The 56036-nt window shown below is 33.4% G+C and overlaps 2 protein-coding genes across 5 annotated transcripts; both read right to left on the bottom strand.

Moving 5' to 3' along the window:
- Nucleotides 1-11935: 11935 nt before the first annotated feature.
- On the bottom strand, nucleotides 11936-13357 carry LOC147393003 (B-box zinc finger protein 32-like). The gene has a single exon (XM_086456835.1). The coding sequence runs from the start codon at nucleotides 12944-12946 to the stop codon at nucleotides 12164-12166; it is 783 nt and encodes a 260-aa protein (XP_086312961.1). The 5' UTR covers nucleotides 12947-13357; the 3' UTR covers nucleotides 11936-12163.
- An 18801-nt stretch (nucleotides 13358-32158) lies between these two features.
- On the bottom strand, nucleotides 32159-55010 carry LOC147393002 (nucleoporin). Of its 4 annotated transcripts, none has more exons than XR_015182034.1 (10): nucleotides 54834-55010; nucleotides 54553-54667; nucleotides 53994-54428; nucleotides 48332-53863; nucleotides 45974-46877; nucleotides 44843-45531; nucleotides 43280-43418; nucleotides 43096-43177; nucleotides 42848-43006; nucleotides 32159-32461 (listed from the first exon to the last, which is right to left on the bottom strand). XR_015182034.1 is itself a non-coding variant. In XM_086455611.1 (10 exons), exons 2-9 carry the CDS (start codon nucleotides 54601-54603, stop codon nucleotides 42904-42906), a joined length of 7935 nt encoding a protein of 2644 aa, XP_086311737.1. In that variant the 5' UTR covers nucleotides 54604-54667; nucleotides 54834-55010; the 3' UTR covers nucleotides 32159-32461; nucleotides 42888-42903. The 4 variants fall into 4 exon arrangements, 3 of the variants coding, with proteins under 3 accessions (XP_086311737.1, XP_086311738.1, XP_086311740.1); XM_086455611.1 differs by having other exon boundaries at nucleotides 42888-43006; XM_086455612.1 differs by lacking the exon at nucleotides 54553-54667 and having other exon boundaries at nucleotides 42888-43006.
- Nucleotides 55011-56036: the final 1026 nt, after the last annotated feature.

Raw genomic sequence — 56036 nt, 5'->3', positions numbered from 1 at the left:
TAATGTATTAATAATATTTTAGGAGTTAAGAAATAAATATATATTAATGTATTAGTAATACTTTATGACAATCATTAAAATAATATAAAAAAGTAATTGCAAAGTCTTTCACTTCAACACGCTCAACAAGATGTTTACTAGGTGATGCGACATGTTATTTGCTTTAAGAATTATATAATTTTCTTAATATACGCATAACTTTTAATTTTAAAAAATTAATAAAATTAACAAAAGAACCCTTAATACGTTACTACAATTTTGGATTTACAATTTCATTAGTTTAACACCATAATACCTTTATACTTTATGATAATCATTAAAATAATATAAAAAAGTAACTGCAAAGTCTTTTACTTCAACACGTTCAACAAGATGTTTACTAGGTGATGTGACATGTTGTTTGCTTTAAGAAGGGAAAATTATCAAAAAAATCCAAAAAAAAAATTTATTTATCAAAACCAATTCAATTTTTAAAAATTTCGAAAAAAGATACAAAACCGGTCTTTGAAAGACCGGTTTTTCTCTCTCTTCAATTTCTCTCACATTTTCTCTCTCCTCTATTATTAAAAAAAAAATGAATTTTTTTAAAAACCGGTTTTTGAAAGACTGGTTTTTCTCTCTCTTCATTCATTTCTCTCACCCCTTTCTCTCTCCTATATTATTTAAAAAAAAAACGATTTTTTTTTTTAATAGGTTTTTTTAAAAATTCGTTTTTTTTTAAATAATATAGGAGAGAGAAAGGGGTGAGAGAAATAACCCCTTTTTTGCCATTGTTATAAATTTATGGTTTTTTTTTGCTAAAATGTCCTTATATATATATATATATATATAATTTTTTATATATTTTAAAATGAAAAATATATGAGGTGGAACATTTTCAACACTATGAGTTGACTCAGTGTTTGTTGAGTTCACCCTCATAACTGGTTTCATAGAGTTTTGGGGTCATTGGCCCCAAATCCAATCAATGTAATCGAGTTTCAAGTCAACTTAACCAATCAATATAATCAAGTTTCAAGTCAACTTAACAATTTTAAAACTATAGTCTCAATTAGGGGGATTATAAATTTGAATCAAATTTCACGACCTCCATCATTAATTATGTAGTCGAGGTATATTCTTCTTGGTTGATGTTGTCTAGAATCTTAGATCGTGTTGTTATACCCACGGAAATATTTTGAGGATAAAAAAAAAGTTCGTTTTTTTTTAATAATTCTAGGAGAGAGAAAGGGGGAGAGAAATGAATGAAAAGAGAGAAAACCTATTTTTTTTTTTAAAATCGTTTTTTTTTTTAAATAATATAGGAGAGAGAAAGGGGTGAGAGAAATGAATGAAGAGAGAAAAAACCTATTTAAAAAAAATTTATTTATTTTTTTTTAAATAATAGAGGAGAGAGAAAGGGGTGAGAGAAATGAATGAAGAGAGAGAAAAAATCGGTCTTTCAAAGATCGGTTTTAAAAAAAAATTCATTTTTTTTAAATAATAGAGGAGAGAGAAAGTGTTGAGAGAAATTGAGAGAAGAGAGAGAAAAACCGGTCTTTCCAAGACCGGTTTTATATTTTTTTTCGAAATTTTTAAAAATTGGATTGGTTTTGGTAAATAATTTTTTTTTTTTTGGATTTTTTGATAATTTTCCCCTTTAAGAATCATTCGATTTTTTTGAGATACATATAAACTTTTAATTAAAAAATTAATGAAATTAAAAAAAGAACCCTTAAGCCTAATAAAAATTTAATAAAATATCATAAAAAATAATTATTTTTACTCATATTTATCAAAAATTAGACAATGATGTGACTTTATAGTTAGATTTGTGAATCATTCAATTTTATTGAAATATATATTATCTTGTTTTGATCCAAAAAGTAATTAAAAAAATTAGTAACAAAATTTGAAACATATTCTAAACAATATTAGTCATAGATATATTTAAAAATAATTTTGATCGAACAACTGAGAATTATGTCAAGATAAAATTAAATATCATTAATCTTATCAACTCCTAAATAATGATTTGTCAACATTATGTGATAATTTTGTCAACACTTAGAGACATGTATGTTAATACAATATATTCGTAGATATTTTATAATCTAATCATTAAAGTAAGGTTTATTAATACTTTATTTTGTTTAAAAAATCATACGATCATGGGATTATCAAAATTCATTGTGTGATTATTTAAGATAACGATATAATAAATTTTTCATCAAAGAGATAATTAAAAAAAAAAAAATGCATAATCAAATTAGAAGTTTTAAAAACTATTGAGTTTGTAAATGAAATTTTAATTGAGGTTTTACAAATTTGTTAACTATTTAGGTTAAATAATTTTTTAATTATTTTGGTTGATTACTCAAAGATTTGTCAACTGTTTATGTCAAGTTTGTCAATACTATATTCACGACATGTCAATATTGTTTATTGACGAATTATCCGCATATGTGTTATAAGTAAAATATGCATTGATAATCGGACAAAGTGATAGTAGTTAATCAGGATGTCGACGGTTACAAAATTTATGATTATAACCAAATTTCTTACAGTTCGAATAAAAATATATCATTAATTAACACCATTAAACGAAGAGTATTATTGTAATTTCTTATAGAAGGCCTAAATGTCTGATAAAATTATTGAAAGCATTTTTCCTCCTAACAATGATAATATTGATTAAGGCATTTGAATCACAAAGTGTTAATAATTGGTAGAATTCATTGTGATTACCCCTAATCTGTTAATTTTAAACAAAGAGTATGTCAACATTTTATAAAGATATTGTCAACATAGTAATAAGTATATATGAACACTACCATTTTATGAACTTTCTGTTGACGATTTGGAAATGTCTATGTAAGATTTGTCAACATTTAAGTGCAAGTTTTTCAACTTTTAAAGAATGATTTATCAACATGGAATGAAAAACGTGTCAATTATTATGGAATGATTTGTCTATTATTAAGGTAATTTTTGTTAATTCTTAAGAAAATGTTTGGTGTCATGTATCTCAATATTCTCTCTTGTGTTTAAAGGAATATGATGAACTTCATTATTGACATATATTATTTCCTCTACTTTCACTTCTAAAATGTCAATATTCATTTTCGTATGCATTTCATCTATTAATTCAAATAATGATATGTGTATTTTATGCGAAATGTATATTTGTGATTGATTTAAGAAGGGAGAAAAGCTAATCGTTGAACTAGGACACACTGTATGTATATTTCTCATCATACATTGTATGTTTACTTATATATTTATCTTGTATAAAAATCTTGCAAAATTGTCAATAATTGACCTAACATATGTCAACAATGCACAACAAAAATATCAACTTGTCATTAAAATTATGTCAGCATATCTTTATTACTGAAATTATGTTTGTCAACATGTAGTTAACGTTTTTCACCACTTGTATATGTTTTTCGACAGTGTTTTCTCCATGAATTTTCAATTAACAAAAAATTTAAGCACATCCAAACAAACTTTAAATTTTCAATGAGACTGACATTGATTATCTTGAATTCAAAATGTGGATAAAAATCATAGATTGTATGAAGGAAAAGAACAATACAAAAATTATATTAACTTCCTTCAATGGTTGAAAAAAAAAAAAAAAAAAGCAAAATCTCTTTACCTAAAACCCTTACGTAGCAGTTTATTAATGAGTTGTTATACAATAATAAAAATAGAATAGAAAATAAGGAAGAATGAAGAAGAAGAATGGAAAAAAGATGCTTTGAATCTCAATCGCACGAACAAAATATAAGAAAATAGAAGAAAAATAATGAAAAAAAGATGATGCAGAAATTCTCACAACCTTAGGCCACATGTCAAAAATAAAGGAAACACAGTGAAGAAGAAGAAGACTGAAAATGGAAGAAGACAGAAAATAGAAGAAGAAGAGATAATGAAACTTGTAAAAGAAGTTTTTGTCTTTTCTATCCTAGATCAAATCAAATTAAAAAAATCTAACATTTACTTTTGAGGGTAATTTGATCTTTTTTATAAAATATATTATTGATTTGATAATACCTATAAATTAGTAATAATTTGATAATAACTAAAAAAAAAGGTAATTATTTGATAAATTTTTCCACTAGATAATATCATGGAAATTGCTTTTTCATGCCACTAGCATTGATCAATAAGAAGATCCACACAATTCTCTAATAATTCAAATTTTCATTTTTTTCATGTATCACTATAACGAGATTTATATTGGAGTGGTTATGGTGAAAATCATCTCAGTATTAATTGATAAAGAAATTTAATTTGTATTATTGCATCAAGATTTGATCATGCATTGCTAGTTGAATGATTATGCATCGTTGCATGATGGTCTTTGGGTGGGTGGACCCAACCAAAATCAAGTTGGACGATGGCCGACATTTATGGATCGATGAATAATGAAAATGGTGGAGGGGGTGTTGTATGCTAGTAGGTATGGCTATTAATGGATTGGGTTCGAACATGAACTTAATCGGATATGCCACTTTCAATTCCAGACCCAATATGATATGATATGCATAGATCCAGATTGGATCTAATCTAGTTCGATTTGAAATCAATAGCTTTGAATGAGTCCTAATCCGTTAATAAAAACATACTTGATATATTATATACATCATGAGAAATGTTCAGCACCAAACATTTTGGCAAACATTTTGACAAAACATATTTCAAAACATGGGTTAGAAGTTTTGGAATGGACTGATTTTTGGTGAGGATGACCTCTACGGTGAGGAGATCATCATTATAAAAAATCAGTCCATTCCAAAACTTCTAACCCTATCAAAAATGATTTACAAAAAATGGACGGTCCACAATTTTTCAACTTGTAAAGATGGGGATAGAAGTTTTGGAATGGGCTGATTTTTGGTTTGGCTGATCTCCTCACCGTAGAGATCATCCTTACCAAAAATCAGTCCATTCCAAAACTTCTAACCCATGTAGGACAAAAATGATTGGCTAAAATGTTGGCCAAAATGTTTGGTGCTGAACGGGACCCATACATCATTTATCTAAATAAAATACAAATACGTCATTTATATATTTCTAACACATAATCAGATCGGTTCCATCCCCATCATATCAAAAGATGGTCGATCCAAAACCGATAAGATATATTATTGAATTGGGTCCTTATGGGATCTAAACAATCAAAATTTAGATCTGATCCGATAAGATATGGGGTCTAGTCCAAATATTGTACGTTTGATTAAAAATAATATCAAATGGCTTTTCTTTTTTTTATTAAAATACATGAATTTAATATTTTATAGAATCTGAACCGGTTTTCAAGTTAGGCTAAACTGGTTTAAGTCATAGTCTGCTTAATTTGGGTCAGGTTAGAGCTCAACCAAGATCGAAACGACCCGACCCTCCCAGCCAATCGACAAACCTAGTGGGCTCCACGTTGGCTTTCGGCGCAAGATAGTAGAATAATGCGGACCAAGACGAGAGCCATTCATTTCTATCTTTCTTTAATAACTTGTGTGGTTTGGTTTTTAACTTGAAGATTTCAAGTCTAATCTGCCATGTTTACAGCAGTATTTGTAGATTTTGAGACACGTGGCAGATTCAGACGAATTTGGCTTATTGGATCGTATCACACTCGACGTGGTTTGATGTTGACCATCTGACCCATTAAACTCGAGTCAAATGAATTTAATTCAAATTTAAACAATGATTGGACGACATAGTGCAGCCAGCCAGCACTACCACGTTGTCCTCACTCGTGATTATATCCAATTCCTCAAAATAATTGCCACGTATCACTTTTTTTTTTTTTTTTTTTCATTATTTATTTATGTGGCTGATTGACCTTCTATAATTTCCAATAGGTTTGTCGATGGATGGGTTAGAGGTTGGGTCGGGTCGGGTCGGGTCCGCCTGATGAAGATTAGATCATACTCTTGTCTGAATGGGATTTTTATTGGATCCCAATATTAAATCCAGACCAGTATGGGTGATATACAAAATTTAAATAAACTTTATATTTTTAAAGAAATTATATAATAGAATTTCTCACGCATTATTGGATCAGGACATAGTTAAAACTGATCAAATATCTTATTAAGTCTTTATTAAAATATAATTAATCCTTAATCCAACTCCCCCAATTATAAGATTGAAATAAATTGAATTTTAGATTTGATATGATCCAATGACAATCCTAAATTCCATCCATTTATAAGTCATACTATAATAGTTATAATTTGCAAAGTCAACTCAGGGGCCTAGGTCTCCAAAGATCTTACTTTTCAAGTCAAATTAATAAATCACCAATTTGATTCATCAATGTAACTGAGTCAATTTGAAATATACCAAATTAGAAAAAATATTGGTAAAGAAATCTTGGATTTGATGAAGTTCTCTCCTTGTCCATTATATAAAAATATTGGATCATGTTTATAACAACAAGATGAGTTTTCACTCTAGCAAAATAATAAAATAAAAAATTAATATAAAAAATGACTCACGATGTCTGCATGTGTCATCAGTGGCGATAGAAGGAAGGAAATTAAATATGGGACAAAAGTCGAATGAAAGGGCATGACAACCGACAAAATGAACAATGCTCCTACTCCTTCAAAGTGGACAAGAATAACAATTTGTACAATCAGTCGACCGATGACAAAGAACATAAAGAAAATGCCACTAAGAGATGCCAAATTATTGGAAGAATACATCCACGATAGACATGAAGATAATACCATTAGGGGAGACTGACACTTGGCAATGTGTTATTGTTCAAGACTTGTAAAGGGTGGAGAAATTGGAGGAAAAAAATCGATTTAAGGAGAATGTAGATCACAAAGAAAGCCCTCATCCATCTTGCCAAACTATATTTAATTTTTTTTTATTTTTAGAACAAAAATAAATATTAATGTATTATTATATGACACGTGGGTGGTTATTCAGAGTCTAATCTTCTTAACCGACAAGTAATATATATAAGGAGTCGTAGATTACATTTCTCCACGTGACACAATGAGCATCAATCACATCTTTCAAGTGATTCGTAGCCATTCAACAATAATTAAATTTGATTCAGAGTGCCACGTGTAAAACATGCAGTGGTTGTAATAAAAGAAGTAATCGAACACAGTACACAAGGTGCCACACGTTAGTGATCTCAAATTAAAAGAGAGAGGATGGTAGATACCAATGATGAACCAATTCTATTGAAAATATCTTTTATAAGGGTTTTGGTCTTGAGCTTACGACCATTAGATTCTTCCAACAACTTTGAAGCATTTCCACACCGACTCTAGTATCCTCCCTTTAATTATATTTCAATAAACCTGCTCCTCTCATTTATTTCTTTTTATATTAATTTTTAGAGTCGTGCACAAAACCACACGTATTACAGACGTGGAGGTGTGTAGATAATCATAGATGTTTTTCCCTCGCATCTTAATGAAAAGCATTGGGAAAAATATTTATGATTCCGTACACACATCCACATCAACAATGCAATAATCAATGTCAATTTTAATGTTCACTTCAACATTTTCCTTTTAATCATCTTCACATATTGTATTATTCAAAGGAAAATCTTAAAGGGGTTTTGTTTTTCTCTGTATTTCACATTGCATTGATGTGGTGGCAATAGATGTATTTCCACGAGATACAAGTGAAAAGCATTTATGGTTACATGCGCACCTCCTCGTTAGTGTAGTGTAAAACACAGTCCCCAACACAACTCTTAATCAAAATCATAAGTTTTATAAAAATTCTGGGAAAAAAAAAAAAGGATCCCATTGACTCATGTTTGGCAAATGTCCCATCATAGATTGTATATTTCAAAACTTTAAGTATTACTACATGTCTGGGGAAAATCAGCATTGATTTATGTTTTTGGCAACCGGAATCCCAAACTCGATTGATCAAGATGTTTGGGTATATTTGAAAATCAAATCTTAATTTTGATATCACTGCTCTATCATAATCCCATAGATAAATCATCATTATTGTCGATGTGGTCTCTTTAAAACCTTAAACTTGGATCAAATCGCTTAAATCAACATTTACGAAAATACCAATTAATGTATAAGTATCAAATATCTTTACTTGTCCATTAAAAGACAAAGTAATTGAGAGTATGTATTTTTCAAAATAAAAGTTGATGCACTTAATTTAGATTTTTAGATCAGAATCGTGACACTTTGAGATGTATGCATAATATACCTAAGAGTTATAAAAGGATTGTGTAAATATGATAATTCGTTAACACTAATCCCAAAGTCAATCATTATGCTAAGGTTTAGTGTCATGATCCTTCGATTTTGGGTCCTCTTGCTTTCAAACCTTGCTCAAACGCTTTGGGTGTAAATCCTTCTCCAAATTTCAAACCCAAATTATTGGATTTTTGCTGCCAAATGTTTGAAATTGTTCACCATAAATAATCCCATTCCAGCTACCTTGCAAGCTATTTTATTTTTTCTTAAAAAGAGATTATTTATTTACTTTTTGTTTTTCTTAGAAGCAATGATTGTTATGAAATATTGGTGATCATCAGAAATAAGTGGCATAACTGTAAAAAAAAAAAAAAAAAATCAAAGTATTGTTAAAACTTGCAAAATTCATCAAATAGCTTTCTAGTATAATAAACATTTAATTCTTGAAGTTATATTAAATATTTATTACTAAAAAGTAAGAATATCGATAAGAACTATTTGATTGTAGCAAGTTGGATGTCATGAAATTGATGGAATAGTAACATTGTGAACCCACCGAGGGTTAGCTGAGATGGTAAGAAGGGATTGGGTATGCTCCCAAAGTCTTGACTTCAAGTCTTTATATGCCCCTTCACAATAATGTGACTATTTAAATAGTGTCACATGATAGGTGTTGAATGTGGTGTGACACTCAGGGATTAATTCTGATGGATAAGATTATCTCATGGGTTGGGTAAAAATCTAATGGATCATGATCATCACGTTAGACTCAGAGATATCCTATTCCAAAAAAAAAAAACGTTGTGATACTGGCCAAACCATAGCAAAAGTGAGGAAAAGGGGGACATAGTGTGAGTGAAAATATAATAAATCTACAACTAAGAGTAGTTCACACATTCCCTCTTTAGATACACAAGTTAATTTAACTCAAGTTTTCTTTGTTTCATTTTTAAGGTATAAAATAAAAGATTTTGTTATTTTTCCACAAGAAAGGGACTCATGACGGAGTACATAATACAAATAGTGATGAAGGTGACATCTAAGAAGGGATTGAAGGTTTTGAAAATTGGATGTATGATATTATGTATTTAAAGGTTGTTTGTGATGTTAGTGTTAACATGATAAAAAAGAAAAAATAATAAAATTGGAAGTATCAAAAAGAGAGAGATGAGGAAAGACAATAAAATTAGAAAGGTGATATTGAAAAAAGGAAGAAGAAGAAACATAATAAAATGAAAGATACATATGAAAGGAGGAAGAGGGGAAAAGGTAAAAATTGTCCTTGAGATACATTGTATATAGGGTATACTTCTTCAAATAAAGAGAGTAGGACTCATCATTGTGTTTTATTGTATGACTAGAGTTCACCGTGCCTATGACATGGATATCTTTTTATCGAGTTAAAGAGGGTAAAAGCAAAAAAAAAAAAAAAACAAAGTTGGATTAAGATTAATTGGGTTTGAGGTATTATTAAAAACTTTTATGATTTAAAGGATAAAAGATGAAAAACAATAAAGTGAGTTAAATGGGTAAAAAAGAAAATATAGTAAAGTAATAGAGGGTGAATGTAGAATAAAGTCAATCCTATAAAAAAATAATTTGATAGGAGGGTTAAGGAGATAAAAGTGAAAAAAAAAATTGGATGAGTATATTATTAAAGAAGTTTGAAGTTAAAGAGATAAAAGATGAAAAAAAATAAAATATATTAAAAATGATAAAAAAGAAAATATGATAAAATTAGAAGAATGAAAATAAAGTTGAGAAGATAAAGGAAAAAAATAATAAAGTGATTAAAATGGATCCGACACAAAGATTTGTATCAAACAACTGCACCTACTCAGGGACGGAACTAGTAAGGAGATAGTGGGGGCAATTGCCCCCACAGAACTTTGAGACACCCCTATATTTTTAACTAATTACGTGCCCCCTTTGTCCCCACTCTCTCACCTCTCTCCCCATTTGCCCCTACACCGTCACCTCCCTCCATTCAAGTTCTTCAACTATACAACTAATCATAGCTTGCCCCCACTAAAAGAAAATCCTGGCTCCACCCCTACCTACTCAATTGTGTTTTATTAAATTATATAGATTAGAAGGTGACATGCATAAATACACATATGTTAACAAAATTTATATGTAATTTAAAACATTTATTAAATAATTTTTGAATGTTACATAATAAAAATGATATTTTTGTAATTTTGAAAACTAACCTAAGATGGTGGATTGCAATTTTCTTAAGTTTTTGACTAAAATGACTTGGATTATATTAAGTATTGGGGGGGCGTTCGACTCACAATTTTATTCTTACAAAAGACTCACATAAGTTTTATCTTATGTGGCTTAAAAGTCTTGGATTGAGCTGATTTTTTGTAAGGATGATTTCTATGGTGAGGAGATCATCCTCACCAAAAATTAGTCGAATCTGAAACTTTCAATTCCATCAAAAGTGATTTAAGAATTATGAACTATCGATTGTTTATCGAAAAATTGCAAATCACTATTATTGGACTTAGAAATGTTATATTCGGCTGATTTTTTTTTTGTGAGGATGATCTTTTCACCATAGAAATCATCTTCACAAAAATCAATTCAATCCGAAACTATTAAGTCACATAGGACTAGACTTTTGTGAGGTTTTCGTTGGAATATGATTCAGAGCCCAACACTATCCATTAAGTATGTATAGAGTTTTTTTTTTTGTTGATGTTTTAGTCTCGTAAGTGTGTTTTTCTTTTATTTTTACTTATACATGCCTCAGGAGGATGAAAATTCCATAACGACATGAAACATACAGAATTTTTAAAGGTAGATTGACTTTCAACCCATGAATATAAAGATTTTTCTCATCTAAGATCCACGTTACCCAATTATGATTTTAACTTCTAAAACTTCGTCGCTTATTCCATCTCAATAACTTCCTATTTACCACACTCATTCTATTTATATGTTATTTCTCAATTATCCATCGATATGCATTGGCCCAATTCCAATTTGAGTGGAAGAAATTACCTTAACTTTAACTTAGAGAACTGTTATTGACACGTCAAATTTTACTTATTACACTCTAATTTCTTAAATTATTTATCACACCCTAACTAAAATTTAAAACACACTATTCAAACCTTAATAAAACACGCTATTCAAACATTATTAAGGTTTGTTTCAAGTTATAATCTCAACATTATAACATGCATTCAAACAATTTCAATACTTGTTTATCATTATTATTAGACTTATATAGAATCCTAAACTCAAAAAATAGACATCTAGCATAAACAAATGAGATCTTTTATTGGCACTCCAACTTTTACTTATTGTCTTTAAGATAATTATAAAAACACCACACAAATTAATAAAGGAAATTCATACTATAATTGAATTATTTTGTCTTATATGAGTTAGAAGTCACATTTGGCCATTCTCACAAAAAATTAGTCTATTTCAAAACTTCTAACCCTATCAAAACTAATTTATAACAAAACTAATTTATAAAAAAAAAAAAAAAAAATGAACGATTTACAATTCTTAAACTTATTTTGATCCCCTTATCATAAAGATCACCCTCACTAAAAATCAACTGATTCCATAACTTTTAACTCCTGTAAGACTATGATGTGGTTAGCCTTATTAATTTGTGACAATGCTTTTATAATTAATTAAGAGTGCTTTTATAATTAATTTCAATAAGTAAAATTTGGGGTGCCAATAGCAGATATGTTAACTTAATTTAAGTTGAGATGATATATCAAATCCCTTTCCACGATCTAAATCTCTTAATACAAAACCATTCAAAGACAAACTACAAATTCACATTAAAGAACCTATGATTAAAGAAAAAAAAAAACTAATATCAAATGTTACTTTAAATTTTGACTTTTAATGTGAACTTTTTCCGTAAAAATTATATTGTTCTTTAACTAACACGTGTGAATTGGCATAGCTTCCACAACACTCCCACGTGCTGATCAATCTTAGCACTCAGCCCAACCTTCCTCTTGATCTTGCTGCGCCGTACGGTTGATGTTCAAAACAGGAGAGATTTTCGACTCAGCCATTAAGATTAGCTTAGCTGGCACGCCAGATATCTCTTCAAGCTTCTTAAGATTTTGCCACGTGTACTCTGATCTTCCCTTGCAGATCTTCAACGAGAACCAGAGAGACGAAGCAAGAGAGATCCGAAAGGGCAAACTCGTCAATTTCTGCGAACATAGGGAGAGAGCTTGAGACGCAAGAGTGGCGGAGCAGATACTATTTAGCCCTAGTTTCCTGCACCAAATTACCAAAATGCCCTCCGCCTTCATATCAACCTTCGATGAATCTCGAGATTCAACCATTATATTTCTCTTCTTCATCTTCGATCTATTCTTACTAGAAACATCTGTAACAGAGCTCGACCTTGCGATCTTTTTCTTCCTTCGAAGATCAAAATCGATTTTCTTCGGTTTCGTTGCAGAAGCACAGAAGGATTCAGCGCTTGAGATACAAGTCGAAGACGAAGAAGAATCGAAACAATGGTGACCGGATTCCGATGAACAAGACCGGCAGATCTGACGACATGGACGGAATCCAAAGCCGGAAAAACGTTTTCCGTCGAATCCTTTACATTTGGAACAAACAGTCCGGCGAACATGACGAGCTACCAAGAAATTCGCTTCGTGAACCCTAGAATCACAGCTCCAACAAAGAAAAGCAGAGTCCGACACACAATACAGCGAAGCATCTCCATTACAAAGCGCACAAACCCTAGATTTCATCTCGAAATCACTAAAAATCTCGCTAAAACCTAATCCCTAAACGGCTTGGAAGCAGTTTTCCGGCGATCTAGAGCAGAGAAAATTCGAATTCAGGCGACAATTTTCGGCCAGAATGCAGCGAATTCCGGTTGGGAGAGTATCGCGGGAAATCTGGAGAGTGAAATTTTAGGGTTTTGAGTTTGAAAGATTGGGAGGAAGGGATTTATTATATGAGAGAGAGAGAGAGAGAGAAGTGGTTTTGAGGAAAACCAGGAGTGGTTTTAGAAAGATGTGGTTTTGGAAGAAAAGCGTATCAAAGAAGATTTTGATTGGGAAAAAAGAAAGCGAGGACTTAGTATGTGTATGAAGGCTCCGCCTCTCCTTCTCGAGCGTCTTCTCTGTCCACAGAACCTCGTCTCCCTCAAATAACTCGAACTCACTCTTATTTAAAACAAAACAATATGTATTGTGATTTAGACATACCCCTCCAAATTTTAGTGAATATTAGAGAGAACCCCAATATTTTAAAACTAATTACATACCCCTTGACCTTGGTCTATTTCTCTGAGATATTTAAATGACTTAAATACCATTGTCTTTGTATAAAGTTCCTTAATTAAACTTGTTTTTAAAACCAATTTTTTTCAATTATAAGATTCTAACTTTTTCAACATTCAAATCTCCAAAACAAGATGGTGTTTTTGGAAAAGAGTTGATGTTAACAAATTCAAGATGTCGGAACTTTTGAGTAAATATGTCTTAAATGGTAAGATTTTATGTTTTTCAATCTTCAAATTTTTAGAATAAGATAGGATTTTAGGAGAAATAGGAACTTGATTTGTCGGTAAAAAAATCAATGATTTTCTACATTATATTGAAGATGAGATAAAATAGGTTAAAAATAAGAGAAGATGCCAACTTAGCTAAGTTGGTAAGGCATGCGGAGTGTTGATCCCACAACTGTGTTCGAAACCATTGAACTCACCTTTAACTACAAACCCTTTATTCACCTAGTCAAAAAAAAAAAACAGACAATAAAATAATTAACCCAAAAAAGTTAAAAACTTGAAGATGACAGAGTTTTGGCGAAAGCAAACAATAAAATAAATGGTTTTAATTAGAGATTGAAGACAAGGGTATTTAAGTCATTTCATGTTGGAATAAAAGTGCCCACGGAAATATAAGAAGTTTACCGGGACATAACCGACAGTTGCATTTTTATTATAAAAAGTCCCTTGAAATTTTGATAATTTAAAAAAAAAAAAAAACTTATTTTATGAAATTTGTTACCCACCAAACCCAAACCTCACTTGGTCAAGTTTGTTACCAAGGAGACCCTAGAGGTTGGAGTGGACAACCCAGACTCCCGCCATAAAATTCAAATTTATGAGCTTAATTTTTACCAATGAATTCTAACCTTATCAATTTGTGGCATAAAAAACATGATAAAAAAGGGTTAATTTTCAAAGTTGAATTTTAATTTTAAATTTAAAAATTTGATAATCATCCATTTTCAACACCTACGATCAAGTTCAAAAAGGAATTTTTGATTTTCAAAATTTTTCTTTTGAATTTAAATTTTTCCATAAAATCTAGAACGCTTTGTTGTTGGATTGTTAATTCGATAATCCATGTGAGTCCAATAACACTTGATAAGATTTGAAATCTTATTAAATTAATCAAGGTAACATGTTGAAATAACAAACTTAATAAAATAAGGGAGTTTTTTGTAATAAAATTGCAACAGAAAGGACTGCCAGGTAAATCTGTCATAAAAGTTCCGTATACTTGATAAAAAGAGGAGTGGCGAAAACACCCACGACTAAGTTTGTATGGTTGTTGCTGAGTTGCCCCCAAAATATCTTCGTCTTTCCACCCAACTAGAGTGGTGTCCACAACAAATTTCTCAATGAGAGTCAAAACGATCTCCCCAAGCTTTACACGTGGCAAATTTGCACTACGTAGCGTCATAGACGCGTCTAAACAATTTCATCTCCACCATGAGTTCTTAAAGCATCCACTTTTGACAAGAATATTAAAGTCACTCCCCGCCAGCTTAGGAATGTGCCAATGAGTGTACACATTTATCCGGATCCGAATCGAAATCAAATTAAAAAATTTCGATTCAGATTCTTTTTTTATTGGATTCGATTAGAACTGGATCTAATATGAAATCGAACCGTAACCATTTGGTTCTATTTAATGGGTACCCACAGATACCTAGAATCAATTTATTTTTTACATTATACATGATTGAAGATTTTTTATGTTTTAAAATTAACATATATCAGGAAAAATTCTTTAGATTTCATATAAACTAATTATTGGAGTTTAAAATGGGTTATTTCTTTTTAAAATTATTATCTGTTAAATAAATGAATTTTAATTTTTGAAAATAAAAGTCATTAAATCATTTATTTATTGGAAAAAATTATTATTAAGTTGATACTTTACAAATACTTTATTAATTTTTAGAAGGAATTTTTTTTATGTAATGATGTTGAAATATTTTTTCCCATTTGATTCTTGAAAATCGGATCCGACAAGTACTTATGATTTTTGACTATTCCAGTTCCACTTATTTTAAAATCGAAACTGGCAAAAATCGAAATTGAAAAAATATAATGGTTATGATTCTAATTTTCATAGGAACCGATCCCTTGGCAATCCTAAGCCAACCACATGAGATGATTTGACTTTGAAGGAACTCCCCTCATTACAAGACATGTGGTGTTTTGAATTTATTTCAAACCCTTACATTTCCACCAAATTTTTGAATACTTCCTTGAAAATGCCACATGTAATTCAATGGAGAGGGTTCCTTTAAAATTTTGAAGTTGCCTCGCTTCGAAGCTTTTTCCACATGAGGTTCTTCTTTGGGGTTGGACGAATCCAATTCTGACAAACATGAGCTAGTGTTCCATCAAGTTAGATATTGTGTCGCCTCGAAATCTAATCAAGTCGAGGTCGAGTTGACTTGGTTGAGTCTCATATCAACTCGATTGACAAGATTTAAAACTATATTTTCAAAAATCCAATAATACAAGACCTAATTGTAAAGACCTCAAATCTTTGGGATATGGTTTATACGGTCTCGGTCTCTTAAGATATTGTTTGTCACTCAATCATAAATAGTGTTTTAATTTTATAATTATCCCAACTAAAATTGAACCTTGTACGATTAGTTTTTTTTATTTATTTATTTATCCGATTAGCTCACTTTTAATGAGTTCAGTAATTCGATGTTGACGAGATTTGAACCCAAGTCTTTGGTATCATCACTTAAGGACTTTACCAACTAAATTAACTGACACCTGCTTATATGATCAATCTTGATCATACAAACCTTGAAGTACTTCTTTATTTCTAATGTATGCCTCTACGATCTTACTTTTGATTTTATTGTCTTTGGCTTAAAAATTGAACGATTCTAACAAATATATCAATTCTTTATGGGCTATATCATCTTACGCTTCTGATTCGATGCAAATCTCCTCTTACCCCAAACGTTGCTATTAAGGAGAAAGCCTCGAAAGCTTATCTTTCTAATATCAAATCGATATTTTTTAAATATTTTTGTCCATTATTTTCTACTATAATTTTAAATATGACTCCTTAATTTTATCAAATAATAATTTTGACAATTTTTAACATAACCCTAATTTTTAAAATTAACCATCATAAATCCAAGATTTAATTAAACCACTTGTTAATTGTTTCCATCCACTTCAAGACTTACATAATTAAGTTTGCCATCTGGGCTTTAAAAAATTTCTAATCTTCATTTTCACTAAAGCCTTATGATGTATTTTATTATTCTATATCATATCATAATGATTTATTCCTTAATTATTGATTTATATTCTTTTTATATATTAATTTTTCTTAAAAAGCATTATTTTTTTACTAATGTCAATGTTTTTTCTTCTTGAGTGCTTCTCTAGTAATTGATTTCAGTTTGGGCACACCAGTAATCAAATCAGGAGTCTGACTTGAAGCCAGTAGGCCCACGTGTCGATGATACCATGATTCGGTTGGGTTGACCAAAGGACACGTGTAATGGTATAATAAGAGTGACTTCAATCTTTCTTTTAATTATGGGAATGGATCGGGTTTGGATTGGATCTAGGGATGATCTGACGGACCGAAACCTCTGTCATAAGCATAGGATTCAATCCACGTCGTTCTTGTTGGATCTCAATATCAGGATCCAACTCCAATCCAATAGAAAATGGATTGAATCTAGACCAAATCAAATCTGATTTGATATGTAAAAAAATTAAATTCATACATTTAAACAAAATATATAATATAATTTACATACTTTCTCACATTTTATTGAACCAATCACCTAAAAAATCAAGGACATGATTGATCTAGAATCGACATGATAGGCATCAATTCCATATCGCAATCCTATCAAAATTCAAACCCTTTTTCCAGATCGAAAGTTATCGGATCAAAACAACTAGGATTCTTATTGGATCTTAATATTAGGATTCAACTCAAATCTAATAACAAATGTTTCAGGTCTAGATCATATCAAATCTGATGTAATATACAAAATTTAAATAAATTTCATATATTAAAAAAAAAAAAGACTTATAATATAATTTACATATTATCTCACATTTTACACTATTAGACTCATACCCTATTGAGACATGGTTCATCCAAAATCAATCTGATAAACATCAAATCCAAACATCATAAAATCAAATCCTTGTTTTAGATCCAAAGTGGTTCGGATTTTGGGTCTGATCCGATTGATCTACAACTCTAATTATAAGGGTATTTTATAATGGGCAATGATATTAAGACAGCACTAATAAATAAACACAAGTGATCTTTTACTATATAATAATGATGTGGTAATAGAGTCGAGTTGGGGTGACTCAAGATTTATTGTGATTCTCACAATTCTGACATGGACATGCGTACATAATCGTAGATGGTTTTTACTCGTATCACGAGAAAACATATCTCAAAGAATTCTACATTTATATATATATAAATGTTATTGGCACTACTATTTTTTTACTAATTACAATCCAATTAAAAATAAAGAAAGAAAGTGAATGATTGAGAAATGAAATAATAATTTGAGCCAAATCTTTGTAATATTCGAAGAGTGTGTTTTAAGAAATTGGGGTGTAATAAGTAAAAGTTGAGTTGGCAATAGCAACTCTTCCTTAAAAAATAAAATAAAAAATTAAAAGAAGGTCAAGAGGTGGCGAGGAGTGGTTGATTGCGTGCATGGTGCATCTCTTCACCTTACAAAGTGTATATGATGACGTGGCAAATTTACAACGACATCTACACGTGTGACTCATCATAACAGATTCAGTTTAATAACCACAAAAAAGAAAAACCAAAAGTCAGAGTAAACACGGACATAACGTCTGACACGTGGGAGAAAAGAATCGGTTATTAATAGGCGGCTTACAGTACGCCACGTATAATTATTCGATTTGATTAAAAGGAAGCTTTTATGGAAAAAAGAACCAACCACGACATTCTCCAAAATTTAAAAAAAAAAAACTATGAATTACCCAAATTACCCCTCACCATGTTCGAAACATTCAATTTTGAATGAAATAAAGAGAATCACGAGGAATAAATGGACATAATAATTCGTGTTGATGATGAGGTGATACTACATGCATTGCATGTGATAATTTGGTAAAGATTCAATGTCACAATTAAACCTTCAAATCTCATCTCATCTCATCTCAGCCTAACTTTTGCACATTCTTCAAAATAATACTTAACTGCCGTTATAACAGTAACGATATGGGGCGACTTGTACTTTTCTAAGATTAGGTTGATTTAGAGATGGACCTAACGTTTTTGTCAAATATTACATCTACTCATGTGTTTTTCAAAGTGGCGACGTGTCTTACTGACCTAAGCTTTTGTAATAGAGATTATTAATATAAAATGACTTAAATGGGTTGAAAACTGAGTCTTCTTGTTTTTATATTTCATGTGTGACGAGATGACTCAGATAAGTCAATTCGATATTGATGGGAGTGAGACAAGAATATGATTTAAAAATCATGGTTGGAAATAACTTCAAACCATTAGTTGGTTTTATTAAACATATTCCTTTATTTGATTTTTCTTTTTAAATTATTTTTTTTAATAATGGATTGGTTGGATTTGATATAATAGAATGAAGGATTAAGAGTAAAGATAATATATAATGTTTGTAAGCTAATGGATAAAGAAGTTTGATTAAGTTTGTTGTGCTTATCTCTTGGATTGGTCTATTTTAAGTTAAAAATAATTTATATTATTTTGACTTTTATAAAGTGTTATGAGAATGTTTATAAATGCTTATAAAACTCTTTTTTCCCCTGATTTTGGATTGATGATTTAGATTTTTTTTTTTTTTGTCTATGAGATTCAATTTTAGATAAGTTAAGGGTTTGTTTCTTACAAAAGTCAATTTCAACTTCAGAAGTTGGTTTTTGAAAGAAGTAGAAATTCAGAGTCTAAAAAGTCACATCCAACAAAATGTTGATCGTTATAGAAATACATAAACCAGAAATTTAAGTTTTTTTAATAGTTTTTTATTGTTGGATTTTAGTAAAATAGTCAGAATACCCTTAATGTTGATAATGCACCCAGAATGCACAAAAAATGAATAAAGTACCTTAATAAATATATATATATGGGTCGGGTTCCTACAACAACCATTGCGACACTGTTTGTCTTATATGGGCAAAAATGTTTGGAATAGGCTGATTTTTTGTGAGGATGATCTCTGTGATGAGGGGATCATCCTGGCAAAAAATCATCCCATTCCAAAACTTGTAACCCCATCAAAATTGATTTACAAAAATTGGACGGTCTATAATTTTTCAACAAAAATTGGACGGTCTAGAAGTTTCATAATGAGCTGATTTTTGGCAAGGATGATCTCCTCACCACAGAGATCATCCTCACAAAAAATCAGCCCATTCCAAACATTTTTGCCCATATAAGACAAAACACGTTGTCTATATGTGTGTTGAAATGATTGTCGTTTGAACCTGACCCATATATATATATATATATATATATATATATATATATATATATATATATATATTATAATTCTATTGAAATTTCGACAACATCTCTTCTTAAAAATGAACATATGATAAAGAAAATACCTACATAATACATAATCCAACATCCACATAATGATGAAGGGTGTTTTGATAATAAAGTAATGATGATGAATTACTTTTGGTCTTAGTAGTAAAGATGAAGGGTATTTTGATTATTTTTATTTTTATTTTTTAAGGTTAAATTTGGTTGAAAATTTGATTAAAGATGAATGATATTTTGAAAGATAAAAATTATTTTGGTAATTCACTTTTATTTTTTAAGGTTAAGTTTGGTTGAAATTTTGATTAAAGATAAAGGGTATTTTGATAATTTCTTTATATTTTTTAAGATTAAGTTTGGTTGAAAATTTGATTAAAAATCATTCCTTTACTAAAAATCATGGTTGGAAATAACTTCAAACCATTAGTTGGTTTTATTAAACATATTCCTTTACTAAAAATCATGGTTGGAAATAACTTCAAACCATTAGTTGGTTTTATTAAACATATTCCTTTATTTGATTTTTCTTTTTAAATTATTTTTTTAATAATGGATTGGTTGGATTTGATATAATAGAATGAAGGATTAAGAGTAAAGATAATATATAATGTTTGTAAGCTAATGGATAAAGAAGTTTGATTAAGTTTGTTGTGCTTATCTCTTGGATGGTCTATTTTAAGTTAAAAATAATTTATATTATTTTGACTTTTATAAAGTGTTATGAGAATATTTATAAATGCTTATAAAACTCTTTTTTCCCCTGATTTTGGATTGATGATTTAGAGTCTTTTTTTTTGTTGTTGTGCCTATGAGATTCAATTTCAGATAAGTTAAGAGTCTGTTTTTTATAAAAGTCAGTTTCAGTTCCAGAAATTAGTTCTGGAAGAAGTAAAAACTCAGAGTCTTAAAAGTCACATCTAGTAGAAGCTTGTTCATTATAGAAATACATAAATCAGAAATTGAAATTCTTTTGACAATTTTTTATTGTTGGATTTTAGTAAAATGGTCAAAATACCTTTAATGTTGATAATGCACTTAGAATACACAAAAAATGAATAGAATAACTTAATAAATATATAATTACATTATATATATATATATTAAAAAATTAAAAATAATTATTTTTAATTTAAATAAATTTATAAATTTTATATTTTTATCGAAATTTCGATAGCATCTCATCTTAAAAATGAACGTATGATAAAGAAAATACCTACATAATACAAAATCCAACATCTACATAATGATGAAGGGTGTTTTGGTAATAAAATAGTGATGATGAATTGCTTTTGGTCTTAGTAGTAAAGATGAATGGTATTTTGATTATTTTTATTTTTATTTTTTAAGGTTAAATTTGGTTGAAAATTTGATTAAAGATGAAGGATATTTTGAAAGATAAAGATTATTTTGGTAATTCACTTTTATTTTTTAAGGTTAAGTTTGGTTGAAATTTTGATTAAAGATAAAGGGTATTTTGGTAATTTCTTTATATTTTTTAAGATTAAGTTTGGTTGAAAATTTGATTAAAGATGAATGTATTTTGATAAAAATGAAAGGTATTTTGGAAGATAAAGGGTATTTTGGTAATTTTATTTTTTAAAGTTAAGTTTGGTTGGAAATTTGATTAAAGATGAAGAATATTTTAGTAATTGATAAAAATAAAGGGTATTTTGGTAAAGATGAAATGTATTTTGATAATTTCCTTTCATTTTTTAAGGTTAAATGGTTGAAATTTTGATTAAAGATAAATAGTATTTTGATTAAGATGACAGGTATTTTGGTAATTAGAAAATATGAAGGATATTTTGGTAAAGATGAGAGATATTTTGATAGTTTCATTTTATTTTTTAAGATTAAGTTTGGTTGAAAATTTGATTAAAGATGAAGGGCATTTTGATAAAAATAAAGGATATTTTAAAAAATGAAGGGTATTTTGGTAAAGATGAAGGGTATTTTAGTAATTTTATTTTTAAAAGTTAAGTTTGATTGAAAATTTGATTAAAGATGAAGGGTATTTTGGTAACTACACTTAAATTATTTTACATTTTTAACTTCCCACAAAAGTCATTTGAAGAAGTCCCTCTTAGACAACTTCTTTTAGGAGTTATTTTTGAGTTTCAATTAAAATCCACAGGAGTCAAAAAAGTCCAAACGAACATCATTTATCTAATTTTTTTGGTTTAAAAGCAAAAAAATAAACTAGCTCCTAAAGCTCAAAAGAACAAGGCCTAACTAGTCTGATTGTTTTCATTTTATATTTTTTGTGTTTCTCTAATTTTTATTTTGATTTTCTTGACATGTTCACCTATTTGATTCCTTTGGTTCCACGATATTATCTACAAAGTACTTCAGATGTATTTACTTGCTATTAATGACTATTGACTTTGTTCTGTAGGTCATTATTTGTTTTAAATTTCTTTCATTTAGAGTGATGACTATCCTATTTGTCACTCTTTTGGCATGGATTGTACTTATGAACATCATTGAAGGAAGACTATGAAATTACATTTTTTTTATACTAATTCCATGAAAGTACATTTTAGTTTTCTTATTGTCAATTTTCCTTGACAACCTTTTGTAAATTGTTGTATGGGCATCACAATTATCTTTTTCACATGTTTGAAAATTAATTCATAATTATAAAGAGACTTATTATTGAGTTTCTACTTTCTTTTATAATTTCACCACAATTTGGCAAAATATTCATTGTTAAATGAAAGTGCACAAACATCATAATAGTTGGGTAGCTAGATAACTTCAAGAATAATTGATTTATTCTTGAGAATGGTAAATTTTTTTTCCTTGTGGAGTTAAAAGAGAATGAGACCCACATTAAATAATTAACTAATTTTGAATAAACCTTAGTAGTTAATTTTTTTAGTACACAACCATTCTTCCCGTGGGGGATTTTTTAAGATCTCTCACTCTTTGAGATGTGTTATATTAAATACAAATAATGATCAACTCTAATTTTCTTCTTCAGTAAGTTTTTAAGTTCTGGTCTTCTTTTCCATTGAAGTTTCTAAGTTTCGATCGTCTTTTTCGATGATGCTTCTAAGTTTTCGATTGTACTCTTCAATCTCCTTAATCTAAAAGGACATTGATGTGGTACCAGCCAAGGAGCCTATGACGATCAAGTTAGTGCTTGATATAAATTGTAGAGTAAAGAGAAAGAATTTTGGGGTAGAGAATTATAGTGTGTTGTGACTTGGGTTTAAATGGGAGAAGTCTCTCTATTTATAGAGTTGGCTCATTAACTTAAAACATTTAAATTCTTCCCATGATGTCTAAGCCTTAATAACCCATGATGTCCTTATGAATTTAAAGACCCACTCTTTAGACTCTTAGTGGCTTTAAAGCTCCACTCTGTTGACTTTTGTAATTGACAAGAGAAGTGAATTTTACTTTGTAGCTAATTCATCTCGGTGATAGGTCAATTTCTCGATTTGACTTGGTCGAGTTATGTGTCTGCAACTCTATCAGGCATTTATGTGTGTTTTACTTTGGTGATAGAGCATATCGTAATGAACTTTACTACTTGGATAACCTTATAGTGACTAGTTATAATACTTTGCTATATCAATCTTCTTAGAGTAATTCCCAAAAGTAGGAGGAGAAGTAATAGTAATAGTAACAACATTAATAGTATCAGCTACTGAGAAAGAGTATGAGAAGAACAAGAAACATTAGCATAAGCTATTGAATAAGAGTAAAAGAAGAAGAAGAAGAAGCAGTAGCATAAGCTACTAAGCAGGAGCAAAAGAAGAAGAGAAAAAATAGTAGCAGCTACTACTGTTGTTGACATAACTTGGTCAAATCATTTAAGTGTCAGGGAGAATGATCAGACGATATAGCAAGGGTTCGGCTCCTTGGGGAGGCCGAGCCTCCTTCCAATGAAATAGCAAAGGATCGACTTCTAGAAAATGCCGAATTTTTTATATATGAAATAGCGAAAGGTCGACTTTTTTAGGAAGTCGAACCTCATTCGAATAAAAATAACAAAAGGTTGGATCCTTGATGAGGTCGAACCACTTTATGAGATAATGAATGAAGATGTTGGCTCCAAAGGGAGGCCAAACCACTTTATGGATAAGAGGATGAAGAGGTCGACTCTTATGGAGGCCGAACCACCTTGTGATTGAATGATTGAAGGGGTCAGCTCCTCTGGAGGTCGAACCACCTTATGATGAAATAATGAGTCGAATCCCCTTGTGGTCGAACTGGTTGAGGCATGGATTTATAATGGGTTGGACCCTTTGAGTGACCAAACCACTTGGATTTAGGTTGGACGGGTTGAACCGGATCCAAAAACCAATATTTGGAAATTTTACTAATCCCAAGGAGTGATTTTTTTGGTTCTTACATTTCCTATTCTTTTTATTCATTTATATGACTATCTTGTGTGACCGTGGGAGTAGTTTCACCTAAATGTTGCACCCACGATAATAAAAAAAAAAAAAATCCTCTCTCTCTCTCTCTCTCTCTCCTCTCTCTCTCTCTCTCTCTCTTTATATATATATATAGGGTCCTGTTCAATGGCCAACTTTTTGGCAAAATATTTTTCAAAACATGAGTTAGAAGTTTTGGAATGGGCTGATTTTTGGTGAGGATGATCTCTACGGTGAGGAGATCATCATCACCAAAAATCAGCCCATTCCAAAACTTCTAACCCCATCAAAAATAGTTTACAAAAAATGGATGGTCCACGATTTTTCAACTTGTAAACATGGGTTAGAAGTTTTGGAATGGGCTGATTTTTGGTGAGGATGATCTCCTCATGAAAAATCAGCCCATTCCAAAACTTCTAACTCATGTTTTGAATATATATATATATATATATATATATATATATATATTTTTTTTTTTTTTTTATGTAAATTTAAAGTTTGGGATCAGTATATTGTTGGACTTTTGAAATTACACAAAATTGTCCCACCACCACATGTTTACAATCTTTACTCTTTTTCTTCTGTCTTTTCAGTGTTATTAAGAAAAATCTGAAATTACAGACTTGGAAAGTTTTTTGATGGTAATGCATGGGGTAGTTCTATTCAATTGTCTAGCTCGTAGGTATTGAAGAAGCTCATATTTTATTGTCTTTTGCCTGATTTTGGATGAAATGACTTGAAGGAATTATAAAAGCACTCATGTTATGTTGGAATTTAAATATTTAAGGGATTTTTCATCTCTGATGATCAGATCACAGTAACTCCAAGATCTTGATCTTGATTGTGCTTGGCTTAGGACGAACCAAATCCAGAGCTTGGACGTCAATGTTGTGGTAAGTAAACACGCAAACATTTTTCTAAGGAAAATATGCTTCTTTTCTTTAGTAAAAATCAATTTTGTACTTTTGAGCATTTTCTAGGCCATTTATTTGATGTAGCATGAGAGATTGATTGTGCTTCACTTCAGAATAACCAATATAGAACTTAATATCAAAATTTTGGTATGTGAATTGCCATTTTTTCTAAGAATCCCTAATCTTGATAAATTAAGTTCTTCTCTATACCTAATCATGCTTTATAGGGATTTAAATTTTAATATTGGATAATGCTAAAGTAACATTGTGAGGGACATTTTTGATATGAAGTATGTAGGAGCCATAGATGCTTTTCTTTGAGATCTCACTTGTATTTCAATGAAAAGCACATATAGCTCCTACACACTTCCACGTCAGAAATGTCCCCCACAATATTACTCTAGCACGACTCTTTAATATTTCATTCATAAAAAAGGAAAAGATGATGATCTTATGATTCTCTATTCGTTCGACTTTTAAAGAACTTTCAATCAAAGAGTTTGATGGCCAATTAACATATTTTGAGAAATTTTGTGGCATATATATATAGGGCAGTGTTCCGTATATAATATTATAGACAACGGTTTGTCATATATGACAAATTTTTTTTGTGAGAATGATCTCTATAATGAGTAGATCATCCCCACAAAAAATCAGCTGATTTTAAAATTTCTAACCTTATGAAAAGTGGTTACAAACTAACAGTTAAAATAAACGGTCCACAATTTTTAAACTTGTAAACTGGGGCTAACAATTTTAGAATGGGCTGATTTTTTGCAAGGATGATACCCTCACCATAGAAATCATCCTCACAAAAAATCACCCCATTCCGAAACTTTTTGCCCATATAACACAAAACACGTTGTCTAGAATGTTGTCTACGGATCCTGACCCATAGATATATAGGGTGGTGTTCGGAGTTCCTAAAGAGAGCTAAACTTTATGCCAAACATTTTTTCAATGTATGGGTTAAAAGTTTTAGAACCGCCTGATTGTTTGTGAGGATGATCTTTATGATGAGGAGATCACCCTCACAAAAAATCAGCCCATTTTGAAACTTCTAACCCCATCAAAATTGGTTCACAAAAATTGGACGGTTCATGATTCTTCAACTTGTAAACTAGGTGTAGAAGTTTTGGAATGAGCTGATTTTTGGTGAGGTCGAACTTTATTATTTGATTCTCAGTTAAAGGTGGTTCAACCTCCTCAAAGAGTCGACCCCTTGCTATTACGTCCAAAGAAAGTTCAACCTCCTCAAGGAGCCGACCCTTTGTTATTTTCATCCGAAAGAGGTCTGAGCTACTCAAGGAGTCGACCCCTTGCTATTTCATTCGACCCTTCTTTCAAATACCAAAGTGATTTGACTTAGTTTTGTCAACATCAACAGTTATTACTATTGCTACTTCTTCTTCTTGTCCTACTATTGCTCAGCAACTTATGCTGCTACTTCTTTTTCTCTTGCTTCTGCACAATAGCTTATGTTACTTCTTCTTCTCATATTCTTGCTCAGTAGTTGATATTACTAATGTTGTTACTACTATTATTACTACTCCTCTTCTTACTTTTGAGGAGATTGATATACTAAGGGAATTGTGTGAAGCTATCCAAGTAGCAACATAATAAAACCTTATAACTAGTGATCATAAAGCTACCAAAGTAACAAAGGTCATTATAATATGTTTTACTACCAAGGTAAAAAACACATGGTATCTGATAGAGTCGCAGATACATAACTCAATTGAGTCAACTCAAAAAATTGAACAATCACAAAGTTAGAGTAGTTAGATATTTAAGATCATTCCTCATGTAGGTTACAAGAACCATGAGGAGTGGGTCTTTATTATCTTCAAAACATCATGATTTTTATTACTATAAATGCAAGAGAATAGGAGTGAGTGGTTACAACTGAGTTTACTATCTCTTTTAATGAGTTCAATCTATAAATAGGGAAACTTCTCCCATTGAAAGAAGATAGCACAATCAAACAACAACTCTCTTGTACATGTTCTCTGTTTTTTTTTTTTTTTCTTTGCAATTAACAAAGATCTAACTTGATTGTCAGAGACTCCTTAGCCGACACTCTACTAATGTCTTTTCAGGTTAGGACGACACAAGACTATGATTGGAGACTTAAAAGTTTTACCGGAGAAGACGATTGAAACTCAAATTCTTTGTTAGAGAAGATGATCGGAGTTGCTCATTTATTGCAATCCACATTTACTGCAACACGTATCACAAGGAATGGAAAATCAAAAAAACCACCATACATATGATGATTTTCTTATTACCAAAATACAAAACTAGAATAGTATATGAATTTACATATTTCGGATAAATTTCACAGGTGATTCTTTTACCTAAGGGTTAGGCTTAATGAAAGCAGCGTGCCTGAAGCATATACTCTCTTGTAGATAATTAATTGATAATGTACTTGAATGGAAATATTATAACGTTGGTCCAAATGACACCTGATTTACAGTCGAGGTTGGGTTTGAAAAGAAAATTTTCTGAGATATATATACGGTTCAAGGGACATGGAAAAACATATGTAAAAACAATGGTTTTTCAAAATATGGGTTAGAGGTTTTGGATTGAGCTGATTTTTTGTGAGGATAGTCACTATGATGAGAAGATCATCCTCACAAAAAATCAGCTCAATCTGAAACTTCTAAATCCATCAAAACTGACTTACAAATTATTGATAAAAATTGATAAAAGATCGACGGTCCACATTCTAAATCACTTTTAATGGGATTAGAAGTTTCAGATTGGACTGATTTTTCTTTTTCCGGATGATCTTCCCATCATAGAAATCATCCTCACAAAAAATCAGCTCAATCAGAAACTTCTAACCCATATCTTAAAAATTCATTAATGTTACATTATTTTTACATATGTTCCTTGAACCTGATCTTATATATATATATATATATATATATATATGTATATATGGGAAATGTTCAGCAACAAACATTTTGACAAACATTTTGGCAAAACATTTTTCAAAATATGGGTTAGAGGTTTTGGAATGGGCTGATTTTTGGTGAGGATGATCTCTACGGTGAGGAGATCATCATCACCAAAAATCAGCCCATTCCAAAACCTCTTACCCATCAAAAATGGCTTACAAAAAATGGACGGTCCACGATTTCCCAACTTGTAAACATGGGGTTAGAAGTTTTGGAATGGGCTGATTTTTTATGAGGATGATCTCCTCACCATAGAGATCATGCTCATCAAAAATCAGCCCATTCCAAAACCTCTAACCCATGTTTTGAAAAATGTTTTGCCAAAATGTTTGTCCCTGAAAGGGACCCTATATATATATATATATATATATATAGGGTCCCTTTCAGCAACAAACATTTTGGCAAAACATTTTGGCAAAACATTTTTCAAAACATGGGTTAGAGGTTTTGGAATGGGCTGATTTTTGATGAGCATGATCTCTATGGTGAGGAGATCATCCTCATAAAAAATCAGCACATTCCAAAACTTCTAACCCCATGTTTACAAGTTGGGAAATCGTGGACCGTCCATTTTTTGTAAGCCATTTTTGATGGGTAAGAGGTTTTGGAATGGGCTGATTTTTGGTGATGATGATCTCCTCACCGTAGAGATCATCCTCACCAAAAATCAGCCCATTCCAAAACCTCTAACCCATATTTTGAAAAATGTTTTGCCAAAATATTTGTCAAAATGTTTGTTGCTGAACATTTCCCATATATATATATATGGAAAATGTTCAGCACCCTAAGTTTTACCACACACTTTAACAAACGTTTTTTGTCCTACATGGGTTAGAAGTTTTGGAATGAGCTGATTTTTGGTGAGGATGATCTCTATGATTAGAAGATCATCCTCCCCAAAAATCAGCCCATTCCGAAATGTTTAGCCCCATGTTTACACGTTGAAAAATCGTGGACCGTCCATTTTTTGTAAATCAATTTTGATGGGGTTAGAAGTTTTGGAATGAGCTGATTTTTGGTGAGGATGATCTCCTCACCATAGAGATCATCCTCACCAAAAATCAGCTCATTCCGAAACTTCTAACCCATGTAAGACAAAACGCGTTTGTTAAAGTGTGTGGTAAAACTAAGGGTGCCAAACGGGACCCTATATATATATATATATATATATATGGGTCCCGTTCAGCACCCTAAGTTTTACCACACACTTTAACAAACGTGTTTTGTCTTACATGGGTTAGAAGTTTTGGAGTGGGCTGATTTTTTGTGAGGATGATCTCTATGGTGAGGAGATCATCCTCACCAAAAATCAGCTCATTCCAAAACTTCTAACCCCATCAAAAATGGTTTACAAAAAATGGACGGTCCACGATTTTTCAACGTGTAAACGTGGGGCTAAACATTTCGGAATGGGCTGATTTTTGGGGAGGATGATCTTCTAATCATAGAGATCATCCTCACAAAAAATCAGCCCATTCCAAAACTTATAACCCATGTAGGACAAAAAACGTTTGTTAAAGTGTGTGGTAAAACTTAGGGTGCTGAACATTTCCCTATATATATATATCTCAGAAAATTTTCTTTTCAAACCCAATCTCGACTGTAAATCAGGTGTCATTTGGACCAACGTTATAATATTTCCATTCAAGTTCATTATCAATTAATTATCTACAAGAGAGTATATACTTCAGGCACGCTGCTTTCATTAAGCCTGACCCTCAGGTAAAAGAATCACCTGTGAAACATGAGTTAGAGGTTTTGGAATGTGCTGATTTTTGGTGAGGAGATCATCATCACCAAAAATCAGCCCATTTCAAAACTTCTAACTCATGTTTTGAAAAATGTTTTGCCAAAAAGTTTGCCATTGAACTACCCTATATATATATATATATAGGGTCACGTTCCTACGACCCTTATTACGACTCACATTGCAACACCATTTTTGTCTTATATGGGCAAAAAGGTTTGGAATGAGCTGATTTTTACTGAGGATGATCTCTGCGATGAGGGGATCATCCTTGCAAAAAATCATCCCATTTCAAAACTTCTAACCCCATCAAAATTGATTTACAAAAATTGGACAGTCTAAAAATTTTCAACTTGTAAACATGGGGCTAGAAGTTTCATAATGAGCTGATTTTTGGCAAGGATGATCTCCTCACCATAGAGATCATCCTCACAAAAAATCAGCCCATTCCAAACATTTTTGCCCATATAAGACAAAACACGGTGTCGCAATGTGAATTGTAATAAGGGTCGTAGGAACTTGACCCATATATATATATATATATATAGGGTCCCGTTCAGCAACAAACATTTTGGCAAAATATTTTTCAAAACATGGGTTAGAGGTTTTGGAATGGGCTGACTTTTGGTGAGGATGATCCATTTTAAAACTTCTAGCCTCAGTTTACAAGTTGAAAAATCGTGGACCGTCCATTTTTTGTAAACCATTTTTGATGGGGTTAGAAGTTTTGGAATGGGCCGATTTTTGGTGATGATGATCTCCTCACCGTAGAGATCATCCTCACCAAAAATCAGCCCATTCCAAAACCTCTAACCCATGTTTTGAAAAATATTTTGCCAAAATGCTTGTTGCTGAACATTTCCCATATATATATATATATATTTTAATTTGAAAATGAACAGCCTCTTTAATTCCCAAATTTAAAATTTAAATATAATGTTGAAAAAAAATATCTTTTTTCAATTTTATTTTTTTGAAAGTTCATAAAGTTTCATGCTCTATATACACGTGGCACCTGATGGTAATTTTGGGTGCCACATTGGCATGTGGTCCTTAGGATTAGCTAATAAATCTTCAATATTTATTAACCGGTTTTCTCTGGGGATGGATGTGTGCCTCTTTCACGAAATACACATCTTTCATAGAGAAGGGGTTCTAGTTATTAAAAAAAAAAATCCCATGCGCACAATTTTCAGTGAGAATTTCCTTTGAGTTCTTGCCAACGTTGATAAAAAAATATTAGGTAATTCTTCTGATTCATTTTTCTTCTCCTTCACATTATTGATAAACTTGTTTCAAAGTGTAAATTACAACATCAAATTAGGAATTTATCAATTTTAAAAGAAAATTAATGTATCCCCTTGTAAAAGTTCCTGGATGAAAAATCCATGCATCCCTAATTCCTTGAAGGAAGAAAATGAATCACCATGGACCCCATCTCTAGGTATGGTTAAGGATATTGGGAGTCGACTACTTTCGAGTCAAATGAGTAACGAACTAAGTTCTAGAATAGCCGATATTACATATTTAAGAAGATCTGATATTTTCATGAATGCAATTTAAGCTTTTATTAAATGGATATTAAACACTGTTACAGTAGGGCTGTCAATGGATCGGATCTCAATATTAAAAGCAAAACCCATTCTGATAATAATTGGATCAGTTTCCCATATCCTTTATATTTGCAAAATATGAATCAGTTTCAAGTATTTAAACAAAAATATACATAAAATTGACATAATTTCTCACCTTTTGATAAAATCGGGACCATACCAGATCAAGAAATGGTTGATCCAGCATTGATAGATAGGTATCAAATCAGATCTTTATCAAAACCTAAATCCGAGATTCAGATAGGAAGTTAATAGAATGGATTGGATTTCAGGTCTGATTCAATCCATTGGCAGCCCTAGTTACCGACTCTCTGTAGAAATAGTATATAATTTTTTTTTTAAAGGTAAATATCATTTTTAATTAAAAAAGAAATAACATTCATAAATCTTGATTTCAAAGATTTGAATCCTACTCCTTGCACATCTGTTAATAAAAACTTAAAAACAGGAAAAAGAACATAATACCCCCTCCCATATGCCAAATATTCACTTTATAACAAGACATAAATTGAAATATATATCTATTTTTGAAAAATATACACCCAGTGATATGAAATGCATCATTGAATGTTCAATCTATTTCACCATCTAAGGTGGCAAGAGTAATTTTATTAAATTCAACCAAGACGAACTGAGATTTACCGAGAGAACAAAAAAAAGGGGAGAAATCACAGCCGCAAGGTTCAGCTAAATAAACAATACCTGACTAATCTGGAAAAGAATGAATGTTATGAGTTTGATGCCCCACGAGGGGCCTTCGACTTTGGATTCCGTGTCTATTTTATGCTGGAGGAAACGAATCTGTAGCTGCAGAATCAAGAAAACCATTACTAGGTCAAAATTGAAGAGCAAGTACATAAAGACAATTGCGAAATTATACATGGTACACTGTAAACAAGATCCAACATTTAATTAATAAGATCTCTGGTGCCAAATATCGATTCAGTTGGGCACTAGTCGTAACAAACCAATTTTATGTTATCTCATGAATGAACATGTAAGTTATAAGTCGTACCCATGTTTACGATCAATATAAGGTTCGATATGATTTGACACTGTTGAGCATAAGAGATCTAAAGCTAAACATGGCGATATATATGTGTGTGTGTGTGCGCTTTACTTAAACCTCATCTTACAACTTTGAATGAAGTGCAACCAAGGTATTGTGTTTTAATTTCCACTCAAAAAATATAAAGTACAGATAGATCTTCATGATGAACTTCCCAAATCTATCAAATAAAACACAACAGTAGACCCCACTCCCTTTATCCCCACATAAAGAGGGGTTGATATTTAATCTCATTACGAATATCAAGGACCAGTTTTAACCTTATAGTCATCTCCCCCCCCCCCCCCCCTCTCTTACCTCAGAATGCCCTTCCAACTTTATCATCTTTCCTCCACTACCCTTTTTTTAATAATACCCCTCCATCCTTATTGCCTTTCCTCTTCTACCCCCTGTTTGTAGAAATAATATTTATTAAGCGGGAGGGGAGAGGGGAAGAGGGAAGCCTAGATACTAATAGTCACTTCCGGAAGGGATTGCTCCCAAACACCCCCCCAAGACAGCAAAGGGAGTTAGAGACCATAGAATTCTCACTGTTCTGAAAAGGCCTTAGTCTGCCAATCTTTGAAACAAACATTAAAAAAGGGCAGATAGAGGACCCAAGAAGTATGGAAGAGGGATAATAAATGCACCTTGATCTCCCTATCAAAATTGTAGTGGATTAAGATGCGGTTGACAAGTTCACCACAAAAAGAAAATAATATCAATTGAAAGAAATCCCCAGTAATCAAACAATTCATGGTAAGAATCCTGCCCGAGGTAGCCGACCAAATAAAAAAAATACTATCTTGATTGAAACTTCCAGGCCCCAAATAACAACAAACAAGAAGTCCACGAAAGAGGCAGGCACTAGAGAATTACAAAAAGATCATTAACAAAAACTCATTATCCTAGCTACAAGCCCACATCCTCCAATCCTCCATCACAGAAGCAATTAGGGTGTGAAAGACAATGAGATTAACAAAGTTCTAAGCAATTTATATCTTGTACCTCCCAAACCCTCATATCTTTACCTCCCAAACATTAAAAGCAATTCCTAAAGCCAAAGTTTAACCCCCCAAAATCGAACCATGAGATCTTTAATTGACAATTTTTTTTTTCAATGAAATAGCAAAACAAGAAGGAAATTGAACACAAAGGAGCAATATACCAATGATCCTACCAAAACCTCACTCCTTTCCCCTCTGCCAACCCTAAAAGCTATCCTGTTATGGAACTCCAAAAAGATCTTAGCAATGCCTTTCCAAAAAGCTACAGCCATAAGAAGACCACACCTCTTCGTTCCCAACTAAAACTCTTCAACACCATATTTTCTCACGATAATTTTCATCCACAAACAATACGTTGTAAGGGTAGAATAGTGTTTTCTACCTTCATTTTGTATATTTCTACTTATTGTGTAGGGGTAATATTATCATCCCTAGTTTACTTCATCATATATAAAACAAGAGAATCCTAAGAGTCGTGTTCCACAATACACGGTCCTTTTTTCTCTACATTTTTTTGGAATATTTTAGTAATATCCCCCTGTGAAATTCACAATAGTATGTTTACCCCCACAAAATGCAAGGTTTGCCTTCCTTGACCGAAAGTCAACGATGTATAAAAGGCAAAATTACGATTTTGATCAAATTTTGATGTACTAATGTAAGTTTTTAAAGGGTCAATTTCACCATTATTTCATCAATAAATGGGACACTGACTTTTGGTTGAGGGGATTAAATCCAATATTGCATTTTGGAGAGAGAGAGAGAGAGAGAGAGAGAGGGGGGGGGGGGGGGGGGGTAAACCTATTATCACCAATATCACAAGAGTTATTAATAAAATTTCATTTGGAGAGCTAAAGTTGGGAAGGGGAGCAAAACAACAACTTAGCACAAGGTCAGTAGAGGAATTGGAGGCAAAAGGGAAATGCTAGGAAATTGAGCACAAAGTTAGGGGACTGAGATTAAAGGTTGAGCCTTAAGAGTAAGTTTGATAGCATGGATATTCATTTTCCATGAATTTTGAAATCCATGGAAATATATGGTAGTGGAAAATGGATAGGGTGTAAAAACCAAAGTCCATTGTTTGATTCCATCTAGATAATACAAGGGGGAAGAAGAAGAAGGGAGAGAGAAAGGACGGAGCAAGGGGTGGCAGAGGTAAATAGAGAGGTAGAGAGGGGGGTGCAAGGTAGGGGTGGGGTGGAGGGAAGAAGAAGAAGAAGAAGAAGAAGAAGAAGAGAGAGAGAGAGAGAGTGAGAGACAGAGAGGTGAATCTATTGATTCACACGCTTCCAATACGTCAGATTGGGGTTTAAACTTTAAATTTGGGGCTGGATTTTTTAGATGAGGGTGGAAATCCATTTTCCATGGAAAAATCCAATCAAACACAAAGAAAATACCATTTTCCATGCACAATCACACCCACTCTAAGAGGAAATTAGTTTAAGGAAAATTAGACAGGATTCTTGAAATCCAAATAGCCATAGAATTTTATAGATTGTTTTTTAAACTAAGAGCTAGATAATTTATGTTTAAAAAGCATGCATAATGGTTTCGTTGGTTATTTTTGAACTGTAACGATAATAGGTTGAAAGTAGAAGTCTTGTTTTCAAAATGCTTTACATTCTATCACCAATTAACAAAATTTTGCTAAAATGAGGTTTTTCAAGTGAGTTTTGGAAAATTGACTTGGAATTATCTGAAAAATATGATTTTTAAGGGAATAAGGTTCACAAGAGCAGCAGATTGAGTTTAGACATGAGGGACACTACTTCTAGACTTGTTAGTGATCACTGCTTGTTTGTAGTTGTCGAATGACTGACACTCATATTGGACTAAATATTAAATTCATGGTCAATGACCTACTTGAGTTGATCAAACGGTCACCCAATATTGGTATTCGTCAACCAACCACAAAATTGAGAATAGTAGGGTCCAATGCCAATAAAGTTTGGACATTGAATTGCCATATCAAGGCGAAAATTTTGATGTGTTCCTCATTGCTTGTGTCAACTACACTGCCATTGTTTGTATCATGTATTATATGATTGATAGATGGTTTAACGTGTTCAGCTTTATAAAGCATATGCTAACTAATAGGTAGATTTTTTTCAATTGATATATCTTTTTATCATACTTTAGGGTGCACTCGCTTATATTTCAATAAAACCTACATTGTTTAGACATGCATAACGATACAAGAAAATATAAATCAACGAAACAAGAACCAAAACTACAACTCAAACATCCTACGATGAATGGAACAAATCCCATCCCATCTCCCCAAAAAATCCTCAAACACCACCACTTTAGCATCTTTAAACACCTCATGTCAGGAAAAAAACACAAGAATTGAAATAAGATATATATATATATATATATATATATATATATATATATATATATATATATATATATATAGATATAATGGAATGGTGATATATATATATTTAATAGAATGGTCACCATTCTCTAACACCTGGGAATTTCTTTCTTTCCAAATACCCCAACAAATTGTGAATGGAGGCCAAACCCATAGGATCCTCTTGAAATTCGAGATATCAATATCAATATACATCCACTCCTCAAAAATAACCCGAATCGTCATGGGACACCACATACCCCAAACAAACTAAAAAAGTAATTCCAAATTTTATTTGCCACGACACAATGAATCAAGACATGTTCCACTCACTTAGCATACCTCCTACACATTTGGGACAATGATTCCCCTCCGGATGATCATTGTTCAAAGTGAAAAAATATTCCTCAAAACTGTCATCCAAATGAAAAGATATATTATGGAAGGGACTTTTGGACCCCGCATTAAGGCATGAGGAAAGGGAAGAAGAGTGATCCAAAAATGATTGATAAAAAGACCTTATAAAAAACGTCCCATCTTGACTACCTTCCCACATTCCTCTTCTCAGCCATGATTGGAAACTTCTGAGATACATCTCAAGAAAGATGCAACAATTTCCACCACTCAATCATTAAAACACCTTCTGAGACCAAAGTCCCAAGTTGCTTCTTCTAATCCTAGAAACACCCTGAAATTGAAATGCACAGTTCATTTTTCATCGAAATCACATACAAAGCAGAAAACTAATCGGTCAGAGAAGAAACTCCACACCAAATGTCATCCCAAAAACAAACTCAATTCCCCTTCCTACCTTAAAACCTCTCTTCTTCTAAAAGATGGTAGAATCTTGACTACTCCTTCCCACATTCTGCAACCATAGGAAGTACATACCTCTCCTCTCCCATAGCAACTATGACCCCCCTCCACAAACTATTTTCTTGCATCCCAAAATTACATAACCACTTGCCTAAGATCACAAAATTCTCATTGTTAGGTTTTGGATTCCTGACCACCCATATTTCTTGGGTTGACAGATCTAACTCCACTTTTACTAGGTGGTACTCCATCTTACCTACCTTTCTGTGCCAAAGAAAGTCTCTGAAAGCTGTATCCATTTTCTTCTCAACACAAATTGGAATTGAGAAATGGGATAGAAAGTGAATAGGAATACTTTCCAAAGTGCTTTTAATGAGTCATTTTACCTCCTTTCAACAAGTATCTTGACTTACAAGAGTTGAGCGTTTTGTGCACCTTCTTGATCACCATATCCCAAATATCCTTTTATTGTAAGAGCACCCAACAATAAACTCTGGTAATAAAAAGGAAGATGATGGAAAAATTAGATATCATGGGCCTATCATAATTGGGTCATAGTATAGGTTTAGTGTTTATTTTAATTTAGTGATTAGGCTTAGTATTTGGGCTTATTGTTATGTTTTATTAGTACATGGTCTCAGTGTAGATGCTATGGGGTTCTTTGGTAACTTTATTATGTCTTCCTTTATCTCCTTCTTTATCTTCTCCATTTTCTTTGTTCTAAATCTGCCCTAACCCCAACCAAGTATCTTAAACCTTCCCCAAAATCTAGTTGAAAAACATTGTAATTAAACCCCACAACACAAGCCCTTTTGGGTTTATCCTAAACCTGTATGGGTAAACCTATTGTAGCCAAATCCTTAACCCAAACCCAAACCAGATTTCCTACCCTGTATTTTACATCTTCCCTCTCGTCCCACATCAAAAGTAAACCAACTTCACACTTCAAAGATGTAACGAGATCCACGATACATTGAACATTCTCGACTGCAAACCTTATTTCTACTAAAATTCACAGGAATTCTAAAAACTACTTCAAAGCAACATAGAACTCCACTAAGGAACCTCACCCGATCCTTTGAAGCATATAGAAACAAAAGTGTCATCCGCAAATTGAATATGCGAAACAATTGGACCCCTACTAGCAACCTAACAGCCTAAAATCTGCTTGATAGCTATCGCCCTTGCTGACATCCTACTAAGAGCCTCTACTACAATGTTGAAAAGAAAAGGGGACAGAGGATCCCCTTGTCACAAACCCCTTGAACTCCTAAAAAAAATCTATGAGAGATCAATTAACAAATCGAAAAAATATGGAGATGTGACATGCATCAACATCCAACAAATCCACTTTTGACCAAAATCTCATAAGCTCCAACATATACCTTATGAAACTCCCACTAACATGATCGAATACCTTCTCTAAATCTATCTTGCGAATCATAGCCAACTCTCTCGACCTTCTACAGTCAATGCGCTCATTTGCAATCATAACCCTATATAACATTTGTCTACCTTTAACAAGAGCTCCTTGAGTTGGCCCAATGATTCCTTGCATAACTTCTTTTGAGTTCAGACACTAGCATCTTCAAGATAATCTTATAAGTGGCTTAAATGAGACTGATTGGCCTCAAGTCAGAGATATCTTATGACCCCAACTTCTTGGGAATCAAAGCAACCAATGTGTAACTCCCAAAAATCTCATCATACAAGTTATTTATCAAAAATAAAAAATAAAAGTCAGTTATCACTTCATTAGGTGAGATAATCTTTGATTGTTCCCAACATGCCTTAAAAAATTCCATAGAGAAACTATCAATTGGTGGGGACATCAAAGCTTAATGATTATTTTTTTATTTAGTTTTTTTTTAGGTAATTATTTTTATGTTTTTTGGGCTTATTTTAATGTTTTATTGGCCCATGGTCTTAGTATAATGTTTAGGGGTAGTTTGGTTAGTGTCTTTTATTAAGTTCATAAGGGTTGAAAATTTAGGAGAGAGGAAATTATGAAAATTAGGTTTTATTTAGTATTTTGATTTTATTAAGACTCTTGGTTGATTTTCTTTATTTATAGATTCTATTAGGGTTTGATTATAGAGTTGATGAATGGAATAATTTTTTTTTTGTTTTGTATCGTTTAGATGTTGGGGCATTCAATGTAGTTGATGCTATGGAAAACATTGAGGATGATTCCATGGTAAATATATCATTTTTTTTTCCTTATCTTTTATCTTTTTCTTCAATCCATCTTTTCAACATTTTTTTTTGTTTATTCGTAAGAGATCAAGAATCCATCAATAACCCTTTAATCCTTTCAAGAAACCAATCCATAAAATCCGTTTTCTTGATTTTTCAAAAAATCTTGATACTTGATTCTTGAAATCTACAAACTTCAACATTATATCATTTTCATATTTCCTTAATCTTTAATCCTTACCCTATAAAAGTTAACCTTTAACAATTTCCATATTCTACAAACCTTAACCTTCAACCCTTTCCTAATCCTTATAAACCAAGATCCTTAATTGTAATAGCAAAAAATTTGTATTTTTTTAGTTGTAAACCGTCAAAATTAAACCCCACAACCCAAATCATTAACCCAATCCCAAACCAGATTTCCAAACCCCTTTATTTTCATCTTCTTCCCTCATTGTCATGCATCATCAGTTCTTCCTCAAAAGCCCTCAAAAGTCAAACACAATGCTTAGAATGGTGAGGGTAGTTATAAGTTTTTTTTTTATAGGTGTTATGTTTTGTTTTAGTATTTGTAATAATTGTATTTAATACTCTGTTTTTAAATGTCAGTGTTTAAACTAAATTGCCCCTAAATATTACACTAAGACGATGGGCCTAAAACATGAAAATAAACCACACAAAAAAAAAAAAAAAAAAAAAAAAAAATTATAGCCCTAAAAAGAAAAACTAAATAAGTAACTAATCTAAAATAATCTAAAACGATAAATTTAGACCTAAATAAGTAAAAAAACCTAAACAATTACAAAATTTTCATCAGAACCCTTGACCGTTGACTTGATTTGTGTTCTGCATTATTCTCCTCTAGTTGAAGAAAATTCATCTTCGAGTTTTAAAGTGCTTGAGAACGATCATGACAATTTATGATTCATCCCTTTTGGCGAAGATTTGTCCTCGTGTCTTGATGTTGTGTTGAACCATTAACTTCAAATTAAGATCTTCTATCTTGGCAAAACCGTCATTGTACCCGCCTGAAATGATTATGGTAGTTTGAGATAGTGATGGAACAATTGCATCATGAACACAAATTGTTGATGTGGTCTCCAAAAGATCTTCTTAGATTTTTGGACGTATTTTCTACTTCATAATCTTGTTCTTGTGTTGATTTTGGTACTATAGGCACACCATCTTCTAAAGTCGATGTCTAATTTGTCTTTTCTTCAATCTGCTCTTGGACTGATGGTACCACAAGAGTTGATTTCTATGGACATACCTTGAGTAGATATTGTTTGCCTAAAGTAACACGCAAAATATTTCGCTCCGCATCAAACGTAGCTTGTACATGTGAGATCCAATCTCAACCCAACACAATATGACAATCTTTTAAAGGAACCAACATGTAATCAGCATCATGGATAAAAAAATTAACGATATAGCCGAAATCACGATAACCACAATAAGTTTTATTTTCAAAATTCTGCAAAATTTTCTCAAAAAAACTTGTGGAAATCAAGTTTTCCTCATATTCATCATTGCACAATACCCTGAATGACTTCCAAGAAGGTAAAACAAATCTAGTTTTGACTTTCAATACCATCTCTATTTATTCCAAGTTTAGCAATGATACCAAACCTGATGCAGGACGATGAGGGGAGATACGAAAATATGGGGGGTTTAGGGAATTTGGTCTAGGATTAGGTAAACCCAAAAGGTAAAATGAAAACAATGATTGTAAGTGTGACCACAATCCCAATGAAAATTGTTAAAAATAGGATAAGGAAAGGATTAAAGATTTGGAAAAGAGATTAATGAAATAAGGGTAAAGAAAATGGGGAAAGGATTAAGAATAGAGGTTTGTAGGTTTCAAGAATCAAGAATCAAGAAAGGGGTTTCAAGAACAAGAATCAAGAAAATTAAGAACAATAAACTAAAAGAAAATCAAGAAAAATAAAAGAATAGAAAAGAAAAATAAAGATTAAAAGAGGAAAATGTTATATTGGACTCGCACCACAATGGCCTCACACCACACCCATTGTTGGGAAGATAAAGCTCAAGCATTCTTTTTATTAATCGTATTCATCATTTTTCATTATTTAAAAAAACCCTAATACAATCTATATAAAGAAAAAAAATAAAAAATCTTGGTCAAACTAAAATACCAAATAAATAAACTTATTTTCATAACTTTTTCTCTCCTAATTTTCAAACCCTAATAAACTAATATATTAGACAAATTAAAGTTATTAAATTGCCCCTAAATATTATTCTAAGTCCATGAGCCAATATAATATGAAAATAAGCCCAAAAAACATTAAATTAAAGCTCTAAATCAAAAACCTAAATTAATAATTAATCTAAAATAATCTCAAACGATAAATTTAGACCCAAATAAGTGAAAACCTAAATAATTACAAATTTTCCAACGGAACCCTTGACCGTTGACTTGATTTGTGTTCCGCATTAAAAGTTTTTCTAGACGAAAAGGTATTGAACATCATAATTCACACATGCAGACTTCTCAACAAAATGGAGTAGCTAAGGGAAAAATTGCCACTTATTGAGGTAACAAGATCTCTCCTACGTCCTACCTTTGCAGGTCACTACTGATGAAAGAAGACCACTCAAGTGCCACTAAACAGACTAAAGGGACAGAGGATATCTGTGAAGACTTAATCTAATGTGATTGAACACATCCAGGAACTTGAAAGAGAGAACAGTTATTTTATGTCGTAAGGTAATAGGTGTGAACTATGTTACCTGAATACTAAATTTTTTTTATTGTATCGGCATCAGATTCTTAAATTATAGGGTGTCAATGATTGGGTAGAACTCTTAGCAAAAACTGGGCTAAATAGAAATATATGTTACGAAGTTGTTGCTCATAGTAAAAAGACTTTATGGTTAGACAATGTTATGAAACAGACTTCCAATCAACGTAATTCGTATTTTTGAAATGACAGCAGGTTCTTTGATTTACAAATTCTAATCAGATCAACGTTAATACATGGATGTTACACCTAGACCTTCTTATCCAAGTGTAAGGAAAGGCTCTTAATGGAGATAATTTAAACCGTTGATACATGTATGGCTAAGGCTTCAATTCAGGTAGGGCTAAGATCAGTTTTTAGATATTTGACTAAACAGGGCATTTCACTGGCCTTCACAATTTCGAGTAACATTGGTGCCCCACAAAAAATAAATCTCCTGTCAGATGACTAGGATATGCATAAAAAAGTACATTAGTACAGTGATTATATCAGTACTATGGTTTGGAAGGAGCTTGAAACAATTACAATAATAATAATAATAACAATAATAACATCTGTAAAAGAATAGTAGTGGCTAGCAACAATGATGATGATGATGGCATACGATGGTAGCAAGATATCAAGAATAATAGAAAGATCCAAGGCTAAAGTCTTTATTACAAATAGTCTGTTAAGTCAACTGTCTACTAACAATATACAAATGGAACATGTGACAAGTTGGAAGGGAGTTTGCTACATTCAATGCATTCCACCTGAGGGATGCCCTACATTGTTTAACCATCCTACAATAAATCTTCTTTTTCTGCAGTATTCACTTTATCCATTTGAATGCCGAAAATAATGTAATGGATATATGGTTACAATCATCATATCAAGGTGATTTTGTTACTTGCTCAATCACTCCAGCAATAATTGAATGGAGTGTATTGACCCTCACACATATGCAATAGAACATTCCCTTAATATACAAAAGTTGACATTTATATTTCACAAATAACTTACTATATGAGAATAGGAAAGGGGTGCAGCATTCATTACTAACCAATGCATATTCTTTCTCAAACTATTGAAGTTGCAAGTAGAGCATGCACCACGACCCAATAAAGTATAATTCCGAGCCGTAGCGCAGGTTGTCTCATTAGCGCTCGGTCACATGAAACCCTGGAAGTTAAAAAGGCAAAACAAACCTCTGCTCAGGAAAGAAATCCAAACAAATTCCTAATGAGGATGAAAAGTGGGGTCATGCCTACCATAGCCCATCTATCATGTCGGAAACAGGTCTCGTAAATTTTGGGACTATTCTTGACTTAGTAAGCGACCTGAACCCATGCACTGCAACGCAAGAAAAAAAAAAGACGAAGTATAGAATTCTTAGGAATGCTGAACTTTCAAGTGCAATAAAAGCGCTAAAAAGGAAAAGGCGAGAAAGGGTACCTTTATCATCATCTTCATCATCTACTGTACTGCCATCGGGATCCATATCTATACCAATGGCAACCTGATCATTATTTACTTTGCGCACACTGCGTACATGAGGCGTAATAGATGCCCCAGCAACTGCCCTTTTATTTATCTGCAGTATAAGGTACAATAGCTATCAACTAAGAGAAAAATTGCTTGAAAAAAAAAATGAAAAACCATTAACCTCACAAGAAAAAACTAAGGTGATTTACCAAAACATGCGCTGAAAATTGAAAAATTAAGAAATTGGCACACTGTTCATTTTAATTCCGAAATTGGTGATTCCTTATTCAACACTTTCATTGGGGGAACAATAAAGGGTTTTGGAGATTCTTCCAGAGATCAGGGACTTGGCTTGAACTTTTTTTTCCCTGACAAGTATAATTTAATGATGGAAGGGAAAGATATAGGAAGAAGCATAAAAGTGGAGGAGAATGTCTCTGAATAAGAAAACCCATGAGTGCCATGGTTGATAAACAAGACAGATATCTTGCTGAGAACATATTATATGGGAAAGTTTATGTATAGTTATGCAGTTGTACTTGTACCCATGTCATTTATGTGTTTTTTCTTCTTGTACGTTATCACCGATTTTTTTCTTATTACAAATCAATAATTAAAAAACAAAAATAGTTTCTTCTTAGATAGCCAACTTCTTAAGAGAAAACTTAAACCACAAACTATTCACAGAGATTCTCTATCACTATTTTTGGCTTGTGTAATGTTACAAGTACATTTAGAGAAAAAAAAAATCTAACAAAACAATATCTAGGATTTTTTTTTTTTTTTTGAAGTGTTCGGTTAATTCTGAGGGAACTTGAAGAAAAGAAAAAGAAAAAATTGACGGGCAAGGGTTTTGTAGAGGCCACATGGAAGGAGGAACCCAGTATTGATATGGATGTATCAAAAGTTTGATATGGTAATTTTTAGACCCTATACATTAAAAAAAGTACTAAAAAAATTATTAGTAATTTTTAGCCATTTAATTTGACCAGTTTTTTGAAGGGTTATTTCTAGAAGTCGGATTTAAGCATTGGGGTGTCATTTGGTGCAAGTGCTTTTGCTTGAATCCAACATTTCTAAACAGCCTATCATGTTGAATTTAATTGTAAGTCCAATAAGAGGTGGGTTGAACGTTCAAGCCGAGAGGTTCAATTGCAACCATAGGATTAGTACATATCTTGATAGGGATGAGGAATACCCTATGTTATCAAAAAAAAAAACACAAACAGGTCTATTAAGTTGTTCAGGGCAGCATTTTTGGGGCTGACATTGAACTTTAGATGTCAATACAAGCTTGAGATATATGTTAGAGGAAGGGTTAGGTCATGGGGGGGAACAACAGTGGAAAACGATTTCCTCTTTTTCGAAAAAGAAATGGTTTTCCTCATAAATCATCCACCCTTTTCCTGTGAACCAAACACAACCTTGAGCTTACATATTCTGAAAAATATCAAGGGAAAAAAAAAGGCAAGAGATTTTCAGACCTTTGTGACTCTGTTAAGTCCAAAAAGTAGCACTTATGAAATGACGTACCATTGGTTCAAGCTCCACAATCTCAGAGGAGGCCAAGCTGGTTGTTTCTCCAAGATCTCTTGCAGCTTGAAATGATGCTAATTGAAATTCCTTCTCACGTAAAGAATTTTCAAGAGTTTCCCCTTTGTGTCGCAGCTCTTCTATTCTAGTCCTTTCTACTTGTAACAAAGCATCTCTGCTTTGAGACATCACCCGTAAATCCTCTAATTCCGACATAAAAGATGTAATCTGCTTCTCAAGGATCTCTTTATATGTTTGCATTCTATTGCTCTCCATGTCATCGAAATGCACATCATGCACCCCAAAACGCGAGATCAGCGTGTCCAACCATGTCAACAAATCATGCATCCCAGTTGAACTCCTCTGGTTGCTCTCCTGTGATGCTGCTAGAACATCATTGGTGCACCTTGTGACCTCTTGACGTAAGAAAGAGATCTCTTCATCTCTCCCTTGCAGTTGTGATTGAAGGTTTTCGATCTCGGATAGAAGACTTCCCGACAGTTGATGAAGCTCATCAAACTTGCTCACAGTGGTAGAAAGTTTTGCCATAGCCTTCCCACGAGAAGCTTCAAGGTTCTCTAGTGCTAAATTCTTTTGTTGCAAAACTTTCTCCAGTTCTTTGATCTGGTTCGTCAAGCCTTCCATCTGTGACTCTTCTTCATCAAGTGCTTGCATCAATGCCTCAATTTCTGAAATGCAGTAAACTCACGCATGTTAGAAAAAAAGGAGCTGCTATTGGCACCCCAATTTCTTAAATTATTTATGAACTCTATTAAAGATTAAAACACACCATTCAACATTACAAAAGTTTGGTTCAAGTTATTACCACACCATTACAAAGCATTATAACACATTAAAACAACAGCAATTGTTTCCAATTAGGATTAAGCTCATATAAAATCCTAAATCTAACAAATAGGAATCTTTTGAGAGTTTTTATTGGCACCCCAATTTTTACTTATTCTCAATCATTGATTTTTTTTTTTTTTTTAATTGGGGAATAATAAGTAAAAGTTGGGGTGCCAATCGCAGCTCTAAAAAAATTAAACAAGATTGTCTAATTCAAAACATTTAACAACAGCAATCACACAAGTCAACATTAAAGAATTCAGCCTAACAGACATGACTTACCTTGTTCTTTGGCAGTTAGCAAATCAGTCAATGAAATTATCCTCTTTTGTAACTCTATTATAGAGGATGCTTCCCCATCTTGTAACTCCTTTAATCTCAACTCCAACTTGTTCCGCTCCTCCTCCACAGCTTCTATTCTTTTCTCCAAATTATCAACATGAGTTTTGGCAGTTTTGAGATCTACCAAATAATTCTTTGCAGTAGCTTCAGCTTCTTTGATTTGACTTACAAGCTCGGCACAAATCCTATTCCTTTGGATGTCCTTCTCCTGAAGTTCTGTCTGCAAATTCAATATGGTGGCTTTCAGTTCTTTTTGGCTTCCCTCTATTATCTCTGATTGTATACTATCTGAATCTTTCACAGCTAATAATAAGCTATCTGCCACATTTCTAATACATTCCTCTGTGATAGAACCTTGCCCGTCGATGGGTTCTTGTCCATCAATGCCGGTTGGAAGTTTCAAGTCCATACCCACCTTTCCTAATAAATGCACACCAGGAGCCAACCCATTTCCAAGCATCTGGGCTTTTCGATTCTCAATTTCCAAGATTGATCCAGTGCAAGCTTTGTAAAGCAAAGCAATATTTCTGTGCAGGACAAGGGTTTCAGTTTCTTTTTCTTTCCTCGTCAATTCTAGATGAGTGATATCTTTCTTCATAGATTCCAAAGATTCTTTTTGGGTAGATATTTCCTTGTGAACATCCTGCATGACTTTAGATAGGGTCTTAGCTTGTTGATCGGAAGAAATGGAGTGTTGGTAAAGATTTTCTCTCAGAGCATTGATTTCTTTCATGCATTCTTGCAAGCCATGACCAACAATACCAAACACTTCAATTATAGAACTGCCATCCAAATGATCTTGCATCATTGTTTCCGACAAAGTACCAGATGTAGGGAACTTCACCTGATCCAGCAAAACCCAAATGAGACGAAAAAAAATAGGAGTATGGTACTTGTGAGTGTGTGTAGGAGAGTGGTGAGTTGGGGGAGACAGGACAGTCTTGATCTTACATAAACTAATGCGAGTATTATAGATTGATGCCTAATATGCATGCTACAATGCTATCAACGTGGTAATTACATTGAAACATGTATTGGTGTCCAACACATATATGACCAAAACCAAAAAACATCCATCATAATGTAATGCTTTAGTTAAATAAAATAAGTAATTAAATATGAAAATAAATTACAGACCCAGCCAGAAGGAATGTTCAAGGAAAAAAGTTATAAACGAGAACAAGAACTTGGATTGAGGTGTGAGAGAGGACATGAACGGGCTTACAATAACATAAGACATGGCCTTACATAATTGAAGGAGAGTGGAGAGGGGAGATTAGCCCAACCAACCCAAATTTTTTTGGATAAGGCTTAAATGATATGAAAACAAGTACATAAACATATGAAAAGTAAAAGAAGGCATTTCCATGCAATCATGCAATAACTTAAAAGACATGAATAGATTTATAGGAGGGAAAACTATATCAAACAACTATAGTCCAGAGGATGGAAGAGATTAGCTCTCTAATAAAATTATTTTTATAAAAATCATTAACACTAATACTGTATCAGAATGTTGTCAAAATGTGCAGATTCATGTTGAAATGGGAAAACAAAATTAATAATAATAAAACCTAAAATTACAATGTCATTTTCTTCAATAGATAAGCTGGACTTGAACCCACAACCTCAAAGTTGCTTTGCAATGTGTCAAACCAACTGAGCTATGGGTTTAAACCCAAAAAAGCACCATGTCATTAGAAAAAGTTCTCTTTGAATTTGAGCAGACTTTTCTGTACTTTTTTTGTTAGACAATAAATTATGTACTGTTTCAAACATCTATTTCAGTCCGATACCTACACAATAATGGCAGCACCTCCCCCTCAATCCAGTTTGCGGGGCAATCACTTATGGTGTATGTGTGGATGTAAGGTTGTGTATACATATGAGGGTGAGACCATGTGAACATATTATCCATAATTCCATGTATTTAGCTCAAGATATACATATATATAGTTTATTAATAGAAATTGTTCAAGAATCAACATTGACCTTCCAAACAAGACTTGATAGATCACAAGATCACCATCATCAAAGCATTATTTAAAAATCTGGGATCCGCTGAATGAATAATGCTAAAGTTTAGTGCACTTTAGCTTTAGCTAAATGATGTTTGAGTGTCAGAAAACCATAAGGGTAGTGGGCTTTAGCTTTTGTCTCACAAGACAGCTCCAGGTTAAGAAACCAATTGTAAATTGCTCCACCCAAAAATGTAAGACCAAAACAAAATTTATTCTGAAAGAAGACAATTTAGAACAAAAACAAAATGATTACGGTGGAGGCAAGAGCAGAAGTTACCTCATTTACTGAGTTACCGGGGAGCATGCCAACATGTGCATTGCCAAGAGGCAGATCAATCACATTAGTACCATCCATCTGCTTCAACAAAGATTCCATCCAAGCCTCCACGTTTCGTAAAATCTCCAAATTTGCAGTGAAAACACTAACCAGCACATTAGTAAAACCAGAGCAGCCCTTCCAAACTTGATCAACTCCAGCTTTTAACTTCAAAATTTCTGAAAGTTCGTTCTTTCTTTCTTCAGAGCGAGCATTGATGAACTCCTCCAGACGAGAAAAAGCTTCAATTTTTGCAGCCTCTACATTTTCTAGCTCCTCCTGGAGGCCATCACCTCGTTCTTGAACCTCATTCAATTCTGCAATGAGTAGCTCATTTGCCCTTTTAGATTTCTTTAATTCGTGCTCGGAAGAAGTTATTGCCGTTTGTAAGTCAAGCAATCTGTGCTCTGTCTCTTCCAAACGATTCCTTAAGAACGAACTCTCATGTTCTAGGGCTTCTACTCTCTCTGGGTACATTGATAAGTCCCTCATATCCTGCTCATACTGCACAAGAATGTTTTCCCTCTTATTAAGCTCACTTTTCAAGCGTTCCACTTCAGTGTTCATGTCTTCGATAGTTTGTTTGAGACTGTCGCGCTGTTGCACTAATCCCTTCCCTTTCCTAACTGCAACATTTAATTTCTCTCTCGAAGAAACCAACTTCTGCTCCTCCTGATTAAGTTGCTCTTGCAAGTCATCTCTTTGTTTTCCCAGCGCTTCAAATTCCACAACCAAAGATTGATGCTTCTCCAGAATTTTATCCCTCTCCCCTTCGACATCCACCAAATTATTCAAAGCCCGCTCAAGTTCTTCCTTCAGTGAATCTTGCTTTCTTCGTTCATCAAGTACGGCATCAGCTTCTTCAGTATAATTAAGCACGGGTTTCTCAAAGGAGAGAGCTCTATACTTTTCTATAAGTTTCCTTAGTAATCCTTCCAAACGTTCAGTACTACTGCCATCACAAACTTCATCCTCTGTACTCTGACCTTGCAAAGCATCACAAACCATAACCTGAAATCTCTTCATCTCACCTTCGATTTGGGGATGACACTCTTTATTCTCAACCTTCTCAACCAATTTCTCTTGCAGACTACAAACTTCATTCCAAAGCTTATCTTTCTCAAGTTCATATAGAGTAGCTTGCTCAGAAATGTTTTCGTGTTCACGAGTGAGGTTCTCCAGACTCTCTGAAAGAAGCTCTCTTTCACGTGTTAGGGCTACAAGGGTTGCCTCAAGATTAGATACTTTCTTTTGTGACTCTTCCAAGTCAACTGTCATTGCCCCACAATAGGTTTCAAAGTTCTCAATCTTATGGTGGAGAGAATCTATATCATGGTGAGCCTCAGAGAGAGCATTTCCTAACCACTTGATCCTATCTTCGGGCTCCATTGACCGCAACTGTGAAGGCATGTCAATCCTATCCAAGACCTCTTCCCACCTCTGCACAAGGCTATTCCTTTCCATCAAAGATTGTTCCAACATCTCATTTTGCTCAGCTAAGCCATAGAACTTACTCTGCAGTTCCTCATATTTTCTTCTTGAGTCATCTAACCCAGGATTTGAACTCGGCTGTACATCATCTTTCCAACCATCAGAATATGATCCTCCCCCCACAGAAGTTCTCTGATCCCAATCATTCATAGGCAAAGAATTCCCAACAACCGACCTTGCAAGCCACTCGATCTTCTCAATTATATCTCTGGAATGAAAATGTTCCGGCAACTCTAGGTCTTCCAAAATCTCTTCTATCCTTTGAAGAACAGAATCTTTAAGAAGGAAGGATTCTCTTAATGCGGTAGCCGAGTTCCGAATGTACGACAGTTCAGATTCCAGAGCCTCAATACGTTCACCTGCCTCCGAGTAGGCCTTGAGTTTTGTTTCAACTTCACGAAGCCTGTTATCTTTCAAATGTAACTCCTGTAAGCACCTCTCGAGTTCAGCTGACATCTCGGATAAGGAATGTTTCAGACTGTCTCGCTGCACAACCAAGCCTTTTCCCTTGGCTACAGCTATGCTAAGCTTCTCCCTGATAGAAGATACCCTCTGCTCCGACTGCTCAAGTTCAACCCCTTTCGCTTGTAATGCAGAATGAACGGTTTCGACGGCCACCTCCATCTTCCTTAAACTTTCCTTGAGGATGGAGATTTCGTCTTCTTGTCGAAGATTCGAGGAGCTTAACTGGTGCATCTTTGCCTGCAACTCACTCAATTCCATCACCTTAGAATCGAACTCTTCTCTCGACAAGGTGAGTTTCTCAATAGCTTCTCTGTATTTCTGAACAAGAAAAGCAACCAAAGACTCCATATTAGGGTCAACCTCAATGTCCTCCATATTCAATATGGTCTTAACATCTTCAACTAACGTAAGCATGGATTTTGAATCAATACATCTTTCCTTCAGTTCTTTAATTTCTTGTGTTCTGTTTATCAATTCTGACTCAAGCTCATTCTTTGCAGATCTGAACAGCAACCTCTCCCCAAGCAGTTCACCCAATTTCTTTATGAGGTACACGTAGTTATTAGGTTGTAGAAGATCAACCTGTCTGTCACCATTTACATCTTCACAAGAGTCACTCACGAACTGTCTAAGGTCGCCATAAATCATACCCAGAAGCCCAACAGCCATTTCATTGCTTACATGTAACTCAGAAAATTTCTCACCCAGTGACTTGTATGAACTAAGGATTGCTTTGTGACTTGTGTCAGATGCTTCAAGTTTCCCACACAGTTCCTTGATCACTTCGCTGGCGGCATTAATTGAAGCAGTGATATGACAATGAATGCTTAAAGCATCAGATGTGTGTAGTCTTCCCATAGAAGCATCTAGCTTCTCAACTGACACAGACATTGCAGCAATAGCCGAGCTCCATTCTTGCTCCAGAATCAATGTCTTATCACCTACTTCTTTCTGTAGATTTTCTACTTGATTTAAGAACAAACCCACCATCTCATCTGACCTCTGCTGTATTTCAAGGAATTGACTGTCCAGATCATCCATTCTAGATTGATACTCCGACAGTTTCCTAACAAGTTCAATGTTCTCTGCTTCAAGATTGCTATTCTGTTTCTTTGAGGATTCGTACAGAATCTCAAGCTCACTGACCTTGTCCAACTCCTTCAGCAGAGCCCTCAAAATGCCCAATTGTTCCTTTGCTAACTTAAAAGGATCTGACGCTGTTTGTTCTCCTTCAACCAAAGGCTGCCCCTCCTCTGAATCATTGCCATCATGTTGAACCTTTGACTCAAAGGCTTGAATCAGTTTCGATACCCCAGATGAAGCCCCTTTACCACCTGATCTACTCAACAATACTGAATGAGCATGAATCCCCTCAATTTCCTTCTCAAGTTTTTGCATTATTTTCTCAGCCTCCTCCAAGTGTGTCTTCAAGTCTACAAATCTGACAGAATCATCATCCGTTGGATAATTGTGACCCATATGTGGCATATCCCACCCTTCCAGTCTATTTCCGATATCTTCAGGTTGAGATAACAACTGACGATGCTCGTTCTCTATCTCCTTTAACTTGGCTTTATGTACATCTAGGCAGCTTGAAAGAGACATGTTTTCCTCGGTGAGCTGTTCAAGGCTTACAATTGCTTCTTTTAGGTCAAACTCGAGCTGCACATGTTTACCATGTTCCATAGCCAAGTGTTCCTGATGTTCAAGAAGCCGAGCGGAAATTTTCTCATTTTCACCGACCAAATAGTCTTTCTCCTCCTCAAGTTTCTTTCTCTCCTCTGCAAATACAATGAGATTCTCATTTAGGATGGCAAGCTGAGCGGAAAATTTCTCATTTTCCTGGACGAAATAGTCTTTCTCCAGCGCAAGCTTCTTTCTCTCCTCTGAAACTAAAATGAGATTCTCATTTAGGTTGGCAAGCTGAGTGGAAAATTTCTCATTTTCCTGGACAAAATTGTCCTTCTCCTCCTCAAGCTTCTTTCTCTCCTCTGAAACTAAAATGAGATTCTCATTTAGGTTCGCATTTTCCGTTTCTAAAGTCTCTAGTAAACCCTTGTAGTCAGCCAATTCCACTGAAAGGATCGTCAACTCCCCATGTGACATTTCAAGTTTAGTTTGCAACTCAGAAGCCCTCACTGTACTTTCCTCAATCTCTTCCCTTGCACTAAGAAACTGTGATCTACGCTCCTCAATCTCTTTGTCGAGGCTTGTATTGTACTCCTCAGTTTCTTTAAGTAAAGACCGGAGCATGGATACTTCATTTTGCAACTGATGAGTCCGCTGATCAAACCCCATTTGAAGCTCAATCTGATCAGTAAGTTGCAAGTGGAGGAGATCTTTTGAAACATTTGTGAAGTAGAGCTGTTGCTTAAGACTCTCCAAGACATCGGCAAACCCATTCTCCAGCATAATAAAATCACCCATATTTCCTGATTCTGCCTTAGAAGCTGATGGTATTGATTCAAGTAGAAACCTAACTTCTGTTTCATCCAGCCCACTTAGCACTTCCGCCAATTGATAGATATCAACTGAACCCTTGTCTGCACCAAGAGAAATAGTCCGTCCTCCAGACAAGATCTCCTGTTTCCTTTCAGTATCTGATTCAAGGGCTGAAAGTATGATTTCCCGATTATCTTCACGAGAGGAATCTGCCTCTACATTCTCCATCTGTGGATCTGACTTCTCTTCAGAATTTACATACGGAATTCCTTCTGCCTTGTGGGTTGCCTCAGCTGAAAAAGAAACAAAACCCATTTCATGAGTTCCTTCGATCCTTCGGTTTGCCTCGGCATAAAAGGGAACACTTTCTACCACATTGGATCCTTCTGTTCTGTTTATTGCTTCATTGATTCCTTCTACATTTCGGGTTGCATTCTCTGTGCCCTCTTCAAGATTCATGTCTGCGGCTCCTTCTGCCTTGTGAGCTGCCTCCGTAGAAACATAAACGCTATCCAAATCACAAGTTCCCTCGACATTGTGGTTTTCCTCAGCAGAAACAGAAATATCATCCACCTCATTGGACGGATCCATTCTGTTTGTTGCTTCCTCAGTGGGCCTGAAAAGAATCGAGTCCAGAGTTCCTTCTGCTTCGTGGGTTGCCTCAGTGGGAACAAAAACACCACCCATTTCTTGAGGCCTTCCTGCCTTGTGGTTTTCTTCAGCAAAAACCAAAGCACCATCCATCTCATTGATTCCTTCTGCTCTGTGGGTTGCTTCCTCAGTGAGCTCATAAGGATTTGAGTCCGGAGTTCCTTCTGCCTTGTGGGTTGACTCGGCGGATACAAAAACACAACCGACTTCATGAGGCCTTCCCGCCTCGTGGTTTTCATCATTAAAACCCGAAGCACCATCCACCTCATTGGTTTCTTCTGCTCTATGGGTTGCTTCCTCTATGTCTACCAAGCCTTGAGATGCCCTTGCAAGATTTTTGCCACTTTCTCTATTCTTTGATACATGGAACCCCTCAAGCTCGACTTTGGTACAACTTTCTTCACCATTTCCATCAGATTGATTCGATCCCAAACAGTCAGCTTCCTGCATTGTCCCTACCCAGCAACAAATGAGAATTTAATTATACATCAAATACACTTACTTTTCCTAATTGACCGGCAGACTTATTTCACTTATAATATAATTTAAAAGTGAGCACAATCTACTTCTTTACCTGATTTTCCCTTTCTTGAGTTGAAAACACATCAGTAGAGTATTCTTGTGACGGCGATGACTCTCTCTCCTCATCCCGAGTCACCAATGACTGTGGCAACTCAGCAGAATCGACACACCGATCTGTGTCAGCAGCAAGGGGTTCCTTCTCCTCCAAGTCAACAGGCGCCAACTCTACGTCGTGGGTCGATACAGTTTCATGTGAAACTGATGGATCAGTGTTTGAGAAATCAACATTAAGGGCCACTGATTTCTCCATCAAATGCAACGCCGATGAATCAATAGACCCAACATCGGCAGCATTCAGAGACGATGGAGGTTTGGCTTCCACTGCCTTCGAGTGTGGTGCCACATCAACATCTCCCTCATGTTCAGACTTACTAGATTTATGAGATGATTTTCCTTTGGTCTCCTTCTTTTGCCTAAATTGTTGGAGCTGGTAGTATAAAAAAAAATTAATTAATTAATGCAGATTAACCTAGTTTAAAGACTATGAAGCAAACAGAATTGAAAAATTAGAGTTTCAAATGCGGCAAAATGTTCAATAATTGAAAGATGACCTTTTTACGGCCGGCCGCAAGCAGATCGGTCCGGTTCTTGTTCTTTTCCATAGGATACACACCAATTTCAACAGAAACTCTTCCTCGCCATTAAATGAAACCACTTAATCCAAAACTAAAAAAGGAAAGGAAAAAAAAAACATAAACCCTAATCAAATTCAAAATGTTTTCAACCGATTCAAACAAATCTACTTAACCCTAATTATCAAACAATTAGGTCAATTCGAATCAGAAGTCAAAGAAATAAGAAAAACAAATTAATTTGACAGAAGAAAACATACCTTGATTTGATACGGGGATGGGAATAGTGGCGGAGAAAGAGTTGATCTTCGTTCTTTGAGTTGGTTGTGTCGGTTGCTTCAATTCTCTCTCTAAATTTTCTCTGAATCTTAGATCTGACGCGAGCTTCGTTTCGGTAAAATTTTAGATCTATCGATCCGACGAACCCATGGTTTTTCTTTGTTTTTTTTTTTTTTTTTTTTTAAATCTTTTGCGTAACTAATAAGTTTGGATCGAGCCCAAGACGTTTATCACTTAACATGATTACTTTCGTTTTCCAATGGATTCTTAATGGGCTGGTCTTGGCTGTGTTGTGCTGGAATCGACTGGGCTGGGACTGGCCCAAGATCACCATTGTCCATAAAATCTTCCACATAACTGTTTAATGAAGGTCATGGCCATGCATAGTTAGTCCACTGAATTTTCTTTACAGAGTAAACTCCAAAGCCCAGGCCAAGAATCCCTCTTGAATATGGAAAGTCAAAAGATGCAAGAACTATATTCCCTTACATGATGCTAGAAGGTTTTTTTGCAAATGTATCTAAAGGGTTTATTTGTAATTTAAAGTATTAATCAAAGGGTTTTTGAAGACATAATAAAAATATGATATTTTGTAATTTTAAAAATTAACCAATGTGATTATAGGATTATGAGATTGCAATTTTTTTTTTTTTTTTGTGATCAAAATGACCTTCGATTATAATAAGTTTAAAATGTAAAAGTGGGGGCATTTGTGAGATCCAAATTTTGGTGCTTGAAGCACTTTTGCTCTGCCTTCTCTCATTATATTAGTAAAGATAAGTTTATAAAATAGTGTGGATAAGATCTTGAGCTTAGACGAAGTAGTTGGGTGATGTGGCTTTGACTCCTTCCTAAATGGAGCTTATAGTCGACGAAAGACAAAGAAAGATAGTAGTGTAAGACCAGAAATAAAGGATGTGAAGAGAACGATTCCAACTAAATCATGGTTATTTGAATATTGTCCCTTTTAAATTGACCCATGGAGTCCTACTTAATATTTATAGAAGTTCAGGAAAATACTTAAGGCAAATAGTCCAAGGTCTTTATAACTAATCTCATTACTGCTAATATGCATCGAGACTTTCCAACATGCAAGAGCCCGTTTGGATACTCGAAGAAAAGTAACTTTTTTACATTTGAAAGTTAAAAAGTTAACAAGTTAGTTTAAATTTATTTTAGAAAAC

Source organism: Akebia trifoliata, chromosome 10 (assembly GCF_017979445.1).
Source record: "Akebia trifoliata isolate Shusen 1 chromosome 10, ASM1797944v1, whole genome shotgun sequence".
Lineage (NCBI taxonomy): Eukaryota > Viridiplantae > Streptophyta > Magnoliopsida > Ranunculales > Lardizabalaceae > Akebia > Akebia trifoliata.
This window is presented reverse-complemented; position numbering and strand designations above follow the sequence as displayed.

Excerpts from the sequence above, each read along its gene's own strand:
- LOC147393003 (XM_086456835.1), bottom strand. The coding sequence starts at position 12,946 with ATGAAATCTAGGGTTTGTGCGCTTTGTAATGGAGATGCTTCGCTGTAT.
- LOC147393002 (XM_086455611.1), bottom strand. The coding sequence starts at position 54,603 with ATGGAAAAGAACAAGAACCGGACCGATCTGCTTGCGGCCGGCCGTAAA. Across the intron at positions 53,864-53,993 it reads CTCAAGAAAGGGAAAATCAG|GAAGCTGACTGTTTGGGATC; the intron begins GTAAAGAAGTAG and ends GGGACAATGCAG. Across the intron at positions 43,007-43,095 it reads GACATGATAGATGGGCTATG|GGTTTCATGTGACCGAGCGC; the intron begins GTAGGCATGACC and ends TTTAACTTCCAG.